Genomic DNA, 71,166 nt, shown 5'->3' with positions numbered 1-71,166 from the left:
CAAATTTCGGGAATTGTACGTCCGTAGATTACGGGAGATCCAATCCAGGGACAATTTAGTGACACTAATCAGCCTGAAAAGGGACGTTTTTGGGGTCGGGAGAGGAAACCGGAGAAAAACCCACGCAGGCACGGGGAGAATGTGCAGGCTCCCACGCACGGAGATCCCCGTAACCGCACGGTTACTCATTCCCAGGAACGTCCTGAGGCTCCCGATCCTTAACTGGGACGTCCATCTCCAGTCCGCTCATGTGCTTGTCCAGGGAAGTCTTCAACAACCCTCGCTACATTACCCTACTTGGCAGTGCATTCCATACCCCCACCAGCCTCTGTGCTAAAAACATCCCCCTGCCGTCTGAGTTATACCTCGCCCCCTCTCACCTTGAGCCCATGACCCCCTCTACCCCGGGGGAAAAAGCTTCCCAATGTTCACTCAATCTATACCCTTCATAATCCGATACACCTCTATTCGGTCTCCCCTCATTCTCCATCTTTCTAGGGAGAACAACCCCAGTTTTGCCCAATAGCTAAGACCCTCCACGGCAGGCAACATCCTGCTAAACCTCCTCCGCACCCTCTCCAGGGTCTCCACGTCCTTCCGGTAGTAAGGCGACCAGAACTGGACGCAGTCCTCCAAATGCGGCCTAACCAACGTTCTATACAACTGCAACATCAGACACCAATTTTTATCCTCTCTACCCCTTCCGATCAAAGCAAGCCTTCTTTACCCCCTTCTCCCGCTGTGTTGCCACTTTCAAAGACTTGTGAATGTGTCCCTCTGTGTTCCTATACTCTTAATGGCCCTACCATTTATTGTACAACTCCCCTCTCTGCATTAGCTCTCCCAAAATGCACCACCTTGCATTTACCTGGATTAAGTTCCATCCGCCCAATTTTCCAGCCTGTTGATATCCCGCTGTATCCTCTGCCAACGTTCCTCACTACCCGCCAATCCTGCCGCCTTCGCGTCATCCGCAAACTTGCTGATCGCTCCACTTACTCCCTCTTCCAAGTCATCGAAACAGACCACAAGTAGCGGAGGTCCCAGGACACCACGAGCAACAGATCTCCAGCTAGACAAAGACCCTTCCACTGCTCCCCTCTGTGTCCTGCGACCAAGCCAGCTCTCTCCTTGAGCCTCAACCTTTTCCGCCAACCCAATGTGAGGGACTTTGTCAAACCCCTTACTCAAGTCCATATACACGGCATCCACTGCCTTTCCTTTGTCAACCGTTTTTGTCACCTCCTCAAAAACGTCCCACCAGATTTGAGAGGCGCGACCCCCCCCCTGTGGCCTGGAACTAATGACCGTTCTACACGTGCACACATTCTCTTACTAAGAATCCTCTCCGACAACTTGACGTCAAGCTCACCGGCCTATAGTTACCAGGGTTATCCCTTCTTAAATAACGGTACCAGGTTCGCTGTCCTCCAGCCCTCACCTGTGTCCAAAGAAGAGACAAAGATTGGCGTCAGAGGCCACCTCTCGTCTTCCCTGAGCAGTCTAGGATAAAATCTTCGTCCCAGAAGAGACCAGAGCACCCAGAGGAATCTTGGAGGAGAAAATGCACCAACTCTGCAAAGACCCAAGCCCGGAATCGAACCCAGATCTCTGACGCTGTGAGACAGCAGTGCTAACTGCCGTGCCGCACTATCGATGTTGAGTGTACTTCCCTGGGGGAAAGGATACGGGAGCTGCATTGATGTTGGCTCGCTTCCCACGGGGGTTTCTTGTGGGGGGCATGGTAGCACAGTGGCTGGCATTGCTGTCTCACAGTGCCAGGGACCCGGGTTCGATTCCTGCCTTGGGTCACTGTCTGTGCGGAGTTTCTCCCCGTGTCTACGTGGGTTTCCTCCGGGTGCTCCGGTTTCCTCCCACAGTCCAAAGATGTGTAGGTTAGGGGGATTGGCCATGCTAAATTGTCTCTTAGTGTCCAAAGATGTGCAGGTTAGGTGGATTGGCCATGCTAAATTGCCCCTTAGTGTCCAAAGATGTATAGGTTAGGTGGATTGGCCATGCTAAATTGTCCCTTAGTGTCCAAAGATGTGTAGGTTAGGTGGATTGGCCATGCTAAATTGCCCCTCAGTGTCCAAAGATGTATAGGTTAGGTGGATTGGCCATGCTAAATTGTCCCTTAGTGTCCAAAGATGTGCAGGTTAGGTGGATTGGCCATGCTAAATTGTCTCTTAGTGTCCAAAGATGTGTAGGTTAGGTGGATTGGCCATGCTAAATTGCCCCTTAGTGTCCAAAGATGTGCAGGTTAGGTGGATTGGCCATGCTAAATTGTCCCTTAGTGTCCAAAGATGTGCAGGTTAGGTGGATTGGCCGTGCTAAATTGCCCCTTAGTGTCCAAAGATGTGTAGGTTAGGTGGATTGGCCATGCTAAATTGTCCCTTAGTGTCCAAAGATGTGCAGATTAGGTGGATTGGCCATGCTAAATTGCCCCTTAGTGTCCAAAAATGTGTAGGTTAGGTGGATTGGCCATGCTAAATTGTCCCTTAGTGTCCAAAGATGTGTAGGTTAGGTGGATTGGCCATGCTAAATTGTCCCTTAGTGTCCCAAGATGTGTAGGTTAGGTGGATTGGCCATGCTAACTTGCCCCTTAGTGTCCAAAGATGTGCAGGTTAGGTGGATTGGCCATGCTAAATTGCCCCTTAGTGTCCAAAGATGTGCAGGTTAGGTGGATTGGCAATGCTAAATTGTCCCTTAGTGTCCAAAGATGTGCAGGTTAGGTGGATTGGCCATGCTAAATTGTCCCTTAGTGTCCAAAGATGTGCAGGTTAGGTGGATTGGCCATGCTAAATTGCCCCTTAGTGTCCAAAGATGTGCGGGTTAGGTGGATTGGCCATGCTAAATTGTCCCTTAGTGTCCAAAGATGTGCAGGTTAGGTGGATTGGCCATGCTAAATTGTCCCTTAGTGTCCAAAGATGTGTAGGTTAGGTGGATTGGCCATGCTAAATTGCCCCTTAGTGTCCAAAGATGTGCGGGTTAGGTGGATTGGCCATGCTAAATTGCCCCTTAGTGTCCAAAGATGTGTAGGTTAGGTGGATTGGCCATGCTAAATTGCCCCTTAGTGTCCAAAGATGTGCAGGTTGGGTGGATTGGCCATGCCAAATTTCTATCTAGAGTCCCAAGGTTAGATGGAGTGTCTGTGGTCAGTGCCTGGGGTCCTGGGGATCGGGTGGATTGGCCATCTGGTAAGATGCTCTGTCAGAGAGTCAGTGTAGACTGGATGTGCTGAATGGCCTCTGATGCACTGTAGGGAGTCTATGATCTATCAAAATAAAGATAAGTGGGGAAGTCTTGCTCAAACTATACAAGGCATGAGTTGGATAAGAGCTGGAATACCGAGAACAGTTTAGATCTCCTTATCTAAGGGAAGATATCTCGGTGTTGGCGGGAGACCAGGGGAGGTCCACCCGGTTGATCCCGGGTAGGGAGGGATTTTCTTATGAGGAGAGGTTGAGTAGATTGGGCCTGGACTCATTGGAGTTTAGAAGAATGAGAGGTGACTTTATTGAGACATGTCAGATTCTCTGGGGGGGGTTTGACAGGATCGATGCTGAGAAGTTGTGTCCCTTTGTGGGAGAGTCTAGGAGCGGAGGGACAGAACCTCAGAGTGAGGGGGTCACCCATTGGAGACAGAGGTGGGGAGGGATTTCTCTGGGAGGGGAGTGAGTGCGTGTGGAACTGTGTCCTGCAGAGGCTGGGTCAGAGTATCATAGAAACCCTACAGAGCAGAAAGTGCCCATCGAGTCTGCACTGAACACAATCCCACCCAGGCCCTACCCCCATATCATACCCACTAACCCCTCCAACCTACGCATCCCTGGACACTAAGGTGCAATTTAGCATGGCCAATCCATGTAACCTGCATATCTTGGACACTAAGGGGCAATTTAGCATGGCCAATCCACCTAACCTGCACATCTTTGGACACTAAGGGGCAATTTAGCATGGCCAATCCACCTACCCTGCACATCTTTGGACACTAAGGGGCAATTTAGCATGGCCAATCCACCTAACCTGCACATCTTTGGACACTAAGGGACAATTTAGCATGGCCAATCCACCTAACCTACACATCTTTGGATACTAAGGGGCAATTTAGCATGGCCAATCCAGCTAACCTCCACATCTTTGGATACTAAGGGGCAATTTAGCATGGCCAATCCACCTAACCTACACATCTTTGGACACTAAGGGACAATTTAGCGTGGCCAATCCACCTAACCTACACATCTTTGGACACTAAGGGGCAATTTAGCATGGCCAATCCACCTAACCTACACATCTTTGGACACTAAGGGACAATTTAGCATGGCCAATCCCCCTAACCTACACATCTTTGGACACTAAGGGACAATTTAGCATGACCAATCCACCTAACCTACACATCTTTGGACACTAAGGGGCAATTTAGCATGGCCAATCCCCCTAACCTACACATCTTTGGACACTAAGGGACAATTTAGCATGGCCAATCCCCCTAACCTACACATCTTTGGACACTAAGGGACAATTTAGCATGGCCAATCCACCTAACCTGCACATCTTTGGACACTAAGGGGCAATTTAGCGTGGCCAATCCACCTAACCTACACATCTTTGGACACTAAGGGATAATTTAGCATGGCCAATCCACCTAACCTACACATCTTTGGACACGAAGGGACAATTTAGCATGGCCAATCCCCCTAACCTACACATCTTTGGACACTAAGGGACAATTTAGCATGGCCAATCCACCTAACCTACACATCTTTGGACACTAAGGGGCAATTTAGCATGGCCAATCCCCCTAACCTACACATCTTTGGACACTAAGGGACAATTTAGCATGGCCAATCCCCCTAACCTACACATCTTTGGACACTAAGGGACAATTTAGCATGGCCAATCCACCTAACCTGCACATCTTTGGACACTAAGGGGCAATTTAGCGTGGCCAATCCACCTAACCTACACATCTTTGGACACTAAGGGATAATTTAGCATGGCCAATCCACCCTAACCTGCACATCTTTGGACACTAAGGGGCAATTTAGCATGGCCAATCCACCTAACCTGCACATCTTTGGACACTAAGGGGCAATTTAGCATGGCCAATCCACCTAAGCTCCAGATCTTTGGATACTAAGGGGCAATTTAGCATGGCCAATCCACCTAACCTACACATCTTTGGACACTAAGGGACAATTTAGCATGGCCAATCCACCTAACCTACACATCTTTGGACACTAAGGGGCAACTTAGCATGGCCAATCCCCCTAACCTACACATCTTTGGACACTAAGGGGCAATTTAGCATGGCCAATCCCCCTAACCTACACATCTTTGGACACTAAGGGGCAATTTAGCATGGCCAATCCCCCTAACCTACACATCTTTGGACACTAAGGGGCAATTTAGCATGGCCAATCCACGTAACCTGCACATCTTTGGACACTAAGAGGCAATTTAGCATGGCCAATCCACCTAACCTACATATCTTTGGATACTAAGGGACAATTTAGCATGGCCAATCCAGCTAACCTACACATCTTTGGACACTAAGGGGCAATTTAGCATGGCCAATCCACCCTAACCTGCACATCTTTGGACACTAAGGGGCAATTTAGCATGGCCAATCCACCTAACCTACACATCTTTGGACACTAAGAGGCAATTTAGCATGGCCAATCCACCTAACCTACATATCTTTGGATACTAAGCGGCAATTTAGCATGGCCAATCCACCTAACCTACACATCTTTGGACACTAAGGGACAATTTAGCATGGCCAATCCACCTAACCTACATAACTTTGGATACTAAGCGGCAATTTAGCATGGCCAATCCACCTAACCTGCACATCTTTGGACACTAAGGGACAATTTAGCATGGCCAATCCGCCTAACCTGCACATCTTTGGACACTAAGGGACAATTTATCATGGCCAATCCACCTAACCTACACATCTTTGGACACTAAGGGGCAATTTAGCATGGCCAATCCACCTACACATCTTTGGACACTAAGGGACAATTTAGCATGGCCAATCCACCCTAACCTACACATCTTTGGATACTAAGGGGCAATTTAGCACGGCCAATCCACCTACACATCTTTGGATACTAAGGGGCAATTTAGCATGGCCAATCCACCTAACCTACACATCTTTGAGGCTGTCCAAAGAACAAAGGCCAACACAGCCCAGGAAACAGGCCCTTTGGGCCTACAAGCCTGCTCTGTCCATTCTAACACTCAGTGAGTGCCTTATTCAAGTCTTTTCTCGCTCCTCGATGAGTGTTGTCTCCCTCTAGTGGAGCTCCACAATATAGCGGTGGGGAGGGGGTGCAAATTTCGGGAATTGTACATCCGTAGATTACGGGAGATCCAATCCAGGGACAATTTAGTGACACTAATCAGCCTGAAAAGGGACGTTTTTGGGGTCGGGAGAGGAAACCGGAGAAAAACCCACGCAGGCACGGGGAGAATGTGCAGGCTCCCACGCACGGAGATCCCCGTAACCGCACGGTTACTCATTCCCAGGAACGTCCTGAGGCTCCCGATCCTTAACTGGGACGTCCATCTCCAGTCCGCTCATGTGCTTGTCCAGGGAAGTCTTCAACAACCCTCGCTACACTACCCTACTTGGCAGTGCATTCCATACCCCCACCAGCCTCTGTGCTAAAAACATCCCCCTGCCGTCTGAGTTATACCTCGCCCCCTCTCACCTTGAGCCCATGACCCCCTCTACCCCGGGGGAAAAAGCTTCCCAATGTTCACTCAATCTATACCCTTCATAATCCGATACACCTCTATTCGGTCTCCCCTCATTCTCCATCTTTCTAGGGAGAACAACCCCAGTTTTGCCCAATAGCTAAGACCCTCCATGGCAGGCAACATCCTGCTACCTCCTCCGCACCCTCTCCAGGGTCTCCACGTCCTTCCGGTAGTAAGGCGACCAGAACTGGACGCAGTCCTCCAAATGCGGCCTAACCAACGTTCTATACAACTGCAACATCAGACACCAATTTTTATCCTCTCTACCCCTTCCTATCAAAGCAAGCCTTCTTTACCCCCTTCTCCCGCTGTGTTGCCACTTTCAAAGACTTGTGAATGTGTCCCTCTGTGTTCCTATACTCTTAATGGCCCTACCATTTATTGTACAACTCCCCTCTCTGCATTAGCTCTCCCAAAATGCACCACCTTGCATTTACCTGGATTAAGTTCCATCCGCCCAATTTTCCAGCCTGTTGATATCCCGCTGTATCCTCTGCCAACGTTCCTCGCTACCCGCCAATCCTGCCGCCTTCGCGTCATCCGCAAACTTGCTGATCGCTCCACTTACTCCCTCTTCCAAGTCATCGAAACAGACCACAAGTAGCGGAGGTCCCAGGACACCACGAGCAACAGGTCTCCAGCTAGACAAAGACCCTTCCACTGCTCCCCTCTGTGTCCTGCGACCAAGCCAGTTCTCTCCTTGAGCCTCAACCTTTTCCGCCAACCCAATGTGAGGGACTTTGTCAAACCCCTTACTCAAGTCCATATACACGGCATCCACTGCCTTTCCTTCGTCAACCGTTTTTGTCACCTCCTCAAAAACGTCCCACCAGATTTGAGAGGCGCGACCCCCCCCCTGTGGCCTGGAACTAATGACCGTTCTACACGTGCACACATTCTCTCTCTAAGAATCCTCTCCGACAACTTGACGTCAAGCTCACCGGCCTATAGTTACCAGGGTTATCCCTTCTTAAATAACGGTACCAGGTTCGCTGTCCTCCAGTCCTCACCTGTGTCCAAAGAAGAGACAAAGATTGGCGTCAGAGGCCACCTCTCGTCTTCCCTGAGCAGTCTAGGATAAAATCTTCGTCCCAGAAGAGACCAGAGCACCCAGAGGAATCTTGGAGGAGAAAATGCACCAACTCTGCAAAGACCCAAGCCCGGAATCGAACCCAGATCTCTGACGCTGTGAGACAGCAGTGCTAACTGCCGTGCCGCACTATCGATGTTGAGTGTACTTCCCTGGGGGAAAGGATACGGGAGCTGCATTGATGTTGGTTCGCTTCCCACGGGGGTTTCTTGTGGGGGGCATGGTAGCACAGTGGTTGGCATTGCTGTCTCACTGTGCCAGGGACCCGGGTTCGATTCCTGCCTTGGGTCACTGTCTGTGCGGAGTTTCTCCCCGTGTCTACGTGGGTTTCCTCCGGGTGCTCCGGTTTCCTCCCACAGTCCAAAGATGTGTAGGATAGGGGCATTGGCCATGCTAAATTGGTCCTTAGAGTCCAAAGATGTACAGGTTAGGTGGATTGGCCATGCTAAATTGCCCTTTAGTGTCCAAAGATGTCCGGGTTAGGTGGATTGGCCATGCTAAATTGTCCCTTAGTGTCCAAAGATGTGCAGGTTAGGTGGATTGGCCATGCTAAATTGTCCCTTAGTGTCCAAAGATGTGCAGGTTAGGTGGATTGGCCATGCTAAATTGCCCCTTCGTGTCCAAAGATGTGCAGGTTAGGCGGATTGACCATGCTAAATTGTCCCTTAGTGTCCAAAGATGTGTAGGTTAAGGTGGATTGGCCATGCTAAATTGTCCCTTAGTGTCCAAAGATGTGCAGGTTAGGTGGATTGGCCATGCTAAATTGTCCCTTAGTGTCCAAAGATGTGCAGGTTAGATGGATTGGCCATGCTAAATTGTCCCTTAGTGTCCAAAGATGTATAGGTTAGGTGGATTGGCCATGCTAAATTGTCCCTTAGTGTCCAAAGATGTGTAGGTTAGGTGGATTGGCCATGCTAAATTGCCCCTTAGTGTCCAAAGATGTGCAGGTTAGGTGGATTGGCCATGCTAAATTGTCCCTTAGTGTCCAAAGATGTGTAGGTTAGGTGGATTGTCCATGCTAAATTGTCCCTTAGTGTCCAAAGATGTGCAGGTTAGGTGGATTGGCCATGCTAAATTGCCCCTTAGTGTCCAAAGATGTGCAGGTTAGGTGGATTGGCCATGCTAAATTGTCCCTTAGTGTCCAAAGATGTGCAGGTTAGGTGGATTGGCCATGCTAAATTGCCCCTTAGTGTCCAAAGATGTGTAGGTTAGGTGGATTGGCCATGCTAAATTGTCCCTTAGTGTCCAAAGATGTGCAGGTTAGGTGGATTGGCCATGCTAAATTGCCCCTTAGTGTCCAAAGATGTGTAGGTTAGATGGATTGGCCATGCTAAATTGTCCCTTAGTGTCCAAAGATGTGCGGGTTAGGTGGATTGGCCATGCTAAATTGTCCCTTAGTGTCCAAAGATATGCAGGTTAGGTGGATTGGCCATGCTAAATTGCCCCTTAGTGTCCAAAGATGTGCAGGTTAGGTGGATTGGCCATGCTAAATTGTCCCTTAGTGTCCAAAGATGTGCAGATTAGGTGGATTGGCCATGCCAACTTGCCCCTTAGTGTCCAAAGATGTGCAGGTTAGGTGGATTGGCCATGCTAAATTGCCCCTTAGTGTCCAAAGATGTGCAGGTTAGGTGGATTGGCCATGCTAAATTGTCCCTTAGTGTCCAAAGATGTGCAGGTTAGGTGGATTGGCCATGCTAAATTGCCCCTTAGTGTCCAAAGATGTGCGGGTTAGGTGGATTGGCCATGCTAAATTGCCCCTTAGTATCCAAAGATGTGTAGGTTGGGTGGATTGGCCATGCTAAATTGTCCCTTAGTGTCCCAAAGATGTGTAGGTTGGGTGGATTGGCCATGCTAAATTGCCCCTTAGTATCCAAAGATGTGTAGGTTGGGTGGATTGGCCATGCTAAATTGTCCCTTAGTGTCCCAAAGATGTGTAGGTTGGGTGGATTGGCCATGCTAAATTTCTATCTAGACTGCCAAGGTTAGATGGAGTGTCTGTGGTCAGTGCCTGGGGTCCTGGGGATCGGGTGGATTGGCCATCTGGTAAGATGCTCTGTCAGAGAGTCAGTGTAGACTGGATGTGCTGAATGGCCTCTGTTGCACTGTAGGGAGTCTATGATCTATCAAAATAAAGATAAGTGGGGAAGTCTTGCTCAAACTATACAAGGCATGAGTTGGATAAGAGCTGGAATACCGAGAACAGTTTAGATCTCCTTATCTAAGGGAAGATATCTCGGTGTTGGCGGGAGACCAGGGGAGGTCCACCCGGTTGATCCCGGGTAGGGAGGGATTTTCTTATGAGGAGAGGTTGAGTAGATTGGGCCTGGACTCATTGGAGTTTAGAAGAATGGGAGGTGACCTTATTGAGACATATCAGATTCTCCGGGGGGGTTTGACAGGATCGATGCTGAGAGGATGTGTCCCCTTGTGGGAGAGTCTAGGAGCGGAGGGACAGAATCTCAGAGTGAGGGGGTCGCCCATTGGAGACAGAGATGGGGAGGGATTTCTCTGGGAGGGGAGTGTGTGTGTGTGGAGCTGTGTCCTGCAGAGGGCTGGGTCAGAGTATCATAGAAACCCTACAGAGCAGAAAGTGCCCATCGGCTCTGCACTGAACACAATCCCACCCAGGCCCTTCCCCCATATCATACCCACTAACCCCTCCAACCTACGCATCCCTGGACACTAAGGGACAATTTAGCATGGCCAATCCACCTAACCTGCACATCTTTGGACACTAAGGGGCAATTTAGCATGGCCAATCCACCTAACCTACACATCTTTGGACACTAAGGGGCAATTTAGCATGGCCAATCCACCTAACCTACACATCTTTGGACACGAAGGGACAATTTAGCATGGCCAATCCATCTAACCCACACATCTTTGGACACTAAGGGGCAATTTAGCGTGGCCAATCCACCTAACCCACACATGTTTGGACACCAAAGGGCAATTTAGCATGGCCAATCCACCTAACCAGCACATCTTTGGACACTAAGGGACAATTTAGCATGGCCAATCCACCTAACCTACACATCTTTGGACACTAAGGGACAATTTAGCATGGCCAATCCACCTAACCTACACATCTTTGGACACTAAGGGACAATTTGGCATGGCCAATCCACCTAACCTACACATCTTTGGACACTAAGGGGCAATTTAGCATGGCCAATCCACCTAACCTACACATCTTTGGACACTAAGGGGCAATTTAGCATGGCCAATCCACCTAACCTACACATCTTTGGACACTAAGGGGCAATTTAGCATGGCCAATCCACCTAACCTGCACATCTTTGGACACTAAGGGGCAATTTAGCATGGCCAATCCACCTAACCTACACATCTTTGGACACTAAGGGGCAATTTAGCATGGCCAATCCACCTAACCTGCACATCTTTGGACACTAAGGGACAATTTAGCATGGCCAAATCACCAAACCTACACATCTTTGGACACTAAGGGACAATTTAGCATGGCCAATCCACCTAACCTACACATCTTTGGACAGTAAGGGGCAATTTAGCATGGCCAATCCACCAAACCTACACATCTTTGGACACTAAGGGGCAATTTAGCATGGCCAATCCACCTAACCTACACATCTTTGGACACTAAGGGACAATTTAGCATGGCCAATCCACCGAACCTGCACATCTTTGGACACTAAGGGACAATTTAGCATGGCCAATCCACCTAACCTACACATCTTTGGACACTAAGGGACAATTTAGCATGGCCAATCCACCTAACCTACACATCTTTGGACACTAAGGGGCAATTTAGCATGGCCAATCCACCTAACCTGCACATCTTTGGACACTAAGGGGCAATTTAGCATGGCCAATCCACCTAACCTGCACATCTTTGGACACTAAGGGACAATTTAGCATGGCCAATCCACCTAACCTACACAGGTTTGGACACTAAGGGGCAATTTAGCATGGCCAATCCCCCTAACCTACACATCTTTGGACACTAAGGGGCAATTTAGCATGGCCAATCCACCTAACCTACACATCTTTGGACACTAAGGGACAATTTAGCATGGCCAATCCCCCTAACCTACACATCTTTGGACACTAAGGGACAATTTAGCATGGCCAATCCACCTTACCTACACATCTTTGGACACTAAGGGACAATTTAGCATGGCCAATCCACCTAACCTGCACATCTTTGGACACTAAGGGGCAATTTAGCATGGCCAATCCACCTAACCTACACATCTTTGGACACTCAGGGACAATTTAGCATGGCCAATCCACCTAACCTACACATCTTTGGACACTAAGGGGCAATTTAGCATGGCCAATCCACCTAACCTACACATCTATGGACACTAAGGGGCAATTTAGCATGGCCAATCCACCTAACCTGCACATCTATGGACACTAAGGGGCAATTTAGCATGGCCAATCCACCGAACCTGCACATCTTTGGACACTAAGGGACAATTTAGCATGGCCAATCCACCTAACCTGCACATCTTTGGACACTAAGGGGCAATTTAGCATGGCCAATCCACCCTAACCTACACATCTTTGGACACTAAGAGCCAATTTAGCATGGCCAATCCACCTAACCTACACATCTTTGGACTGTGGGAGGAAACCCATGCAGACACGGGGAGAATGTGCACACTCCACACAGGCGGTGACCCGAGGCCGGGAATCGAACCCCGGACCCCCGAACAGCAGTGCCGCCCACTGAGATAGATGGATATTCCATTGGTTAGGGACACAGCAGAGGTTAAGAGGGGAAATTGGGAGTTGAGGGGGGTATCCCATTGAATGAGTCAATGAATGGCATCAGAAACCTGACGGGCTGAGTGGTCTTGTGTACTGTGACGGGGGCTGGCTTAGCGTGTGGGAAATGCGATCTCAGTCGCCTTTCGCAGGGCGAGGTGTTGCTGAGGGGAGGCACGAGGGTTAAATTGTGTAGGATTGCGTAGGCGCGGTGAGTCGGAACGATTCGGAGGGCTCGGAGTGGATAAGGGCGTGTTTCTGTTACCCTGCAGAGTAACACTAACAGAAACTAACAGAGACTAACAGAAACAGAGTAACAACCCAGTAAACGTGGCACATTACAGCCAGATCGCAGGGTTGTATCAGAGAATCCACCCAGAATTTGGCCGTTCTGCCCAACCAGTCTTTGAGACTATAATCCCAACCAGAAACTATCCCCGCGACCCCCCCAACACATTTACCCTGCTAACGGGCAACTTGACACGGCCAACCGAAACCACACATCTTTTGGAGAAAGAGAGACGGAAAAAGAGGCAGAGAGAGAGAAAGGCAGAGGAATAGAGAGAGAGGCAAGGAGAGACAGAGAGAGAGGCGAAGACAGAGACAGATAGAAACGGAGACAGAGACAAAGGCAGAGAGAGACACGGAGAGCAAGATAGACAAAAAGAGAGAGACAGAGAGAGGGAGAGAGACAGAGAGAGACAGACAGACAGAGAGAGAGAGAGAGTGCAAGAGAGAGAGACAAAGGCAGAGAGAGATACGCAGAGAGTGAGACAGGCAAAAAGAGAGAGACAAAGACAGAAAGAGACAGAGATGGAGAGAGAGACAAAGGCAGAGAGAGATACGCAGAGAGCGAGATGGGCAAAAAGAGAGTGACAGAGAGAGAGAGACAGAGAGAGAGAGAGAGACAGAGAGAGACAGGCAGACAGAGACAGAGAAGGAGAGTGAGGGAGAGAGACAGAGAGAGAGTCAGAGAGATAGAGACAGAGAGAGAGAGAGCGAGAGAGGTAGAGACAGAGGCAGAGAATGAGAGACAGAGAGAGAGAGAGCGAGAGAGGCAGAGACAGGGGCAGAGAATGAGAGACAGAGAGAGAGAGACAGAGACAGACAGAGAGAGCAACAGAGAGTGCGAGAGAGAGAGACAAAGACAGAGAGAGAGAGAGAGACAGAGAGAGCGAGACAGACAGAGAGAGAGAGACAAAGACAGAAAGAGACAGAGATGGAGATAGAGACAAAGGCAGAGAGAGATACGCAGAGAGCGAGATGGGCAAAAAGAGAGAGACAGAGAGAGAGAGAGACAGAGAGAGAGCGACTGACAGAGAGAGACAGGCAGACAGAGACAGAGAAGGAGAGTGAGGGAGAGAGACAGAGAGAGAGTCAGAGAGATGGAGACAGAGAGAGAGAGAGCGAGAGAGGCAGAGACAGAGGCAGAGAATGAGAGACAGAGAGAGAGAGAGACAGAGACAAACAGGGAGAGAAACAGAGAGAGAATGCGAGAGAGAGAGAGAGACAAAGACAGAGAGAGAGAGAGAGACAGAGAGAGCGAGACAGACAGAGAGAGAGAGAGAGACAAAGACAGAAAGAGACAGAGATGGAGATAGAGACAAAGGCAGAGAGAGATACGCAGAGAGTGAGATGGGCAAAAAGAGAGAGACAGAGAGAGAGAGACAGAGAGAAACTGACAGAGAGAGACAGGCAGACAGAGACAGAGAAGGAGAGTGAGGGAGAGAGACAGAGTCAGAGAGATGGAGACAGAGAGAGAGAGAGCGAGAGAGGCAGAGACAGAGGCAGAGAATGAGAGACAGAGAGGGAGAGAGACAGAGAGACAGAAAGAGTCACACGCAGAGACGGAGAGAGAGAGAGAGACAGAGAGGAACTGACAGAGAGAGAGAGAGAGACAGGCAGACAGAGACAGAGAAGGAAAGTGAGAGAGAGATGGAGAGACAAAGAGAGACAGAGAGGGAGACAAGGAGGGAGAGAGACAGAGAGAAAGACAAAGAAAGACAGACAGAGAGTCAGAGAGATAAAAGAGAGACAGAGTAACAAACAGAGTGACAGAGAGAGAGAGAGACAAACAGACAGACAGAGAGGTCAGGAGCTGTGGCTGTACATGCCATGTTCTAGAGGTACAGGACAGATGGAGGGGGGAGGTCCCCGATGGTTGGGGAGGGAGTCCAGAACCAGGGGGTCACAGTCTGAGGGTTCGGGGTAGGACGGAGAAGGGGAGAAATTCCTCCCGCCAGAGAGTGGCATTCATTGCGACGGTGTTGTGGGGGGAGGCAGGATCCCAGATATGTGGGGTGGGGAGGCGTGATCAGGCTCCGATCAGGATGAACGACGCAGCAGCGCGAATGGCCGACTCCAGCAGAAGCCAGATAAGGTGAAGGCAATGAGGTTCGAGTATGAGCTCCCTGATTGAAGTAATGATTCCACTGGGAGTCACTCCTGTCTATCTACATTGGAGGGGGGGGGTAACGGGGCTCCTGACACCGGATTCTGACCGTGAAGGGCTCTCGGGGAACGGAGATACATTTGTAAACGGAAAGGGGAATATAGTGCGGGGATACCGGCATTTGAGGGATTATTCCGCAGAAATAACACTGAGCCATATCGATTGGAAATTGACACGTTATATTGCGACAGGAATTAACACTGCACATCCGCAACTCTTAACACTGTACACAAATTACTGGTGCGGTGACTATAACCTCGCGCCCAGCGTCACTCAGAGATTGTCATCCAGCCCAGGAAACGTCAAGGAGAATGTGCCCCTGTCTACATCAGAAGGAGAGGGTTGAGAGCTTCAGATTTCTAGGCGTCCAGAGCACCAACAACCTGTCCTGGTCCCCTGCCTACGGTTAAGAAAGCCCCACCAACGCCTCCACCTTCTCAGGAGACGGAGGAAATTTGGCATGTCCGCGCCGAATCTCGCCAATTTTGACAAGTGCGCCATGGAAAATATTCTCCCCGGGTGTATCGCAGCTTGGTGTGGGCTCCTGCTGTGCCCAAGACGGGGAGAAAGGGTTGCGAACGTAGCCCAATCCCATCACGCAGTCCCATCCATTGACCCTGTCTACAATTCCTGCTGCCTCGGGGAAAAGCAGACAGCGTAATCAAGGACCCCACGCATCGCGGACATTCTCTCTTCCACCTTCTTCCATTGGGAAAAAGATACAAAAGTCTGAGGTCCCGTACTGACCGACTCAAGAACAGCTTCTTCCCTGCTGCTGCCAGACTTTTGAATGGACCTACCTTATATTAAGTTGATCTTTCTCTACACCCTAGCTATGACTGTAACACTACATCCTGCATCCTCTCCTTTCCTTCTCTCCGAAATGCACTAGGGACGGTATACTTTGTCTGGAGAGTGCACAAGAAGCAATACTTATCACGGTATCCCAATGCACAGTGGCACAGTGGGATAGCACTGCTGCCTCACAGCGCCAGGGACCTGGGTTCGATTCCCGGCTCGGGTCACTGTCTGTGTGGGAGTCTGCACATTCTCCCCATGTCTGCGTGGGTTTCCTCTGGGTGCTCTGGTTTCCTCCCACAGTCCAAAGATGCGTAGGTTAGGTGGATTGGCCATGCTAAATTGCCCCTTAGTGTCCAAAGATGTGTAGGTTAGGGGGATTGGCCATGCTAAATTGTCCCTTAGTGTCCAAAGATGTGCAGGTTCGGTGGATTGGCCATGCTAAATTGCCCCTTAGTGTCTAAAGATGTGTAGGTTAGTGGATTGGCCATGCTAAATTGCCCCTTAGTGTCCAAAGATGTGTAGGTTAGTGGATTGGCCATGCTAAATTGCCCCTTAGTGTCCAAAGATGTGTAGGTTAGGTGGATTGGCCGTGCTAAATTGCCCCTTAGTGTCCAAAGATGTGCAGGTTAGGTGGATTGGCCATGCTAAATTACCCCTTACTGTCCAAAGATGTGCAGGTTAGGTGGATTGGCCATGCTAAATTGTCCCTTAGTGTCCAAAGATGGGACAATTTAGCATGGCCAATCCACCTAACCTACACATCTTTGGACACTAAGGGGCAATTTAGCACGGCCAATCCACCTAACCTACACATCTTTGGACACTAAGGGACAATTTAGCATGGCCAATCCACCTAACCTGCACATCTTTGGACACTAAGGGACAATTTAGCACGGCCAATCCACCTAACCTACACATCTTTGGACACTAAGGGGCAATTTAGCATGGCCAATCCACCTAACCTACACATCTTTGGACGCTGAGGGACAATTTAGCATGGCCAATCCACCTAACGTACACATCTTTGGACACTAAGGGGCAATTTAGCACGGCCAATCCACCTAACCTACACATCTTTGGACACTAAGGGACAATTTAGCATGCCCAATCCACCTAACCTGCACATCTTTGGACACTAAGGGGCAATTTAGCATGGCCAATCCACCTAACCTACACATCTTTGGACACTAAGGGACAATTTAGCATGGCCAATCCACCTAACCTACACATCTTTGGACACTAAGGGGCAATTTAGCATGGCCAATCCACCTAACCTACACATCTTTGGACGCTGAGGGACAATTTAGCATGGGCAATCCACCTAACCTACACATCTTTGGACACTAAGGGGCAATTTAGCATGGCCAATCCACCTAACCTGCACATCTTTGGACACTAAGGGACAATTTAGCATGGCCAATCCACCTAACCTGCACATCTTTGGACTCTAAGGGGCAATTTAGCATGGCCAATCCACCCTAACCTGCACATCTTTGGACTCTAAGGGGCAATTTAGCATGGCCAATCCACTTAACCTGCACATCTTTGGATGCTAAGGGCCAATTTAGCATGGCCAATCCACCTAACCTGCACATCTTTGGACGCTGAGGGACAATTTAGCATGGCCAATCCACCTAACCTACACATCTTTGGACACTAAGGGGCAATTTAGCATGGCCAATCCACCTAACCTGCACATCTTTGGACGCTGAGGGACAATTTAGCATGGCCAATCCACCTAACCTACACATCTTTGGACACTAAGGGGCAATTTAGCACGGCCAATCCACCTAACCTACACATCTTTGGACACTAAGGGCCAATTTAGCACGGCCAATCCACCTAACCCTCACAGTCTTTGGACTGTGCGAGTAACGCCACGCAGAACGAACATCGAAACTCCCCGCAGGCAGTCAGCCGAGCTGAGCCGGGTATCGAACCCCGGTCCCAGGCAGCGGCGCTAACCCACTGCGCCACCTCTCTTGGCTATCAGGATAGCAAGTCAGAAAGAGCATCGGAGAGATTGGAGAGAAGAACTCCACCGGCTTTCGAATCCCTGTCTCCTCTCTGAGAGCGACCAGAATTCTGGTTGGTTAGGGCAAGATTAGGGCCAGTTACAGACAGCAGGGGGAAGTTGTGTGTGGAACCGGAAGAGATTGGAGAGGCATTGAACCATTATTTCTCTTCGGTGTTCACGCAGGACGATATGAATGTAGCTGAGGAGGTCACTGGGGTGAAGGGGTGTAAAATAGAAAGTATTGCAGTTGATACAGAGGATGTGTTGGATATTCTAGATGGGTTGAAAATAGATAAGTCCCCTGGTCCAGACGGGATTTACCCTAGGATTCTATGGGAGGCAAGAGAGGTGATTGCAGAGCCACTGGCTCTGATCTTCAGGTCGTCGTTGGTCTCTGGTATAGTACCGGAAGATTGGAGGACAGTGAATGTTGTCCCATTGTTTAAGAAGGGGAACAGAGACTTCCCTGGGAATTACAGACCAGTGAGTCTTACTTCTGTAGTGGGCAAGGTTTTAGAAAGAATTATTAGGGATAGGATTTAGAGTTATTTGGAGAGTAATGAATTGATTGGAGATAGTCAGCATGGTTTTGTAGCGGGAAGGTCGTGCCTTACGAACCTTATTGAGTTCTTTGAGAAGGTGACCAAAGAGGTGGATCGGGGTAAGGCAGTAGATGTGGTATATATGGATTTTAGTTGTAAACTGCTGCAGTTGTAAATGCGCCTAGTTTGGGGGCGTTTAAGAGATTGGTGGATAGGTTTATGGACGAAAAGGGATTGGTTTAGATTAGTGGGTCAATGTTTTTTTTTAAAATAAGACTGGTCGGCGCAACATTGTGGGCCGAAGGGCCTGTTCCGCGCTGTAATGTTCTATGTTCTATGTTCTGTTATTTCTATTTTGCTAGTGAACCTTTCCTTATGTCATTTGAACAACACTTGAGCTGAATATCCCTTCACATTATTCCAACGAGCAAACCAGAGCTGGTAATTAATATATTACTTTAGTTCTTACTTATTGAAATGGCGAATTATTCCCTTGCAAATCCGTTTGCGTCTGTACACAAACACGGCTCTGAATGTTTGTTACCAAGAGTTAGCACCTTCCCAAATGATTGTAGTGGATTTTGACGCAACGTAAACCTGTGTCGTAACACCGACGCTCTTATCATTGTACACACGCACACACAGAAATGTCAACCAGTCGACCACCACCCCCAACTCTGGACTGAGGATGGTCTTCACATCTCGTTGTCTCTCACCAATGGGCTAGGCAAGAACGCCCCAGGACTTTTGACGGGGGCGCTCTGCTCTCTGTTCCTCTCCCGGACCTCCCGTTGCCAGTGTAGGTAGAGATTGATGGGGTGTACGTAGGTGGTAGCCACCAGCACGATGAAACCAACATTCACCTGTAGAGTGGGGATTGGGGGGTTGGGAGGCAAGGCACCGAGTGAGTTGTCGAACCGAGGAGGTTTGGGGAGGGGGGAGGGAGGGAAACGCCAAAGGCCTCCCAGCTCCCCCTCACCCCCAACTGTGAGGGCGCTAGCGAGGGGTATGAGAAACGAGACAGTAAGGCGGGAGTTGAGGGGTCGTTACATCGATGGTAGGAGGAGCTCCTTCGAACCTTCTTCACTGTGGAGAAGAGGAGCGGGAGTAGGGCCATCTAGGCCTCCGGGCCTAGCCCGCCATTCGATGAGATCACGGCTGATCTGATAGTGGATCCGTTCCCGCTCTCTCTCCCCTTGTCTATCTACCCGGGACTCGAATATATTCGGCGAGGTAGCCTCCATCACTTCAACGGGTAGAGATTTCCAGAGATTTGAGTGAAGAAGTTCCTCCTCAACTCCGATCGAAACCCCCCTTATCTCGAGGCTGTGCCCTCTAGTCCTGCTATCCTTTCTAAGCGGGTAGAATCTCTCCCCCTCTACCCTATCCATCCCCCCCATTAAGTATAAGATAATGAAGGGGATGGATAGGGTAGGGTCGAGGTAGGGAGATTCTTCCCTTCATTCATCGCAAATCCAGCGAAAACAATCCCGATCTTGCCTCGTACGCCCGTCCCACCGTCCCCGGGCTCAGTTGCGCGTGGTTTGGCATCGTGACTACGATGGGCTGAATGGCCTCCGCCTCCTCCTCTGCCTGGTTGGTGATATCCCAGACGGCCCCCCCCTCCCATTGGCTGTTCGTGCACCCAGTGTGGGACGTGATGAGGGGCGGATCCCATCCGCCCTCCCTCCCTTCCTCGCCCCCTCTTGCCCTCCCTCCCTCTCCGTCGCTCTCCCTTGCCCTCCCTCTCATCCTCCCTCCCTCACCCTCCCTTCCTCTCTCCCTCTCTCCCTTGCCCTCCCTCCCTCGCTCTCCCTTGCCCTCCCTCTCATCCTCCCTCCCTCACCCTCCCTTCCTCTCTCCCTCTCCCTCCCTCCCTCACCCTCCCTTCCTCTCTCCCTCTCCCTCTCTCCCTTGCCCTCCCTCCCTCAATCTCCCTCCCTCTGTCCGTCGCCCTCCCTTCCTCTCTCCCTCTCCCTCCCTCCCTCGCTCTCCCTTGCCCTCCCTCTCATCCTCCCTCCCTCGATCTCCCTTCCTCTCTCCCTCTCCCTCCCTCCCTCACCCTCCCTTCCTCTCTCCCTTGCCCTCCCTCCCTCGATCTCCCTCCCTCTGTCCGTCGCCCTCCCTTCCTCTCTCCCTCTCCCTCCCTCCCTCGCTCTCCCTTGCCCTCCCTCTCATCCTCCTTCCCTCACCCTCCCTTCCTCTCTCCCTCTCCCTCTCTCCCTTGCCCTCCCTCCCTCGATCTCCCTCCCTCTGTCCGTCGCCCTCCCTTCCTCTCTCCCTCTCCCTCCCTCCCTCGCCCTCCCTTGCCCCCTCTCTCGCCCTCCCTCCCTCGCTCTCCCTCCCTCTGTCCGTCGCCCTCCCTTCCTCTCTCCCTCGCCCTCCCTCCCTCACCCTCCCTTTCTCTCCCTCTCGTCATCCCTCCCTCCCTCTGTTTGCCACCCTTCCTCCCTCCCTCGCCCTCCCTTCCTCTCTCCCTCGCCCTCCCTCCCTCGCTCTCCCTTCCTCTCTCCCTCGCCCTCCCTCCCTCGCTCTCCCTTCCTCTCTCCCTCTCCCTCTCCCTCTTTCCCTCGCCCTCCCTTGCCCCCCCTCTCGCCCTCCCTCCCTCGATCTCCCTCCCTCTGTCCGTCGCCCTCCCTTCCTCTCTCCCTCTCCCTCCCTCCCTCGCCCTCCCTTGCTCTCCCTCTCATCCTCCCTCCCTCGCTCTCCCTTCCTCTCCCCCACACCCTCCTTCACTCTCCCTCTCTCTCTCTCGCCCTCCCCACCCTCGCTCCCTCCTGCTCGCCTTCCCATCCACCCTCTCTCTCTCTCTCTCTCTCCCGTCCAAATGTTTCCGTGGGATCCCTACATTCACCCCATCGAGTTGGAACTGGCTCTCGGAAAGAGCGCCCCCCTCAACAGAGGAGCCGGAGGGCAGGGATTGAAGGGAGGGAGATTTCGAGGGGATTGGGAGGTGTTGGGAATCTGGGACTCGCTGCCTGCGAGAGACAGGGACTCTCACAACAATTAAAAAGTGTTTAGATGAGCACTTGGAATCCCAGAGCACACAATGGAAAACGGGATAGGATGGCGAGGGAGGGGCTTGACGGCCAGTATACGATGGGCTGAATGGCCGCTTTCTGAGCTGGATAGCCCTCTGACTCAGATTTCTTTCTCTGCGAGTATCTACCTGGCCTCCATCACCGGATCTCAATACATTGTCCCCACAACAAATTCTCGATCTCCCCGTCTCTCTCTCTCCCTCCCTCTCTCGCCATTCTCTCACTCCATCTCTCCCCTCTTCTCTCGTCTCTCTTCCTTTCTCTCTTGCCCTCTCCCTCTCTCTCGCCCTCTCCCTCTCTCGTGCCATCTCTCCGTTCCTCTCTCTCTCCCACTCTTGCTCTCTCCCTCTCGCTCTCTCACCCTCTCTTTCTCTTGCGCTCACTCTCACCCGCGCTCTCTCTCTAGCCCCCTCTCTCCCTCTCTCTCTCACCCTCTCTTTCTCTTGCGCTCACTCTCACCCGCGCTCTCTCTCTAGCCCCCTCTCTCCCTCTCTCTCTCTCTCCCTCTCTTTCTCTTGCGCTCACTCTCACCCGCTCTCTCTCTAGCCCCCTCTCTCCCTCTCTCTCTCTCCCTCTCTCTTTCTCTTGCGCTCACTCTCACCCGCGCTGTCTCTCTAGCCCCCTCTCTCCCTCTCTCTCTCACCCTCTCTTTCTCTTGCGCTCACTCTCACCCGCGCTCTCTCTCTAGCCCCCTCTCTCCCTCTCTCTCTCTCACCCTCTCTTTCTCTTGCGCTCACTCTCACCCGCGCTCTCTCTAGCCCCCTCTCTCCCTCTCTCTCTCACCCTCTCTTTCTCTTGCGCTCACTCTCACCCGCGCTCTCTCTCTAGCCCCCTCTCTCCCTCTCTCTCTCTCTCCCTCTCTCTTTCTCTTGCGCTCACTCTCACCCACGCTCTCTCTCTAGCCCCCTCTCTCCCTCTCTCTCTCTCACCCTCTCTTTCTCTTGCGCTCACTCTCACCCGCGCTCTCTCTCTAGCCCCCTCTCTCCCTCTCTCTCTCTCACCCTCTCTTTCTCTTGCGCTCACTCTCATCCGCGCTCTCTCTAGCCCCCTCTCTCCCTCTCTCTCTCTCACCCTCTCTTTCTCTCGCGCTCACTCTCACCCGCGCTGTCTCTCTAGCCCCCTCTCTCCCTCTCTCTCTCTCACCCTCTCTTTCTCTTGCGCTCACTCTCATCCGCGCTCTCTCTAGCCCCCTCTCTCCCTCTCTCTCTCTCACCCTCTCTTTCTCTTGCACTCACTCTCACCCACGCTCTCTCTCTAGCCCCCTCTCTCCCTCTCTCTCTCACCCTCTCTTTCTCTTGCGCTCACTCTCACCCGCGCTCTCTCTCTAGCCCCCTCTCTCCCTCTCTCTTGTCCCGACCTCTCTCTCTCTCACATTCTCTCTCTTACCCTCTGTTGTTCACTCTCACTCACTCTCTCACTCTCTTGCACCCTGTTCACTTTCGCCCTCTCTCTGCCTCACCCTCTCCCTCACTCTGTCTTGCCCTCCCTCTCTCCCTCGCCCTCCATCCCTCACCCACTCTCCCTCTCTACCTCCCCGGCCAACCCTCACCTGCCCTCCCTCTCTCCCTCGCCTTCCCTCTCTCCTTCGCCCTCCCACCCTCTCTCCCTCACTTTTGCTCCCTCCCTCCCTCGCCCTCCTTCCCTCCCTCCCTTGCGCTCCTTCTCTCCCTCCGTCCCTCATCCGCCTTCCCTCTCTCCCTCGCTCTCCTGCCCTCTCTCCCTCACTTTCCCTCCCTCTCTCACTCCCCTGCCCTCCCTCTCTCCCTCACCCTCCCTCCCTCGCTCTCCCTCTCTCCCTCCCCAACCAATCCTCACCCGCCCTCTCTCTCTCCCTCGCCTTCCCTCTCTCCCTTGCCCACCCTCTCTCTCTCCCTCGCCCTCCCTCCCTCACCCGCCCTCCCTCTCTCCCTCACGCTCCCTCTCTCTCTCCCTCGCCCTCCCTCCCTCACCCGCCCTCCCTCTCTCCCTCGCCTTCCCTCTCTCCCATGCCCTCCCACCCTCTCTCTCCCTCACTTTAACTCCCTCTCTCCCTCACCCTCCTTCCCTCCCTCCCTCGCCCTCCCTCTCTCTCTCTCTCGCCCTCCTTCACCCTCCCTCTCTCCTTCTCTCCCTCACCCTGCCTCTCTCCCTTGCCTTCCCTCTCTCCCTCGCCTTCCCTCTCTCCCTCACCCTCCCTCTCTCTCTCTCTCTCGCCCTCCTTCACCCTCCCTCTCTCCTTCTCTCCCTCACCCTCCCTCTCTCCCTCGCCTTCCCTCTCTCCCTCACCCTCCCTCTCTCCCTCGCCTTCCCTCTCTCCCTCGCCTTCCCTCTCTCCCTCACCCTCCCTCTCTCTCTCTCTCTCGCCCTCCTTCACCCTCCCTCTCTCCTTCTCTCCCTCACCCTCCCTCTCTCCCTCGCCTTCCCTCTCTCCCTCGCCTTCCCTCTCTCCCTCGCCCACCCTCTCTCTCCCTCACTCTCGCTCCCTCTCTCCCTCACCCACCCTCCCTCTCTCTCCCTCACTCTCGCTCCCTCTCTCCCTCTCCCACCCTCCCTCTCTCTCTCACCCTCTCTCTCTTGTCCGAATGTTTCTATGGGATCCCTGCAATAAAAAAGGAGGGCCATTCATGCCACCAGCTCTTGGCAAGAGCCCCTTCCCCGAGGGCACCCCAGTCGCCTATCCCGGGAGCCCCCCCCGGTACGCACTGGGGGGCGCTCTGAAGGCCGGGTACTCACGTAGAGGGGGTTATTCTGTAAGGGTCCCTGGACCAGGGCAAAACAGGGGTACTGGAGCAGAGAGATGAACGCTGAGAGGGTCTGTCCCACACCGTAGATCTTCCCAAAATGGCAGGATGGGTATCTGCAGGAGACAAGAGAGGGTAGGAAGAGGGTGTCCACAGATTCCCATGGGGTCAGCAGCTCAGAGAAAGGCCGTTCCACCCATCAGCTCCATACTGTTGTTTGTATCCTTTCCCTCACCCAACGCACATCTTTGGACACTAAGGGGCAATTTAGCATGGCCAATCCACCTAACCTGCACATCTTTGGACAGTAAGGGGCAATTTAGCATGGCCAATCCACCTAACCTGCACATCTTTGGACACTAAGGGACAATTTAGCATGGCCAATCCACCTAACCTACACATCTTTGGACACTAAGGGACAATTCAGCATGGCCAATCCACCTAACCTACACATCTTTGGACACTAAGGGACAATTTAGCATGGCCAATCCACCTAACCTACACATCTTTGGACACTAAGGGACAATTTAGCATGGCCAATCCACCCAACCTACACATCTTTGGACACTAAGGGGCAATTTAGCATGGCCAATCCCCCTAACCCACACATCTTTGGACACTAAGGGGCAATTTAGCATGGCCAATCCCCCTAACCTGCACATCTTTGGACACTAAGGGGCAATTTAGCATGGCCAATCCCCCTAACCTGCACATCTTTGGATACTAAGGAGCAATTTAGCATGGCCAATCCACCCTAACCCACACATCTTTGGACACTAAGGGGCAATTTAGCATGGCCAATCCCCCTAACCTGCACATCTTTGGACACTAAGGGGCAATTTAGCATGGCCAATCCCCCTAACCTGCACATCTTTGGACACTAAGGGGCGATTTAGCATGGCCAATCCACCTAACCTGCACATCTTTGGACACTAAGGGACAATTTAGCATGGCCAATCCACCCTAACCCACACATCTTTGGACACTAAGTTCCCCTGAGTGTCAGGGGGATTAGCAGGCTGAATATGTGGGGTTATGCGGATAGGGTGGGGCTGTTGTCAGTGCACACCCAATGGGCCAAATGGCCTCCTTCTGTACTGTAATGATTCTTTCATAAGCGAGCCCCAGGACTAGGCTTGCTGAATGGTGGATCACAGGGCACTGCCTTGAGATTAGAGACATGTCTTGTTGCCGGGCAATGCCCTGCCAAACGTGATCAGGAGGGTTACGCCCGCTGAGATAGTCATAGGCTGCCCCCTAATGGACACCTTTGGAATTGGTGTTTCTGTGTACATCTTCAGTGCAAATCTCAGTGCAGGTGTTCTATGTACAAGTTCAGTGTGTGTGCTCTGTGTACATGTTCTGTCTACATGCTTTTATTATATGTTCAGTTTGCATGTCCTCTGTACAGATCTGTGTACTTGTGTTCTGCGTATATGCTCTGTGTAATTATGTTCTGTGTATATGTTCTGTGTATGTGTTCTGTTTACTTGTGTGTTCTGTGTATATGTTCTGTGTATTTCAGTTCTGTGTATATGTTCTGTGTATGTGTTTTGTGTACTTGTGTTCTGTGTATATGTTCTGTGTACTTGTGTTCTGTGTATATGTTCTGTGTACTTGTGTTTCGTGTATATGTTCTGTGTATTTCAGTTCTGTGTATATGTTCTGTGTATGTGTTCTGTGTACTTGTGTTCTGTGTATATGTTCTGTGTATATGTTTTGTGTACTTGTGTTCTGTGTATATGTTCTGTGTACTTGTGTTCTGTGTATTTCAGTTCTGTGTATATGTTCTGTGTATTTCAGTTCTGTGTATATGTTCTGTGTATGTGTTTTGTGTACTTGTGTTCTGTGTATATGTTCTGTGTACTTGTGTTCTGTGTATATGTTCTGTGTACTTGTGTTCTGTGTATTTCAGTTCTGTGTATATGTTCTGTGTATTTCAGTTCTGTGTATATGTTCTGTGTATGTGTTTTGTGTACTTGTGTTCTGTGTATATGTTCTGTGTACTTGTGTTCTGTGTATATGTTCTGTGTACTTGTGTTTCGTGTATATGTTCTGTGTATTTCAGTTCTGTGTATATGTTCTGTGTATGTGTTTTGTGTACTTGTGTTCTGTGTATATGTTCTGTGTACTTGTGTTCTGTGTATATGTTCTGTGTATATGTTCTGTGTATATGTTTTGTGTACTTGTGTTCTGTGTATATGTTCTGTGTACTTGTGTTCTGTTCTGTGTATATGTTTTGTGTATATGTTTTGTGTACTTGTGTTCTGTGTGTATGTTCTGTGTGCTTGTGTTCTGAGTATATGTTCTGTGTACTTGTGTTCTGTGTATACGTTCTGTGTATATGTTCTGTGTACTTGTGTTCTGTGTATATGTTCTGTGTACTTGTGTTCTGTGTATACGTTCTGTGTGTATGTTCTGTGTACTTGTGCTCTGTGCATATGTTCTGTGTATATGTTTTGTGTATTTGTGTTCTGTGTATATGTTCTGTGTACTTGTGTTCTGTGTATATGTTCTGTGTATTTGTGTTCTGTGTATATGTTTTGTCAGGCCGATATCTTATACATAAGTTTTCCTGCTGATAAACTGTTCCTTGTTGAAGTTTGGATGCTCAGACAGAGACAGCTCCGAGCAGACAGACAGAGACAGCTCCGAGCAGACAGACAGAGACAGCCCCGAGCAGACAGACAGAGACAGCCCCGAGCAGACGGTGCGGCTGGTACTCACACGATGCTGATAAAGGCAGCGTCCCCTCCGTACAGGAAGGAATGGTTGATGACCTGAAGGATGAAGGAGAGGTACTGAACCTCCAGGATCGGCACCGAGGCGGAGATGGAGAAGAGGACGCACTGCGTGATGGTGATGACGAGGGAAAGGACGGCCGCTCTCATCCCCGACAGCCGCTTTAACGCAGCGGAATCTGACCAGGAACGGGAGAGAGAGAGGGAATTAAAATTAACGCCACCCGAATCCCACCCCAACCTCATCCAGCTGTGGGAACATTCCTCGAAAACAGACAGCACATCTGGATTACCGGAGACTGGGAGGGAGCTGGGAGTTTGATCCGGATTACCGGAGACTGGGAATTTGATCCGGATTACCGGAGACTGGGAATTTGATCCGGATTACCGAAGGCTGGGAGGGAGCTGGGAATTTGATCGGGATTACCGGAGACTGGGAGGGAGCTGGGAATTTGATCGGGATTACCGGAGACTGGGAGGGAGCTGGGAATTTGATCGGGATTACCGGAGACTGGGAATTTGATCCGGATTACCGGAGACTGGGAATTTGATCCGGATTACCGGAGACTGGGAGGGAGCTGGGAATTTGATCCGGATTACCGGAGACTGGGAATTTGATCGGGATTACCGGAGACTGGGAGGGAGCTGGGAATTTGATCGGGATTAATGGAGACTGGGAGGGAGCTGGGAATTTGATCGGGATTACCGGAGACTGGGAGGGACCTGGGAATTTGATCGGGATTACCGGAGACTGGGAGGGAGCTGGGAATTTGATCGGGATTACCGGAGACTGGGAATTTGATCGGGATTACCGGAGACTGGGAATTTGATCCGGATTACCGGAGACTGGGAATTTGATCCGGATTACCGGAGACTGGGAGGGAGCTGGGAATTTGATCCGGATTACCGGAGACTGGGAGGGAGCTGGGAATTTGATCGGGATTACCGGAGACTGGGAGGGAGCTGGGAATTTGATCGGGATTAACGGAGACTGGGAGGGAGCTGGGAGTTTGATCGGGATTACCGGAGACTGGGAATTTGATCCGGATTACCAGAGACTGGGAGGGAGCTGGGAATTTGATCCGGATTACCGGAGACTGGGAGGGAGCTGGGAATTTTATCCGGATTACCGGAGACTGGGAGGGAGCTGGGAATTTTATCCGGATTACCGGAGACTGGGAGGGAGCTGGGAATTTTATCCGGATTACCGGAGACTGGGAGGGAGCTGGGAATTTGATCCGGATTACCGGAGACTGGGAATTTGATCGGGATTACCAGAGACTGGGAGGGAGCTGGGAATTTGATCGGGATTACCGGAGACTGGGAGGGAGCTGGGAATTTGATCCGGATTACCAGAGACTGGGAGGGAGCTGGGAATTTGATCCGGATTACCGGAGACTGGGAGGGAGCTGGGAATTTGATCCGGATTACTGGGGACTGGGAAGGAGCTGGGAATTTGATCGGGATTACCGGAGACTGGGAGGGAGCTGGGAATTTGATCCGGATTACCGGAGACTGGGAGGGAGCTGGGAATTTGAACGGATTACCGGAGACTGGGAGGGAGCTGGGAATTTGATCGGGATTACCGGAGACTGGGAGGGAGCTGGGAATTTGATCGGGATTACCGGAGACTGGGAGGGAGCTGGGAATTTGATCCGGATTACCGGAGACTGGGAGGGAGCTGGGAGTTTGATCCGGATTACCGGAGACTGGGAGGGAGCTGGGAATTTGATCCGGATTACCGGAGACTGGGAGGGAGCTGGGAATTTGATCGGGATTACCGGAGACTGGGAGGGAGCTGGGAATTTGATCCGGATTACCGGAGACTGGGAGGGAGCTGGGAATTTGATCGGGATTACCGGAGACTGGGAGGAAGCTGGGAGTTTGATCCGGATTACCGGAGACTGGGAGGAAGCTGGGAGTTTGATCCGGATTACCGGAGACTGGGAATTTGATCCAGATTACCGAAGGCTGGGAGGGAGCTGGGAATTTGATCCGGATTACCGGAGACTGGGAGGGAGCTGGGAATTTGATCCGGATTACCGGAGACTGGGAATTTGATCCGGATTACCGGAGACTGGGAGGGAGCTGGGAATTTGATCCGGATTACCGGAGACTGGGAATTTCATCCGGATTACCGGAGACTGGGAGGGAGCTGGGAATTTGATCCGGATTACCGGAGACTGGGAGGGAGCTGGGAGTTTGATCCGGATTACCGGAGACTGGGAGGGAGCTGGGAGTTTGATCCGGATTACCCAAGAGTGGGAGGGAGTTGGGAATTTGATCCGGATTACTGGGGACTGGGAAGGAGCTGGGAATTTGATCGGGATTACCGGAGACTGGGAGGGAGCTGGGAATTTGATCCGGATTACCGGAGACTGGGAGGGAGCTGGGAATTTGATCGGGATTACCGGAGACTGGGAATTTGATCCGGATTACCGGAGACTGGGAGGGAGCTGGGAATTTGATCGGGATTACCGGAGACTGGGAATTTGATCTGGATTACCAGAGACTGGGAGGGAGCTGGGAATTTGATCGGGATTATCCGATGCTGGGAACTTGATCGGGATTATCCGATACTGGGAATTTGATCGGGATTATCCGATGCTGGGAACTTGATCGGGATTATCCGATGCTGGGAATTTGATCGGGATTATCCGATGCTGGGAATTTGATCGGGATTACCTGGTGCGGAGTCTGGGATATTGTCTCTGCGTTGTAACCAGTCCATGATGATTCCGTTCCAGGGGGCACAGAAAACCCCACAGATCTGTGTGAGTGCGTACGCATTCGTAAACCTGCTGACTGCAAGGAAAGAGAGGGAGAGAGTGAGGACGGGGTGAGAGAGAACCAGAGCGAGAGACAGAGAGAGAGACACAGAGAGAGAGAGAGTGAGAGAAAGCCAGAGCGAGAGAGAGAGAGAGAGAGAGAGAGAGAGTGAGGATGGGGTGAGAGAGAACCAGAGAGAGAGACAGAGAGAGAGAGACACAGAGAGAGAGTGAGTGAGAGAGTGAGAATGGGGTGAGAGAGAACCAGAGAGAGAGAGAGACACAGAGAGAGAGTGAGTGAGAGAGTGAGGATGGGGTGAGAGAGAACCAGAGCGAGAGAGAGAGAGAGAGAGACAGAGAGAGGGAGAGAGAGAGAGACAGAGAGAAAGACAGAGGGAGAGTGAGTGAGAGAGTGAGGATGGGGTGGAGTGTGAGAGAGAACCAGAGAGAGAGAGAGACAGAGAGAGACAGAGAGAGACAGAGAGAGAGTGAGTGAGAGAAAACCAGAGCGAGAGACAGAGAGAGAGTGAGAGAGAGAGTGAGGATGGGGTGGAGTGTGAGAGAGAACCAGAGAGAGAGAGAGAGTGAGAGACAGAGTGAGAGACAGAGAGAGAGTGAGTGAGAGAGTGAGGATGGGGTGGAGTGTGAGAGAGAACCAGAGAGAGACAGAGAGAGAGTGAGTGAGAGAAAACCAGAGTGAGAGACAGAGAGAGAGTGAGAGAGAGAGTGAGGATGGGGTGGAATGTGAGAGAGAACCAGAACGAGATAGAGAGAGACAGAGTGAGAATGAGTGAGAGAGTGGGAATGGGGTGGAGTGTGAGAGGGAACCAGAGAGAGAGAGACAGAGAGAGAGTGAGTGAGAGAGTGAGTGAGAGAGTGAGAACGGGGTGGAATGTGAGAGAGAACCAGAGGGAGAGAGAGAGTGAGAGAGTGAGAGACAGAGAGAGAGTGAGTGAGGATGGGGTGGAGTGTGAGAGAGAACCAGAGCAAGAGAGAGAGAGTGACAGAGTGAGAGACAGAGGGAGAGTGAGTGAGAGAGTGAGAGACAGAGAGAGAGTGAGTGAGAGAGTGGGAATGGGGTGGAGTGTGAGAGAGAACCAGAGTGAGAGACAGAGAGATAGAGAGAGAGAGAGTGAGAGAAAACCAGAGCGAGAGACAGAGAGTGAGAGAGAGAGTGAGGATGGGGTGGAATGTGAGAGAGAACCAGAACAAGATAGAGAGAGAGACAGAGTGAGAATGAGTGAGAGAGTGAGGACGGGGTGGAGTGTGAGAGAGAACCAGAGAGAGAGAGACAGAGAGTGAGAGACAGAGAGAAAGAGAGAGAGTGAGTGAGAGAGTGAGAGAGACAGAGTCAGACACAGAGAGTGGGAGAGAGGGAGAGGCACAGAGAAAGAGAGATGGATAGAAAGAGACAGAGAAAGGAAAGGAGAGCAATAGAAGGACAGAGAGGGATGGAGAGAGAGAGAGAGGGGCAGAGAAAGAGAGAGTGGAGAGACAGAGAGAGAGAGGGATAGAGAGACAGAGAAAGAGAGTGATGGAGAGACAGAATGAGACAGACAGAGGGAGGGAGAAAGAGGGAGCGGGAGAGAAAGAGAAAGAGAGATAGAGAGAATGAGGGAAAGAGAGAGAGAAAGAGACAGAGAGAGAATGAAACAGAGGGAGACAGAGAAGGGGAGAGAGAGAGAGAGAAAATGTGACAGAGAGACAGAGGGAGATAAAGAGTCAGAGAGAAAGACAGAGAGAGAATGATAGAGAAACAGACAGGGATAGAGAGAGAGAGACAGACAAAATGAGAGAGAGAGACAGAGAAAGAGAGATAGAGAGGAGAGACAGAGGGAGATAAAGAGTCAGAGAGAAAGAGAGAGAGTGAGACAAAATGAGAGAGGGAGAGAGACAGAGAAAAAGATAGAGATAGAGAGAGAGAGAGAGAGCGGCAAAGTCAGACAGAAAACTAGAATGAAACAGAAAATAATCTTACGCTGCCAACGTTTTTGAATTGTGGGCTCAGAGCGATCAGAGACCTGCGCCTGGGAGGCTGGCAATGGGGTTCGAGCGCTCGGACACCGATCCCCGTACAGACAGATCCCCGTACACTCAACGCCAGCCTCCCCTGACCACAGCTCCCTTGGTCAGAGCCAGTCACTCCGAGGCACTATCTAACACTCAGAGTGTCGGGGATCTACTCTGCTCAGTGCACCCAAACAAAGAGCAGGAAATACTCCCGTTTCCGCATCCCTACGGCACTTGGTCCCATTCTGGGACAGCCCCAGCCTTCGTGGATTGGGGCTACGTTCACCACCCTCTGTAGTTCCTTGCGGTCTTGGGCAGAGCAGGAGCCCCACACCGAGACGTGGTAGATGGAATCCACAGTGCAAAAAGAGGCCAGTTTGCCCACCGATTTTGCACAGACAACAGCCCTACCCAACCTCTATTCCTGTAATCCCTGTATATTTACCCTACTGACCTTGAGTGGCAACTCAGCGCGGCCCATCCACCCAACTCTGGGTTGCGGGAGGGAACCCGAGCAGTGGGAGGTAAACCCACGCAGACACGGGGAGAATGTGCAGCCCCCCCTCCCCCCCCACAGGCTGGGGGCTCGAACCCGGGCCCCTGGCGCTGCAAAGCAGCCGTGCTAACCCACTGTGCCATCCGGGAAAGGCTCATTTCTACGAGGCCTCTGTAAAAGTTGCTGAGAGTCGTATGAAACGAGAACCTGAGAAATAGGAGCAGGAGTCGGGCCATCTCGCCCCTCGAGCCTGCCCCGCCATTCAATAAGATCACGGCTGATCTGATAGTGGATCCGTTCCCGCTCTCTCTCCCCTTGTCTATCTACCCGGGACTCGAATATATTCGGCGAGGTAGCCTCCATCACTTCAACGGGCAGAGAATTCCAGAGATTTGAGTGAAGAAGTTCATCCTCAACTCCGATCGAAACTGCCCCCCCTTATCTTGAGGTTGTGCCCTCTAGTCCTGCTATCCTTTCTAAGCGGGAAGAATCTCTCTTATCTTGAGGTTGTGCCCTCTAGTCCTGCTATCCTTTCTAAGCGGGAAGAATCTCTCTACCTCTACCCTATCCATCCCCTTCATTATCTTATACATCTCCATAAGATCCCCCCTTCTAAACTCCAACGAGTACAGACCCAGTCTATTCAATCTCTCCTCATAATCCAACCCCCTCAACTCCGGTATCAGCCTAGTGAACCTCCTCTGCACTCCCTCCAAGGCCAAAATATCCTTGTGTAAGTACGGCGCCCAAAACTGCACACAGTACTCCAGCAAGTAGTTTATAGCGAGGGGGATTGAATATAAAAGTAGGGAGGTCTTGCTGCGGCTGTATAGGGCATTGGTGAGGCCGCAGCTGGAGTACTGTGTGCAGTTTTGGGCGCCGTACTTACGCAAGGATATTTTGGCCTTGGAGGGAGTGCAGAGGAGGTTTACTAGGCTGATACCGGAGTTGAGGGGGTTGAGCTATGAGGAGAGGCTGAATAAACTAGGCTTGTACTCGTTGGAGTTTAGAAGAATGAGGGGAGATCTCATTGAGACGTATAAGATGATGAATGGGATGGATAGGATAGAGGTGGAGAGACTCTTCCCGCTCAGAAAGGACAGTAGGACTAGGGGGCACAGCCTCAAGATAAAGGGGTTAGAACGGAGTTGAGGAGGAACTTCTTCACTCAAAGGGTGGTGAATCTCTGGAATTCTCTGCCCGTTGAAGTGGTGGAGGCTACCTCGCTAAATATTTTTAAGAAGCGGGTTGATGGGTTCTTGATAAGAGAGGGGATTAAGGGTTATGGGGAGAGGGCCGGAATGTGGAACTGAGCCACGACAGATCAGCCATGATCTTATTGAATGGCGGGGCAGGCTCGAAGGGCTAGATGGCCTACTCCTGCTCCTATTTCTTATGTTCTTATGTTCTTATGTTCTTAAAGACCGTTTGCCTCCTCGATCGCCCGCTGCAGACTGGGTTTTTGCGACTCATGCACAAGGACGCCCAGATCCCTCTGCACCGTAGCACGTTTCTCCCTTTGAATGGGAATCCCTCCCACTATTATTGCGGCCAAAGTGGATAACCTCACGTTTGCCAATGTCGTACTCCATCTGCCAGGTCCTGACCCGCCCGCTCAGCCTCCGTGCCCTCCGCGCCCTCCGTGCCCTCCGCGCCAACCCTCCCCCCCCTCCCCATTACCTTCTGAGGTGTCCCCCTTGGCCAAGAGGGTCAACATGGGGTTCAGCGTCCCGATGAAGAGGTAGTGCCGGAGCTGCAAGACGGAGATCCAGAGGAGGTGAGTGAGGAAGAGTTTCGACAGGACGCAGCTCCGGAATGATCGGACCTTCTCCTCGTCGCCTCCGAGGGCTGGGGTGGAGGGAGGAGAGGGAGGAGAGGTCAACCGGCGAGGCAGAGGTTGCGGAGTTGAGCGGAGGAGGGGGGGTGGTGAGGATGTCCCGACGCTGGGCGTTTGGGGGGGGGGGGGGGGTCAGTTATAGACCCCCCCCCACCCTGGGGCAGGCGCGTGGCTCCTTGGGGGCGCGGAGGGAGTGGCGAGGAAGGATTTCGGCGGGCTTGGTTTGGTAGGGTAGGGACGTCAGCCCCCCTCCGATCCCCCTCGTCACGTCCCCTTGTCCTACCGCGGTCCCGCCCTCTCCCTTCCCTCCCGTTGGCCCCTCTCGGATCCGTTCGATGCGTCGGCATCAACTGATGACATGTCTCCCCCCCCCACCCCGCCGTCTGAAATGGTCTAACCCGAATCCTCAGACTGGGTTCTGGACTCCCCCCCCACCATCTGAAATGGTCTATCCCGAATCCTCAGACCTGGTTCTGGACTCCCCCCCCCGTCCTAAATGGTCTAACCCGAATCCTCAGACCTGGTTCTGGACTCCCCCCCCGTCCTAAATGGTCTATCCCGAATCCTCAGACCTGGTTCTGGACTCCCCCCCCAACCATCCTAAATGGTCTACCCCGAATCCTCAGACCTGGTTCTGGGCTCCCCCCCCCCCCCCCCCCCCCGTACTAAATGGTCTACCCCGAATCCTCAGACCAGGTTCTGGACTCCCCCCCCATACTAAATGGTCCAACCCGAATCCTCAGACCTGGTTCTGGACTCCACCCCCCCCCCGCCGTACTAAATGGTCTACCCCGAATCCTCAGACCTGGTTCTGGACTCCCCCCCCACTCCGTACTAAATGGTCTAACCCGAATCCTCAGACCTGGTTCTGGACTTCCCCCCCCCCCCGTACTAAATGGTCTACCCCGAATCGTCAGACCTGGTTCTGGACTCCCCCCCCAACCATCTTAAATGGTCTACCCCGAATCCTCAGACCTGGTTCTGGACTCCCCCCCTCCCATACTAAATGGTCTACCCCGAATCCTCAGACCTGGTTCTGCCCCCCCCCTGTACTAAATGGTCTACCCCGAATCCTCAGACCTGGTTCTGGAGTCCCCCCCCAACCATCCTAAATGGTCTACCCCGAATCCTCAGACCTGGTTCTGGACTCCCCCCCGTCCTAAATGGTCTCGCCCTGAACCCTCAGACTGTGACCCCCCCCAGTTCTGGACTCCCCCCGTCCTAAATGGTCTAACCCTGAACCCTCAGACTGTGACCCCCCCCTGGTTCTGGACTCCCCCTGTCCTAAATGGTCTCGCCCTGAACCCTCAGACTGTGACCCCCCCCCCCCCAAGTTCTGGACTCCCCCTGTCCTAAATGGTCTACCCCTGAACCCTCAGACTATGACCCCACCCCCTGTTCTGGACTCCCCCTGTCCTAAATGGTCTCGCCCTGAACCCTCAGACTGTGACCTCCCCCCGTATAACTACAGCAACACAACCTGGACTCGAAACCTCTCCCAGTGAAGTCCACTCACCTTCTCTACCGCCTGCTGCACCATGTTCAGCGACTGGCGCACAAGGACACCCAGATCCCTCTGCGCGCTCCCCTCTCCCCAATTTATAACCATTCAGGTAGCAGCTTGAATACAAGAGTTGGGACGTCTTGTTGACGTTGTACAAGACATTAGTAAGGCCACACTTGGAATACGGTCTACAGTTCCGCTCCCCCGATTATAGAAAGGATATTATTAAACGAGAGAGAGTGCAGAAGAGATTTATAGGATGCTACTGGGACTTGATGGTTTGAGTTATAAGGAGAGGCTGGATAGACTGGGACTTTTTTCTCTGGAATGTAGAGGGGTGATCGTATAGAGGTCTATAAAATAGTGAGGGGCACAGATCAGCTAGATAGTCAATATTGAGAAAAGATTTACTAGGATGCTACCCAGGACTTGATGGTTTGAGTTATAAGGAGAGGCTGGGATAGACTGGGACGTTTTTCTCTGGAGCGTAGGATGATCTTCTAGAGGTCTATAAAATAATCAGGGGCACAGATCAGCTAGATAGTCAATATCGAGAAAAGATTTACTCGGATGCTACCCAGGACTTGATGGTTTGAGTTATAAGGAGAGGCTGGATAGACTGGGACGTTTTTCTCTGGAGTGTAGGATGATCTTCTAGAGGTCTATAAAATAATCAGGGGCACAGATCAGCTAGATAGTCAATATCGAGAAAAGATTTACTCGGATGCTACCCAGGACTTGATGGTTTGAGTTATAAGGAGAGGCTGGATAGACTGGGACTTTTTTCTCTGGAGTGTAGGATGATCTTCTAGAGGTCTATAAAATAATGAGGGGCACAGATCAGCTAGATAGTCAATATCGAGAAAAGATTTACTCGGATGCTACCCAGGACTTGATGGTTTGAGTTATAAGGAGAGGCTGGATAGACTGGGACTTTTTTCTCTGGAGTGTAGGATGATCTTCTAGAGGTCTATAAAATAATGAGGGGCACAGATCAGCTAGATAGTCAATATTGAGAAAAGATTTACTCGGATGCTACCCAGGACTTGATGGTTTGAGTTATAAGGAGAGGCTGGATAGACTGGGACTTTTTTCTCTGGAGTGTAGGGTGATCTTCTAGAGGTCTATAAAATAATGAGGGGCACAGATCAGCTAGATAGTCAACATCTTTTCCCCAAAGGTAGGGGAGTCTAAAACTAGAGGGTTTAAGGTGAGAGCGGAGAGATATGAAAGTGTCCAGAGGGGGCAATTTTTTCACACAGAGCGTCTGGAACGAGCAGTAATAGAGGCGGGTATAATTTTGTCTTTTAAAAAGCGTTGAGACAGTTACGTGGGGAGAGAGGGATGGGAGTCAAACGCGGACAATTGGGATTAGCTTCGTGGTTTAAAACAAGACAAGATGGGCCTGTATCCATGCTATAAACCTCTCTGACGATACGACTGTGACTCATGTAATCCTCGAAGCTTTTATCTTGCACCCTGCAAATCCTGTTAATACTTTACTCCTTTTACGAGAGCTAAGAAGGAAGATGGCAAAGCTTGCCTTCATCAGGGCAAATTGCCAAGCTTTGTTGCAGCTTTATTGAACCTTAGTGAGGCCGCACTCGGAGTATAGCGTTCAATTCTGGGTCACACACACTACCAGAAGGACGTGGAGGGCTTTGGAGAGGGTTACAGAAAAGATTTCCCGGGATATTTGCCTGGTATTGGGGGGGGGGGATATGAGGAGAGGTCGGAGAAACTTGGGTTGCTCTCACTGGAGGTTGAGGGGGGAGACCTGATAGAAATCTACAAGATTATGAAGATAATCTTCATAATATCCCCCAGGGTCAATTACGCGGGGGGGCACAGGGTTAACATGCGAATGGGCAAGGTTGAAAGGAGATGTCCGAGGCAGATTTTTTCACACAGAGGGTACTGGGTGCCTGGAACTCGGTGCTGGAGGGAGGTAGTAGAAGAGGATACGATAGTGAGTTTTAAGGGACACCCAGACAAATGCATGAATAGGATGGGGGTAGAGGGATATGGTCCCCAGAAGGGTAGGGGGTTTTAGTTCAGACAATTGGCATGGCCAATCCCCCTAACCTACACATCTTTGGACACTAAGGGGCAATTTAGCATGGCCAATCCACCTAACCTGCACATCTTTGGACACTAAGGGGCAATTTAGCATGGCCAATCCACCTAACCTGCACATCTTTGGATACTAAGGGGCAATTTAGCATGGCCAATCCACCTAACCTACACATCTTTGGACACTAACGGACAATTTAGCATGGCCAATCCACCCTAACCTGCACATCTTTGGACACTAAGGGGCAATTTAGCATGGCCAATCCACCTAACCTGCACATCTTTGGACACTAAGGGGCAATTTAGCATGGCCAATCCACCTAACCTACACATCTTTGGACACTAAGGGACAATTTAGCATGGCCAATCCACCTAACCTGCACATCTTTGGACACTAAGGGACAATTTAGCATGGCCAATCCACCTAACATGCACATCTTTGGACACTAAAGGACAATTTAGCATGGCCAATCTGCCTAACCTGCACATTTTGGTGGCACAGTGGCACAGTGGGTTAGCACTGCTGCTTCTCAGCTCCAAGGACCTGGGTTCAATTCCCGGCTCAGGTCACTGTCCGCGTGGAGTTTGCACATTCTCCCCGTGTCTGCATGGGTTTCCTCCAGGTGCTCCGGTTCCCTCCCACAGTCCAAAGATGTGTAGGTTAGGCGGATTGGCCATGCTAAATTGCCCCTTAGTGTCCAAAGATGTGTAGGTTAGGTGGATTAGCCATGCTAAATTGCCCCATAGTGTCCAAAGATGTGTAGGTTAGGTGGATTGGCCATGCTAAATTGCCCCTTAGTGTCCAAAGATGTGCAGGTTAGGTGGATTGGCCATGCTAAATTGTCCCTTAGTGTCCAAAGATGTGCAGGTTAGGTGGATTGGCCATGCTAAATTGCCCCTTAGTGTCCAAAGATGTGCAGGTTAGGTGGATTGGCCATGCTAAATTGCCCCTTAGTGTCCAAAGATGTGCAGGTTAGGTGGATTGGCCATGCTAAATTGTCCCTTAGTGTCCAAAGATGTGTAGGTTAGGGTGGATTGGCCATGCTAAATTGCCCCTTAGTGTCCAAAGATGTGCAGGTTAGGTGGATTGGCCACGCTAAATTGTCCCTTAGTGTCCAAAGATGTGCAGGTTAGATGGATTGGCCATGCTAAATTGCCCCTTAGTGTCCAAAGATGTGTAGGTTGGGTGGATTGGCCATGCTAAATTGCCCCTTAGTGTCCAAAGATGTGCAGGTTAGGTGGATTGGCCATGCTAAATTGCCCCTTAGTGTCCAAAGATGTGCAGGTTAGGTGGATTGGCCATGATAAATTGCCCCTTAGTGTCCAAAGATGTGTAGGTTAGGGGGATTAGCGGGTAAATGTGTAGGGATATGGGGGTAGGCGGAAGTGGGAGTGTGGTCAGTGCAGATGGCCTCTTTCTGTGCCGCGGCGTTTCTGTGACTCTTTCGGACTGTGGGAGGAGACCGGAGCCCCCGGAGGAAACCCACGCAGACATGGGGAGAATGTGCGATCTCCACACGGACAGCGACTCAGGACTGGGGCTTGAACCCGGGTCCCTGAGAGGCAGCAGCGCTAACACCCGCGCCACCCCACTTGCCTGGGGAGCGGGAGGGCAGCTGATGAGGGCAAACGTCAAGGAAAGTGGAGAGGGAGGGAAAGCAGGTGGAGGAGTAGGGCTTTCCGAGGGAGTCTTGGCCCGGAAGAACGTTTCCAAACCTGTCGGAGCTTGTGGGAGCGGGTTCAGGCTGTCCAGCGAGTTCATGTCCTCCCGGAGCATCCACTTCCAGCGCCTCTTCTCTCCTCTATCTGCCACACTCTCCGCCTCTCCCCCTCGGAGTGCTTGGGTCTGTTTCCCCGGCAGTTCCTGTGTCTGGTACGACGCTCTCAGCCCCGGTGCACCGCACGTGACCCTGAAGCGCCCAGACAAGGAATATCTCGTTAGACGCGCGACCCAAAATACGATCGACCAGAATCGATTGCGTGAAATCCCAACCTCTTTTCTCCCGTTCGTCCGTGGGACGTGGGTTGGCCTGTATTTATTGCCCGTCCCCCAGGGCCAACCGCGTTGCCGTAGGCCAGACCAGGGTAAGGACGGCAGATTCCCTTTCCCGAAAGGGAACCAGATGGGTTTTTCCGACAATGCGTTTCTTCATCGCAAATTTTCACCATCCACCATGGTGGGATTCGAACCCGGGTCCCCAGAACGTCAGCTGAGTTTCTGGATTCATATTCCAGCGACCGTATCACGAGGCCATCGCCCCCCGCCCCTCCTTGACAAATAGGATCGGCGATACTCAAAACACAAACAAAATACTTTGGAAGGGTTTAACGGTCGGAGTGTTCAGGTTGTGTAAGGCGTTGGTGAGGCCAGATTTCGAGTAGTGCGTCCGGTTTTGGTCACCTCGTTACAGGAAGGATGCAAATAAGGTCGAACGAGTGCGGAGAAGGTGTGGCCGGGGCTTGAGGAGCTGAGTTACGGAGAGAGAGATTGAATCGGTTCCGACTTAGAGTGTAGGAGAATGAGGTGGAGATTTGATAGATGTGCATAAGGCGAGATGGGTATAGATAGAGTGAACGCAAGCAGGATTTTTCCACTGAGGCTCGGGGAGATTTGATAGATGTGCATAAGGCGAGATGGGTATAGATAGAGTGAACGCAAGCAGGCTTTTTCCACTGAGGCTCGGGGAGATTTGATAGATGTGCATAAGTTGAGATGGGTATAGATAGAGTGAACGCAAGCAGGATTTTTCCACTGAGGCTCGGGGAGATTTGATAGATGTGCATAAGGCGAGATGGGTATAGATAGAGTGAACGCAAGCAGGATTTTTCCACTGAGGCTCGGGGAGATTTGATAGATGTGCATAAGGCGAGATGGGTATAGATAGAGTGAACGCAAGCAGGATTTTTCCACTGAGGCTCGGGGAGATTTGATAGATGTACATAAGTTGAGATGGGTATAGATAGAGTGAACGCAAGCAGGCTTTTTCCACTGAGGCTCGGAGAGATTTGATAGATGTGCATAAGTTGAGATGGGTATAGATAGAGTGAACGCAAGCAGGATTTTTCCACTGAGGCTCGGGGAGATTTGATAGATGTGCATAAGGTGAGATGGGTATAGATAGAGTGAACGCAAGCAGGATTTTTCCACTGAGGCTCGGAGAGATTTGATAGATGTGCGTAAGTTGAGATGGGTATAGATAGAGTGAACGCAAGCAGGATTTTTCCACTGAGGCTCGGAGAGATTTGATAGATGTGCATAAGGTGAGATGGGTATAGATAGAGTGAACGCAAGCAGGCTTTTTCCACTGAGGCTCGGAGAGATTTGATAGATGTGCATAAGTTGAGATGGGTATAGATAGAGTGAACGCAAGCAGGATTTTTCCACTGAGGCTCGGGGAGATTTGATAGATGTGCATAAGGCGAGATGGGTATAGATAGAGTGAACGCAAGCAGGATTTTTCCACTGAGGCTCGGGGAGATTTGATAGATGTGCATAAGGCGAGATGGGTATAGATAGAGTGAACGCAAGCAGGATTTTTCCACTGAGGCTCGGGGAGATTTGATAGATGTGCATAAGGCGAGATGGGTATAGACAGAGTGAACGCAAGCAGGCTTTTTCCACTGAGGCTCGGAGAGATTTGATAGATGTGCATAAGTTGAGATGGGTATAGATAGAGTGAACGCAAGCAGGCTTTTTCCACTGAGGCTCGGGGAGATTTGATAGATGTGCATAAGTTGAGATGGGTATAGATAGAGTGAACGCAAGCAGGATTTTTCCACTGAGGCTCGGGGAGATTTGATAGATGTGCATAAGGCGAGATGGGTATAGATAGAGTGAACGCAAGCAGGCTTTTTCCACTGAGGCTCGGAGAGATTTGATAGATGTGCATAAGTTGAGATGGGTATAGATAGAGTGAACGCAAGCAGGATTTTTCAACCGAGGCGAGGGGAGAAAAGACAAACAGAGGGGTGAGGGTGAAAGGAGAAAAGTTTAAAGGGAATATTGCGGAGGATTCTTCAGGCAGAGAGGGAGCTGCCGGATAAAGTGGTGAACGCTTTTGACGTTTCAGAAACGGGTTCATGGATGAGGGGGGTGTGGAGGGTTACCGTTCAAGAGCAAGGAAGAGGCAGATAATGGTTCGGCACAGAGAAGAGGCGCCGAGAGGACCTGGTTCTGAGCCGCAATTTTCGATCGTTCTATTGTGAGTCTTTCTCCAAAGAATGAGTGGCGATTGTAAGGAGGTTAAGAAGGCATTTGAGGCTGGCGCGTTAGAACATGAGCTCCCTGATTAAGGGAGTGGGCCAGTTGGGAGGCCTTTCTCTTGCATTTGACCAGGAGTGTCCTAGTATAGACCCAAAGAACCCTGTACGCTGTTATCGGACGTGGAAATAATGGGACTTCTGTCTCAGGAGACTTGTTATGACCCTTCCCCTGGCACTAGGCTCAATTTTAGCGCGGCTAGCTCGCCCAACTGCACTGTGGGAGGAAAGCAGAGCGCCCGGAGGGAACCCACGCAGACACGGGGAGAATGTGCCCGCTCCCGAGGCCAGAATTTGAACCCAGTGCAAGGGTGCCAACTGCCATGCCAACCCAAAAGTCAACCCAACCCTTGAAAGGGTTGTAATGTTCTACGTTCTAACCCTTGAAAGGGGCACTCCTTTCGATTTGATACCAGGGCACGTTGATCGGTGGCCAAACGCTCTGCTGCCTGGGCTTATCACGACGCCATTAATCCAGAGAGTCAGTTCATACCTGGGGGACCCAGGTTCGAATCCCGCCACGGGAGAATTTCAATGCAATAAAAATCTGGATTTAAGAAGCGCCGTGAAACCTTTGTGGGAAAAACCCATCCGTTGCCCTAATTTCCTTCATTTATACACAGTGGCATCCCATCGCCTGAGCCTAGATCACCAAAAACCTTAAGAAGGAGGGACTGGGGTGACCCCTCTGGCCCACCCCGCCACTCGCACAATCCTAGCCAATCAAGAATTCCTCACGTCCGCTCTTCCCGGAACTTTTCCGGGGGAACTTCCCGATCCCAAATCTATCGGTGCCTTAAATAGACTCAAGGACTTTGGCACCCCCCACGGCTCTCTGAGATTCCAAAGGCTCCCCAACCCTCTGGGAGGGGACATCCTTCCCGACCTAAGCGATTGTGGACGGAATAACGGCAACCGGGAAAATGACAGCATGGGGATAGGCCATTCGGCCCTCCGAGCCAACATCGGCCATGCCTGAGCGAAAACTCCGGTGTCCAAATCCCAATATTCCCATCCTATTGACCCTTAAGAGTCACGATCGTATCCGCTCCCACCACCACTAGGTACCCTCTTCCCTACGCGTAAGAAAATTTGCTTTGTACATCTCCTTGCCCCTCGCACCTTATACCTGTACCTCCTCATCGTTGACTCTGGAGAAATCTTCCGACTATCTACTCTATCCATGCCCCTCAATCTTGTAGACTTCTATCGCGACACCCCTCGATTGCCAGTGAGAGGATTCGCCCGCCTCTCCTCATACCTCACGCCCTCCACACCAGGGGGGGCCCGCATCCTGGCAAACCTTTTCTCCACCCTCTCCAAATCCTCCTGGTAGCATGGCGACGAGAACTGAACGCTATATTCCAAGTGCGGCCTAGTGGAGGCTCTATAAGCCTTGGGGGGGGGGGGCGATTTCGAGGGGAGGAAATCCAAGGGCGGCGATGCTCTGGAATTCTCTGCCCTTCAAAGTGCTGGGGGCTACCTCGCTGGATATATCGAAGTCATGGGTGGCGAGGTCTCTGATAGACAAGGGGAGAGAGGGAGAGCGGGAAGGCCGCATTCCTTCTTGACCACCTCCTCTGCTTGCGTTGTCTCTTTCTGATGACACCAAAGTCGGAGGTGTGGTAGATAGTGAGGAAGGGTGTCTTAGTCTACAGGGAGACTTGGACAAGTTGCAGAGCTGGGCCGAGAGGTGGCGGATGGAGTTTAATGTGGAGAAGTGTGAGGTAGTTCACTTTGGTAGGAATAACAGATGTGTTGAGTATAGGGCTAACGGGAGGACTTTGAATAGTGTGGATGAGCAGAGGGATCTAGGTGTATGTGTACATAGATCCCTGAAAGTTGGGAATCAAGTAGATAAGGTTGTTAGGAAGGCGTACGGTGTCTTGGCGTTTATTGGTAGGGGGATTGAATTTAGGAGTCGCAGCGTCATGTTGCAACTGTACACAACTCTGGTGCGGCCGCACTTGGAGTACTGTGTGCAGTTCTGGTCCCCACATTATAGGAAGGATGTGGAGGCTTTGGAGAGGGTGCAGAGGAGGTTTACCAGGATGTTGCCTGGTATGGAGGGAAGGTCCTATGAGGAGAGACTGAGGGATTTGGGGTTGTTTTCGTAAGAAAGAAGGCGGCTAAGAGGGGATCTTATTGAACCATATAAGATGATTAGAGGTTTAGATAGGGTGGACATTGATAGCCTTTTTCCTCGGATGGAGAAAGCTAGCACGAGGGGGCATGGCTTTAAATTAAGGGGTGATAGTTATAGGACGGATGTCAGGGGTAGGTTCTATACCCAGAGGGTGGTGAGGGATTGGAATGCCCTGCCTGCTGCAGTTGTAGATGCGCCTAGTTTGGGGGCGTTTAAGAGATCCGTGGATAGGTTTATGGACAAAAAGGGTTTGGTTTAGGTTAGAGGGTCATTGCTTTAACTGGTCGGCACAACATCGTGGGCCGAAGGGCCTGTTCTGCGCTGTTATGTTCTATGTTCTATGTTCTCTGACCCTGTAGATTGACTAATTCCTGCGTACCTGTCCTCTGATACATAAAACGCTGAGGATTCTAGCCTTGAACTCTCGGTATATTAGCTGTTATCGCATACATAAACACTCCGGTTGATCCCAGACTGTGATAGACTCCGAGATAGGGATCTCTCACGAGACATGAATTCCCGTGGTCATATCCCGCTTTTTAACCCACTTCCACTTTTTGTTAACCGCTCCCCATATAAGCCACGCCAAATCCTCGATTAGATACAGCCCGGGAGATGTCGAGATAACATATCATTTCTGTTGATGCCAGTGGATAAACAGCCATAAATCTCGCAATCAGAATTCCAACTGGTAATAACTATAAATCTACATTAAAAAAACACCTCCAAGGTGCTTGGTGCTGCTGCCTCCACAGTGCCAGTGTCTAAGGTTCGATTCCTGGCTGGAGTTTGCACATCCTCCCCGTGTCTGCATGGGTTTTCTACAGGGTGTCCCAGTTTCCTCCCACAGTCCAACGATATGTAGGTTAGGTGGATTGGCCGTGCTAAATTGCCCCTTAGTGTCCAAAGATGTGCAGGTTAGATGGATTGGCCATGCTAAATTGTCCCTTAGTGTCCAAAGATGTGTAGGTTAGGTGGATTGGCCATGCTAAATTGTCCCTTAGTGTCCCAAAGATGTGCAGGTTAGGTGGATTGGCCATGCTAAATTGTCCCTCAGTGTCCAAAGATGTGTAGGTTAGGTGGATTGGCCATGCTAAATTGTCCCTTAGTGTCCAAAGATGTGTAGGTTAGGTGGATTGGCCATGCTAAATTGCCCCTTAGTGTCCAAAGATGTGTAGGTTAGGTGGATTGGCCAGGCTAAATTGCCCCTTAGTGTCCAAAGATGTGCAGGTTAGGTGGATTGGCCATGCTAAATTGCCCCTTAGTGTCCAAAGATGTGTAGGTTAGGTGGATTGGCCATGCTAAATTGCCCCTTAGTGTCCAAAGATGTGTAGGTTAGGTGGATTGGCCATGCTAAATTGTCCCTTAGTGTCCAAAGATGTGTAGGTTAGGGGCTTTGGGAAGCGATGCAGACTCGATGGGCCAAATGGCCTCTGTCAGGTTTCATTCCGCGAATAAAACTCCTGAACCCTCCATCCAATTTGGGCTGGGAGAGCTGGGTATCGCCGCGTCCTTACCCGTAGGTGTAGCCCTTTGGTAACGGGAAAGGAATGTGTCTCTGTGGGAGCAGGAAGAGGGTGCGGAGGACGTGTACGACGCTGAGGGAGCTGATGAACAGGAATATCGACATGAGGGAAATTCCAGCCTCGTACAGGACCTACAGGTGGAGAGAGAGACAAGAGATGGGCACTGAACCCAGAGCCCAGCACCGTCGCATCACCCCCTGTGTCTCCCTCCCTCTCTCTGAGCGCTCACTCATCCATTTCCCAGCCACGCTCTATCCATCGCACCCCTCCCTCGTGTGCTTTCATCCTCCGCCTCTCTCCCTCCTTCCCTCGCTCACACCCTCCCGGTTTGTCTTTCTCCCCGACTCCCCTCCTCTCTCCGCACTCCCTCTCTCTCCCCATCCCTCCCCCTATCTCTCTTCCTCAGCATCTCACTCCCTCGCTCATCATTGTCTCTCATTTTGCACCCTCTATCTTTCTCTCTCTCTCTACTCTCCCCTCTACTGCTCTCCCTCGTTCTCTATCTCTATCTCTCCCTCTACTGCTCTCCCCCGTTCTCTATCTCCATCTCTCTATCTCTCCCTCTACTGCTCTCCCTCGTTCTCTATCTCCATCTCTCTATCTCTCCCTCTACTGCTCTCCCTCATTCTCTATCTCTATCTCTCCCTCTACTGCTCTCCCTCGTTCTCTATCTCCATCTCTCTATCTCTCTCTCTACTGCTCTCCCTCGTTCTCTATCTCCATCTCTCTATCTCTCCCTCTACTGCTCTCCCTCGTTCTCTATCTCCATCTCTCTATCTCTCCCTCTACTGCTCTCCCTCGTTCTCTATCTCCATCTCTTTATCTCTCTCTCTACTGCTCTCCCTCGTTCTCTATCTCTATCTCTCCCTCTACTGCTCTCCCTCGTTCTCTATCTCCATCTCTCTATCTCTCCCTCTACTGCTCTCCCTCGTTCTCTATCTCCATCTCTCTATCTCTCCCTCTACTGCTCTCCCTCGTTCTCTATCTCCATCTCTCTATCTCTCCCTCTACTGCTCTCCCTCGTTCTCTATCTCCATCTCTCCCTCTACTGCTCTCCCTTGTTCTCTATCTCCATCTCTGTCTCTCCCTCTACTGCTCTCCCTCGTTCTCTATCTCCATCTCTCCATCTCTCCCTCTACTGCTCTCCCTCGTTCTCTATCTCCATCTCTCTATCTCTCCCTCTACTGCTCTCCCTCGTTCTCTATCTCCATCTCTCTATCTCTCCCTCTACTGCTCTCCCTCGTTCTCTATCTCCATCTCTCCATCGCTCCCTCTACTGCTCTCCCCCGTTCTCTATCTCCATCTCTCTATCTCTCCCTCTACTGCTCTCCCTCGTTCTCTATCTCCATCTCTGTCTCTCCCTCTACTGCTCTCCCTCGTTCTCTATCTCCATCTCTCTGTCTCTCCCTCTACTGCTCTCCCTCGTTCTCTATCTCCATCTCTCCATCTCTCCCTCTACTGCTCTCCCTCGTTCTCTATCTCCATCTCTCTGTCTCCACTTTCTCTGGGTCTCTCTCTTGCTCCCTCTCTCTTGGTCTCTGCCTCCCTCTCTCTGGCTCCCTCCCTCCCTCTCTCTCCCTCCCTCCCTCCCTCTCTCTCTATCCCTCTCTCTGCCTCCTCCCTCCCTTTCTCTCTATCCCTCTCTCTGCCTCCCTCCCTCCCTCTCTCTCTCTGTCCCTCTCTCTGCCTCCCTCCCTCCCTCTCTCTGGCTCCCTCCCTCTCTCTCACTCCCTCTCTCCTTCCCTCCCTCTCTCTATCCCTTTCTCTGGCTCCCTCCCTCTCGCTCCCTCCCTCCCTCTCTCTCCCTCCCTCCCTCGCTCCCTCTCTCCCTCTCTCTGGCTCCCTCCCTCCCTCTCTCTCCCTCTCTCTGGCTCCCTCCCTCCCTCTCTCTCTCTCCCCCTCTCTGGCTCCCTCCCTCTCTCTCCCTCCCTCTCTCTGCCTCCCTCCCTCCCTCTCTCTCTATCCCTCTCCTGCTCCCTCCCTCTCTCTCTATCCCTCTCTCTGCCTCCCTCCTCCCCTCTCTCTCGCCCCCTCTCTGCCTCCCTCCCTCTCTCTCTATCCCTCTCTCTGCCTCCCTCCCTCCCTCTCTCTCGCCCCCTCTCTGGCTCCCTCCCTCTCTCTCTATCCCTCTCTCCTCTCCCTCCCTCCCTCCCTCTCTCTATCCCTCTCTCTCTCTCCCTCCCTCCCTCTCTCTATCCCTCTCTCTCCCTCCCTCCCTCTCTCTCTATCCCTCTCTCTCTCCCTCCCTCCCTTCCTATATCCCTCTCTCTCCCTCCCCTCCCTCTCTCTCTATCCCTCTCTCTGGCTCCCTCCCTCTCTCTCTCTCTATCCCTCTCTCTCCCTCCCTCCCCTTCTCTCTATCCCTCTCTCTGCCTCCCTCCCTCCCTCTCTCTCTATCCCTCTCTCTGCCTCCCTCCCCTTCTCTCTATCCCTCTCTCTGCCTCCCTCCCTCCCTCTCTCTCTATCCCCCACTCTGGCTCCCTCCCTCTCTCTCTCTCCCCCTCTCTGGCTCCCTCCCTCTCTCTCTCTCCCCCTCTCTGGCTCCCTCCCTCTCTCTCTCTCTCCCCCTCTCTGGCTCCCTCCCTCTCTCTCTATCCCTCTCTCTCCCTCCCTCCCTCTCTCTCTCTCTCCCCCTCTCTGGCTCCCTCCCTCTCTCTATCCCTCCCTCCCTCTCTCTATCCCTCTCTCTGCCTCCCTCCCTCCTTCTCTCTATCCCTCTCTTTGGCTCCCTCCCTCTCTCTATCCCTCTCTCTGCCTCCCTCCCTCCCCTTCTCTCAATCCCTCTCTCTGCCTCCCTCCCCTTCTCTCTATCCCTCTCTCTGCCTCCCTCCCTCCCTCTCTCTCTATCCCCCACTCTGGCTCCCTCCCTCCCTCTCTCTATCCCTCTCTTTGGCTCCCTCCCTCTCTCTATCCCTCTCTCTGCCTCCCTCCCTCCCCTTCTCTCTATCCCTCTCTCTGCCTCCCTCCCCTTCTCTCTATCCCTCTCTCTCTCCCTCCCTCCCTCTCTCTATCCCTCTCTCTGCCTCCCTCCCTCCCACTCTCTCTATCCCTCTCTCTGGCTCCCTCCCTCTCTCTCTCTATCCCTCTCTCTCCCTCCCTCCCTCTCTCTCTATCCCTCTCTCCTTCTCCCCCTCTCCCTCTCTCTCTCTCCCTGTCTAACCTCCGACCTCCCTCTCCTCTCCCTCCCCGCCCTCTCCGACCCTCTCTTTGTCCCTCTCCCCCCACCTCTCTCTCTCTCTCTCTCTCGCCAACCCCATCTCCCTCCCTCTATCTCTCGCCATCACCCTCACTCTCCCTCCCCGGCCCGCCCACTCCCCCCACCCCTCCTCTCTCCCTCAGAGAGAGAGAGTGAGAGTGAGATAGGGAGGGTATCTCTCAATGGGGGCACAGTTGGCAGCAGGGCAATCATTGGACTGTCTGCTGACCTTTGACCCTGTGAGATGCCCCCCTCTTCACCTCCGACACTCTGGGAGGGTCTTAAGAGAGAGAGGGGCACAGTTTTGGCCCTTTGGAGTGCCGGACTCACAAACTCTCACCTTCACCAGGAGGAACGCAGAGGAAGACGAAGCAAAGGCCCCGTTGTATAATGTGATCACTGTTGACCGCTTGCTCCCAAATAGATTACCGACCTGAGATTCAGAGAATACAGTCAGTGGGGGGAGGCGAGGGGAGGCTGAGCTGCAGACAGAGTGGAGACAGTCAATGGGGTTAAGCTGCAGACACTCCCTCAGCACTGACCCTCCGACAGTGCGGCGCTCCCTCAGCACGGACCCTCCGACAGTGCGGCACTCCCTCGGCACTGACCCTCTGACAGTGCGGCACTCCCTCAGCACTGACCCTCTGACAGTGCGGCACTCCCTCAGCACTGACCCTCTGACAGTGCGGCACTCCCTCAGCACTGACCCTCCGACAGTGCGGCACTCCCTCAGCACGGACCCTCCGACAGTGCGGCACTCCCTCAGCACTGACCCTCTGACAGTGTAGCACTCCCTCAGCACTGACCCTCTGACAGTGCGGCGCTCCCTCAGCACTGACTCTCTGACAGTGCGGTGCTCCCTCAGCACTGACCCTCTGACAGTGCGGCACTCCCTCAGTAGTGAACCTCTGACAGTGCGGCACTCCCTCAGCACTGACCCTCTGACAGTGCGGCACTCCCTCAGCACTGACCCTCTGACAGTGCGGCGCTCCCTCAGTACTGACCCTCTGACAGTGCGGCGCTCCCTCAGCACTGACTCTCTGACAGTGCGGTGCTCCCTCAGCACTGACCCTCTGACAGTGCGGCACTCCCTCAGTAGTGAACCTCTGACAGTGCGGCACTCCCTCAGCACTGACCCTCTGACAGTGCGGCACTCCCTCAGCACTGACCCTCTGACAGTGCGGCGCTCCCACAGTACTGACCCTCTGACAGTGCGGCGCTCCCTCAGCACTGACCCTCTGACAGTGCGGCACTCCCTCAGCACTGACCCTCTGACAGTGCGGCACTCCCTCAGCACTGACCCTCTGACAGTGCGGCGCTCCCTCAGCACTGACCCTCTGACAGTGCGGCACCCCCTCAGCACTGACCCTCTGACAGTGCGGCACTCCCTCAGCACTGACCCTCTGACAGTGCGGCACTCCCTCAGCACTGACCCTCTGACAGTGCGGCACTCCCTCAGCACTGACCCTCTGACAGTGCGGCACTCCCTCGGCACTGACCCTCTGACAGTGCGGCACTCCCTCAGCACTGACCCTCTGACAGTGCGGCGCTCCCTCAGCACTGACCCTCTGACAGTGCGGCACTCCCTCAGCACTGACCCTCTGACACTGCGGCACTCCCTCAGCACTGACCCTCTGACAGTGCGGCACTCCCTCAGCACTGACCCTCTGACAGTGCGGCGCTCCCTCAGCACTGACTCTCTGACAGTGCGGTGCTCCCTCAGCACTGACCCTCTGACACTGCGGCACTCCCTCAGTAGTGAACCTCTGACAGTGCGGCACTCCCTCAGCACTGACCCTCTGACAGTGCGGCACTCCCTCAGCACTGACCCTCTGACAGTGCGGCGCTCCCTCAGCACTGACCCTCTGACAGTGCGGCGCTCCCTCAGCACTGACCCTCTGACAGTGCGGCGCTCCCTCAGCACTGACCCTCTGACAGTGCGGCGCTCCCTCGGCACTGACCCTCTGACAGTGCGGCACTCCCTCAGTACTGACCCTCTGACAGTGCGGCACTCCCTCAGCACTGTCCCTCTGACAGTGCGGCACTCCCTCAGCACTGACCCTCTGACAGTGCGGCGCTCCCTCAGCACTGACCCTCTGACAGTGCGGCACTCCCTCAGCACCGTCCCTCTGACAGTGCGGCACTCCCTCAGCACTGACCCTCTGACAGTGCGGCACTCCCTCAGCACTGACCCTCTGACAGTGCGGCACTCCCTCGGCACTGACCCTCTGACAGCGCGGCACTCCCTCAGCACTGACCCTCTGACAGTGCGACACTCCCTCAGCACTGACCCTCTGACAGTGCGGCGCTCCCTCGGCACTGACCCTCTGACAGTGCGGCACTCCCTCAGCACTGACCCTCTGACAGTGCGGCGCTCCCTCAGCGCTGACCCTCTGACAGTGCGGCACTCCCTCAGCACTGACCCTCCGACAGTGCGGCACTCCCTCAGCACTGACCCTCTGACAGTGCGGCACTCCCTCAGCACTGACCCTCTGACAGTGCGGCGCTCCCTCAGCACTGACCCTCTGACAGTGCGGCACTCCCTCAGCACTGACCCTCTGACAGTGCGGCACTCCCTCAGCACTGACCCTCTGACAGTGCGGCGCTCCCTCAGCACTGACCCTCTGACAGGGCGGCACTCCCTCGGCACTGACCCTCCGACATTACCTGCATGTTTGTGATGTAGAAGGTTCCTCCCCCCACTGCGAGTAGTGATGCTGCCGGGAACATGAGGATGGATGTTACTGTGGAGGAGGAAGGGAGGGAGGGAGAGAGAGCGTGAGGAAACATTTGAGCAGCGATGTTCGAACTTTCTCTATGAATGCTAATTTGGGATTCAAAATGGCCGGCGTCTGGATGACATTTTCCGTGTCGGAGACAACAACGCGCGGGCCAAACCACAGTTCGAACCGTCGGAAAGTACACAAGGAGTTCGTTCAGCCCATCGAACCTGTGCTAGCCCGTGGCATCCACTTCTAATCCCACCTTCCTGCACCAGACCAGACTTTTTCACCGCTTACAGTGCAGGCCTAGACACTTCTCAGCCAATAAAGTGTGGACGGTGGCTGCCCTGACCCCGGGGGGGGGGGGGTTCAAAGTTCAGAGGTCACATCGACAGAGATGTGCCAAGGGAGAAGGTGAGTGTCAAAGCTCAGTGGGTCGGATTTGGTGAAGGTTGGGGAGGTAGGTAGCAGAGGGAGAGGGCATTGCGGCACTCCCTCAGCACTGACCCTCTGACAGTGCGGCACTCCCTCAGCGCTGACCCTCTGACAGTGCGGCACTCCCTCAGCACTGACCCTCTGACAGTGCAGCGCTCCCTCAGCGCTGGCCCTCTGACAGTGCGGCACTCCCTCAGCACTGACCCTCTGACAGTGCGGCACTCCCTCAGCACTGACCCTCTGACAGTGCGGCACTCCCTCAGCACTGACCCTCTGACAGTGCAGCGCTCCCTCAGCGCTGACCCTCTGACAGTGCGGCACTCCCTCAGCACTGACCCTCTGACAGTGCGGCACTCCCTCAGCACTGACCCTCTGACAGTGCGGCACTCCCTCAGCACTGACCCTCTGACAGTGCGGCATTCCCTCAGCACTGACCCTCTGACAGTGCGGCACTCCCTCAGCACTGTCCCTCTGACAGTGCGGCACTCCCTCAGCACTGACCCTCTGACAGTGCGGCACTCCCTCAGCACTGACCCTCTGACAGTGCGGCACTCCCTCAGCACTGACCCTCTGACAGTGCGGCACTCCCTCAGCACTGACCCTCTGACAGTGCGACACTCCCTCAGCACTGACCCTCTGACAGTGTAGCACTCCCTCAGCACTGACCCTCTGACAGTGCGGCACTCCCTCAGCACTGACCCTCTGACAGTGCGGCACTCCCTCAGCACTGACCGTCTGACAGTGCGGCACTCCCTCAGCACTGACCCTCTGACAGTGCGGCACTCCCTCAGCACTGACCCTCTGACAGTGCGGCACTCCCTCAGCTCTGACCCTCTGACAGTGTGGCACTCCCTCAGCACTGACCCTCTGACAGTGTGGCACTCCCTCAGCACTGACCCTCTGACAGTGCGGCACTCCCTCAGCACTGACCCTCTGACAGTGCGGCACTCCCTCAGCACTGACCCTCTGACAGTGCGGCACTCCCTCAGCACTGACCCTCTGACAGTGTGGCACTCCCTCAGCACTCACCCTTGAAATTGAGCATGGCCAATCCACCTAACCTGCACATCTATGGACACTAAGGGGCAATTTAGCATGGCCAATCCACCTAACCTGCACATCTTTGGACACTAAGGGGCAATTTAGCATGGCCAATCCACCTAACCTACACATCTTTGGACACTAAGGGGCAATTTAGCATGGCCAATCCACCTAACCTACACATCTTTGGACACTAAGGGGCAATTTAGCATGGCCAATCCACCTAACCTACACATCTTTGGACACTAAGGGGCAATTTAGCATGGCCAATCCACCTAACCTACACATCTTTGGACACTAAGGGGCAATTTAGCATGGCCAATCCACCTAACCTACACATCTTTGGACAGTAAGGGGCAATTTAGCATGGCCAATCCACCTAACCTACACATCTTTGGACACTAAGGGGCAATTTAGCATGGCCAATCCACCTAACCTACACATCTTTGGACACTAAGGGGCAATTTAGCATGGCCAATCCACCTAACCTGCACATCTTTGGACACTAAGGGACAATTTAGCATGGCCAATCCACCTAACCTGCACATCTTTGGACACTAAGGGACAATTTAGCATGGCCAATCCACCTAACCTACACAATTTTGGACACTAAGGGACAATTTAGCATGGCCAATCCACCTAACCTGCACATCTTTGGACACTAAGGGACAATTTAGCATGGCCAATCCACCTAACCTACACATCTTTGGACACTAAGGGGCAATTTAGCATGGCCAATCCACCTAACCTACACATCTTTGGACACTAAGGGGCAATTTAGCATGGCCAATCCACCTAACCTACACATCTTTGGACACTAAGGGACAATTTAGCATGGCCAATCCTCCTAACCTACACATCTTTGAACACTAAGGGGAATTTAGCATGGCCAATCCACCTAACCTACACATCTTTGGACACTAAGGGACAATTTAGCATGGCCAATCCACCTAAACTACACATCTTTGGACACTAAGGGACAATTTAGCATGGCCAATCCACCTAACCTGCACATCTTTGGACACTAAGGGGCAATTTAGCACGGCCAATCCACCTACCTACACATCTTTGGACTGTGGGAGGAAACTGGAGCACCCGGAGGAAACCCACGCAGACATGGGGGGAATGTGCAAACTCCACACAGACAGTGACCCGAGCCAGGAATCGAACCTGGGACCCTGGCGCCGCGGGGCAGCAGCGCTAACCCACTGTGCCACCGTGCTATCATTCAAGCTAAAATTGGCTTGAGTTCTTCCAACGCTGACACTGTAACTATCAACCTGACCCCCTCTCCGAAAGAACCGCAGTTCCCAACGTGATTTCCCGGAGGGAATTAGCGCCTCCGGAGAATTATCCTGAGCTGTGAGGTTCCGAGAGGGATTCACAGCAGTATCTCCCCTTCAGACATGACGTAGGGGAGGTTGCAGTTGACAAAGCCTTTCCCATCCGGTTTCGGAAGGGGGGACGGTGAATGGGAGCGATACTCACCGGCAGTGGAGAAAGCTATCATTAGCGTCGCTGTGGTGTACATGGTTCTGCGGAGATTAAAACACACAAACGATCAGAATTCCTCGCCAAATCGGACAGCTCCTCCACATTCTCACTCCCCTACCCCCTGTCCCCTCACTCCATCATGCACACATACAGCGGGCTGTAAACTGGTGGGCTGGCTTTCTTAGTGAGATAATTCAAGGAAAAGAAATGGGATGTGTCCCTTAGTGTCCAAATTGTCCCTTAGTGTCCAAATTGTCCCTTAGTGTCCAAATTGTCCCTTAGTGTCCAAAGATGTGCAGGTTAGGTGGATTGGCCATGCTAAATTGCCCCTTAGTGTCCAAAGATGTGCAGGTTAGGTGGATTGGCTATGCTAAATTGCCCCTTAGTGTCCAAAGATGTGCAGGTTAGGTGGATTGGCCATGCTAAATTGCCCCTTAGTGTCCAAAGATGTGTAAGTTAGGTGGATTGGCCATGCTAAATTGTCCCTTAGTGTCCAAAGATGTGCAGGTTAGGTGGATTGGCCATGCTAAAGTGCCCCTTAGAGTCCAAAGATGTGTAGATTAGGGGGATTGGCCATGCTAAATTGTCCCTTAGTGTCCAAAGATGTGTAGGTTAGGTGGATTGGCCATGCTAAATTGTCCCTTAGTGTCCAAAGATGTGCAGGTTAGGTGGATTGGCCATGCTAAATTGTCCCTTAGTGTCCAAAGATGTGCAGGTTAGGTGGATTGGCCATGCTAAATTGCCCCTTAGTGTCCAAAGATGTGTGGGTTAGGTGGATTGGCCATGCTAAATTGCCCCTTAGTGTCCAAAGATGTGTAGGTTAGGTGGATTGGCCATGATAAATTGTCCCTTACTGTCCAAAGATGTGTAGGTTAGGTGGATTGGCCATGCTAAATTGTCCCTTAGTGTCCAAAGATGTGTAGGTTAGGTGGATTGGCCATGCTAAATTGTCCCTTAGTGTCCAAAGATGTGCAGGTTAGATGGATTGGCCATGCTAAATTGCCCCTTAGTGTCCAAAGATGTGCAGGTTAGGTGGATTGGCCATGCTAAATTGTCCCTTAGTGTCCAAAGATGTGTAGGTTAGGTGGATTGGCCATGCTAAATTGCCCCTTAGTGTCCAAAGATGTGTAGGTTAGGTGGATTGGCCATGCTAAATTGCCCCTTAGTGTCCAAAGATGTGTAGGTTAGGTGGATTGGCCATGCTAAATTGCCCCTTAGTGTCCAAAGATGTGCAGGTTAGGGGGATTGGCCATGCTAAATTGCCCTTTAGTGTCCAAAGATGTGTAGGTTAGGTGGTTTGGCCATGCTAAATTGCCCCTTAGTGTCCAAAGATGTGTAGGTTAGGTGGATTGGCCATGATAAATTGTCCCTTACTGTCCAAAGATGTGTAGGTTAGGGTGGATTGGCCATGCTAAATTGCCCCTTAGTGTCCAAAGATGTGCAGGTTAGGTGGATTGGCCATGCTAAATTGCCCCCTAGTGTCCAAAGATGTGCAGGTTAGGTGGATTGGCCGTGCTAAATTGCCCCTTAGTGTCCAAAGATGTGTAGGTTAGGTGGATTGGCCATGCTAAATTGCCCCCTAGTGTCCAAAGATGTGCAGGTTAGGTGGATTGGCCGTGCTAAATTGCCCCTTAGTGTCCAAAGATGTGCAGGTTAGGTGGATTGGCCATGCTAAATTGCCCCTTAGTGTCCAAAGATGTGCAGGTTAGGTGGATTGGCCGTGCTAAATTGCCCCTTAGTGTCCAAAGATGTGCAGGTTAGGTGGATTGGCCATGCTAAATTGCCCCTTAGTGTCCAAAGATGTGTAGGTTAGGTGGATTGGCCATGCTAAATTGTCCCTTAGTGTCCAAAGATGTGTAGGTTAGGTGGATTGGCCAGGCTAAATTGCCCCTTAGCGTCCAAAGATGTGTAGGTTAGGTGGATTGGCCATGCCAAATTGTCCCTTAGTGTCCAAAGATGTGTAGGTTAGGTGGATTGGCCATGCTAAATTGCCCCTTAGTGTCCAAAGATGTGCAGGTTAGGTGGATTGGCCATGCTAAATTGCCCCTTAGTGTCCAAAGATGTGCAGGTTAGGTGGATTGGCCATGCTAAATTGTCCCTTAGTGTCCAAAGATGTGTAGGTTAGGTGGATTGGCCATGCTAAATTGCCCCTTATTGTCCAAAGATGTGTAGGTTAGGTGGATTGGCCATGCTAAATTGCCCCTTAGTGTCCAAAGATGTGCAGGTTAGGTGGATTGGCCATACTAAATTGTCCCTTAGTGTCCAAAGATGTGCAGGTTAGGTGGATTGGCCGTGGGAAATTGCCCCTTATTATCAGAGGGACTAGCTGGGGTTATGGGCACAGGGTCTGGGTGGGATTGCGTTCAGTGCAGACACAATGGGCCAAATGGCCTTGTTCTGCACTGGAGGATTCTATCTATCTATCTATCTATCTATCTATCTATCTATGTATCTATCTATGTATCTATCTATCTATCTATCTAACAGTGACGGGGTCTCACAGCGCGACAAACCTTCCTCTCCAGGGAGGGTGCGAACATCGCTCGGGACGAAGAATCTCTCCAAACCAAATTATTGAAAAGTTGGGGTCATCAATTTTCTTAGCCAATCAGGGGCTGAGAATTGGAGAGGAAGAGTGTTCCCAGTCGCCATTGGCCCCCGTACCACGTTGGTTACCCGATTGGTTACCCAGTGGAGGTCGGGGAGAGGGCGTCGGCGAGAATATGGAGGGTATGGGGGCTCAGCTTTCTAATGCGCCCCCTGGAGGTGTGGAGGGGGAATGACAGCCGGTGTGGAACGGCCAATGTGGGAGAAATAAATATCATGGGAGAAGAATTAGGAGCAGGAGTCGGCCTCTCCAGCCTGCTCCGCCAATCAATAAGATCATGGCTGACCTTTCCGTGGAGTCAGTTCCACTCACTCGCCCGCTCAACCTCAATCCCTTCAAAAATCGATCTATCCTTGCCTCAATGAGGGAGGCTTGACCAGGCAAGAGAATTCCACAGATTCACAACCCTTACAATATCCTGATTCCCCTCCCGCTCCCATATCCATAGAACCATCGAACCCTCCAGTGCAGAAAGAGGCCCTCCGAATCTACACCAAACACAATCCCACCTCTCCCCATATCTCTACATATTATCCCCACCAATCTTTCTCACCCTCGATCCCTTTGTCCCCCCAAACGCTGCACCTAATGTCTCCTCGGAATCGCACGACGTTTTGGCCTCAGCGACTCTCCGCGGGGGCCAAGTTCCCCACGTTCATTTATACGCGTCGCAAGTCGGCTGACATTAACACCGCAATGAAGTTACCGTGAACAAAAAATAAAAATCACCCTCGGCGCCTATACACTCCTGTCCGGGGTTACACTGAGGGGGGATTTAACACCTCACCAGCGCGTCTTTCGGAGGGAACCCACGCAGACACGGGGAGAATGTGCGGACTCCACTGACCCGAGGCCGGGAATCGTACCAGAATCCCTCGTGCTGTGAGGCAGCAGTGCTAACCCCTCTCTTCAACTCAATCCTTTATGATTTTCCCCTTATCCTCAATCTATGATACCCTAATTAAGCGGAGAGAGTGGGAAAATGGAACTGATCCACTTCAGATCAGCCATGATCTTATTGAATGGCGGGGCAGGCTCGAGGGGCTGGAGGGCCGACTCCAGCTCCTATTTCTTAGGTTCTTTCCGTTTTAGCTTAGGAAGGCAGATCGTTACTTAAATGGGGCCAAAGGGATCGAGGGTGAGAAAGATTGGTGGGGATAATATGTAGAGATATGGGGAGAGGTGGGATTGTGTTTGGTGCAGATTCGAAGGGCCTCTCTCTGCACTGGAGGGTTTGATGGTTGAGAGAGGTGGATACTCAGCGAGACCTGGGAGTCCTCGTCCACCAGTCGCTGAGAGTAAGCCCGCAGGTACAGCAGGCAGTACAGAAGGCAAATGGTATGTTCAGAGCGAGAGGAATTGGGTAGAGGGAGAGGGATATTTTGTGCTACAATTGTACAGGGCGTTGGTGAGTCCACACCTGGAGTATTGTGTGCAGTTTTGGTCTCCTTATCTGGGGAAGGATGTCCTTGCTATAGAGGGAGGACAGCGACGGTTTACCAGGCTGATTCCTGCGATGGTAGGTCTGTCATATGAGGAGAGACTAAGTCGGTGAGGATTATATTCACTGGAGTTTAGAAGAGGGGATCTGATAGAAACTTACAAAATTCTAACAGGGTAGATTCAGAAAGAAAGTTCCCGATGGGGGGGGAGTCCAGATCTAGGGGGTCATAGATTGAGGATAAGGGGTAGGACTGAGGTGAGGAGAAATTTCTTCACCCAGAGGGTGGTGAATGTGTGGAGTTGTGTGATTTCAAGAAGAAATTAGATTTCGCTCTTGGGGCAAAAGGGATTGAGGGATATGGGAGTTGTGGGGGGTGGTGGGGATTAGCCATGACCAAAATGAATGTCACTGCAGGTTGGAATGGCCTCCTCCTGCTTCTCGTTCCGATGGGGGGGGCGATGTTACCATGTTTTTTCGGAGCGCCGAGCGGACGGGAAACCGGGAGGGTTTCCGATCCGTTCTTTGGGGTGTGTTTCCAGGCCCCCCCCCTGCAAAATCCTGAGCAGAGTCCGCTGGGTGGGGCCGAACACGTCCGAAAAGCTGCAGAGGGAGGGTGTGCGCGTGTGCAGAGCTCCGGGGCTGCGCACGCGCGCTGGCAGTGGCCAGGAGTCTGATAGACAGAGCTGTCAGGCCCCTGCTGCTGCAGGCAGTCCGAAGCAGCGCCCTCCCCCTGCAAACACGGGGGCCCGTGACTCGAGCGATGGGCCTCACCGGCACCCCCCGTTGTCCAGACCGACCGCCGACACCCCCCCCAATCCCACTGATGGCAGACCCGCTGCCCCCCCCTCCACTGATAGCTGCAGAGTGGCAGATTTTCCCCCTCCCCCTGCATTGGCCCCACATCAGCTCCCCATTCGCCCCTCCCCTCCATTAGACCACACCCCTCATTAGCCCCGCCCCAACATCGCCCCTCCCCCATTTGCACCCCCCCCAATTTGTCCCTCCACCCACCCCTCCCCACACATCCCCCCCCCCCAAATTTGGAAACCGCCTTCTATTTGCCGCTCACTGCCAGTCCCACACCCACCCATGCCATCCCTGCCCTGCTCCCCATGCCCACGCCCCCTCCCTCTGGGACCCCTCCGCCCTCTCGCTCTGCCTCTCTCCCCCTCCCCCACTCCCACCAGGTCTAACGCTAACCTCGTGCCCAATGTGAAGGGGTGAGGCACTCACATGGCGATGCCCTGCGCTGCCCGGGTGCCAAGGTAGTCGAAGACACAACCGCTGGGCAAGGTGGTAAAACTGTCCATAAAAGATGCCAGTGTGAAGATCAACGCAAACTGCTCATCCTGTTCGTGACAGTCCACTGCAAAACAGAGGGGCGGAGGGAGAGGGAGGGGAGGTGGAGGGGAGGGAAGGGGAGGTGCAGAGCGTCAGTACTGAGGGAGTGCCACACTGTCAGAGGGTCAGTGCTGAGGGAGTGCCGCACTGTCAGAGGGTCAGCGCTGAGGGAGCGCCGCACTGTCAGAGGGTCAGTGCTGAGGGAGTGCTGCACTGTCAGAGGGTCAGTGCTGAGGGAGTGCCGCACTGTCAGAGGGTCAGTGCTGAGGGGGTGCCGCACTGTCAGAGGGTCAGTGCTGAGGGAGCGCCGCACTGTCAGAGGGTCAGTGCTGAGGGAGTGCCGCACTGTCAGAGGGTCAGTGCTGAGGGGGTGCCGCACTGTCAGAGGGTCAGTGCTGAGGGGGTGCCGCACTGTCAGAGGGTCAGTGCTGAGGGAGTGCCGCACTGTCAGAGGGTCAGTGCTGAGGGAGTGCCGCACTCTCAGAGGGTCAGTGCTGAGGGAGTGCCGCACTGTCAGAGGGTCAGTGCTGAGGGAGTTCCGCACTGTCAGAGGGTCAGTGCTGAGGGAGCGCCGCACTGTCAGAGGGTCAGTGCTGAGGGAGTGCCGCACTGTCAGAGGGTCAGTGCTGAGGGAGCGCCACACTGTCAGAGGGTCAGTGCTGAGGGGGTGCCGCACTGTCAGAGGGTCAGTGCTGAGGGAATGCCGCACTGTCAGAGGGTCAGTGCTGAGGGAGCGCCGCACTGTCAGAAGGTCAGTGCTGAGGGAGTGCCGCACTGTCAGAGGGACAGTGCTGAGGGAGTGCCGCACTGTCAGAGGGTCAGTGCTGAGGGAGTGCCGCACTGTCAGAGGGTCAGTACTGAGGGAGCGCCGCACTGTCAGAGGGTCAGTACTGAGGGAGCGCCGCACTGTCAGAGGGTCAGTGCTGAGGGAGTGCCGCACTGTCAGAGGGTCAGTGCTGAGGGAGTGCCGCACTGTCAGAGGGTCAGTGCTGAGGGAGCGCCGCACTGTCAGAGGGTCAGTGCTGAGGGAGTGCCGCACTGTCAGAGGGTCAGTGCTGAGGGAGCGCCGCACTGTCAGAGGGTCAGTGCTGAGGGAGTGCCGCACTGTCAGAGGGTCAGTGCTGAGGGAGTGCCGCACTGTCAGAGGGTCAGTGCTGAGGGAGCGCCGCACTGTCAGAGGGTCAGTGCTGAGGGAGCGCCGCACTGTCAGAGGGTCAGCGCTGAGGGGAGCGCCACAGTGTGAGTGGGACCCAGGCAGACACAGTAAAGCCCTTTCTGCCCATCTCTCTCTGTGCTAGCCCACACTCACGGCTGCCGTTCCGGGAGTCACTGCCGTTGTGCAGAGGGACACAGAGGTCGGAGAAATACCCTTCCTTCTTGAGGACAAAAACCAGCGACGCCCAGCCAAATATCGCTCCCGCAAATCCCAGGCACTCGAACAGACCCGTCACCAGGGTGAGGGTCCGCTTCACCCTCTGGTTCAGGGGTAACATCTTCTGCCTCCGTCTGCCCCAATCGGTCTCTGAAACACAGAACAAAAGCTTGTCTCATCCTCCGCAGGATACGTTCCAAAATTCCACGAGCGGGCAGAACGGAGCGCGGTCGACTTTACTGGTCAGTGAGTCGGGTAAATGGTAAATGGTCAGCGCAACATCGAAGGGCCTGTTTTGCGCTGTAATGTTCTATGTTTTATGATAGGGTAGAGGTAGAGAGATTCTACCCGCTTAGAAAGGATAGCAGGACTAGAGGACACAGCCTCAAGATAAGAGAGATTCTACCCGCTTAGAAAGATAGCAGGACTAGAGGACACAGTGTCAAAATAAGAGAGATTCTACCCGCTTAGAAAGATAGCAGGACTAGAGGACACAGTGTCAAAATAAGAGAGATTCTACCCGCTTAGAAAGGATAGCAGGACTAGAGGGCACAGCCTCAAGATAAGAGAGATTCTACCCGCTTAGAAAGGATAGCAGGACTAGAGGACACAGCCTCAAGATAAGAGAGATTCTACCCGCTTAGAAAGATAGCAGGACTAGAGGGCACAGCCTCAAGATAAGAGAGATTCTTCCCGCTTAGAAAGGATAGCAGGACTAGAGGGCACAGCCTCAAGATAAGAGAGATTCTACCCGCTTAGAAAGGATAGCAGGACTAGAGGGCACAGCGTCAAAATAAGAGAGATTCTACCCGCTTAGAAAGATAGCAGGACTAGAGGGCACAGCTCAAGATAAGAGAGATTCATCCCGCTTAGAAAGGATAGCAGGACTAGAGGACACAGCCTTGAGATAAGAGAGATTCTACCCGCTTAGAAAGGATAGCAGGACTAGAGGACACAGTGTCAAGATAAGAGAGATTCTTCCCGCTTAGAAAGGATAGCAGGACTAGAGGACACAGCGTCAAAATAAGAGAGATTCTACCCGCTTAGAAAGATAGCAGGACTAGAGGACACAGTGTCAAGATAAGAGAGATTCTACCCGCTTAGAAAGGATAGCAGGACTAGAGGGCACAGCCTCAAGATAAGAGAGATTCTACCCGCTTAGAAAGGATAGCAGGACTAGAGGGCACAGCCTCAAGATAAGAGAGATTCTACCCGCTTAGAAAGATAGCAGGACTAGAGGACACAGCCTCAAGATAAGAGAGATCTTTCCCGCTTAGAAAGGATAGCAGGACTAGAGGGCACAGCCTCAAGATAAGAGAGATTCTACCCGCTTAGAAAGATAGCAGGACTAGAGGGCACAGCCTCAAGATAAGAGAGATTCTTCCCGCTTAGAAAGGATAGCAGGACTAGAGAACACAGCCTCAAGATAAGAGAGATTCTACCCGCTTAGAAAGGATAGCAGGACTAGAGGACACAGCCTCAAGATAAGGGGGATTCTACCCGCTTAGAAAGGATAGCAGGACTAGAGGGCACAGCCTCGAGATAAGGGGGAGCGCAGTTTAGATCGGAGTTGAGGAGGAACTTCTTCACTCAAATCTCTAGAATTCTTTGCCCGTGAAGGCTACCTCGCTGAATATATTGAAGTCACGGGTGGATAGGTTTTTGATAGACAGGGGGAGAGAGAGCGGGAACTGATCCACGTCCGATCAGCCGTGATCTTATTGAATGGCGGGGCAGGCTCGAGGGGTTAGATAGCCCCCTCCTACTCCGATTTCGTAGGTTCTTATGAAGAGGCGACACTCCAAAAGTGTGTGCCTCCAAAGTAGACCTGTTGGACTCTAACCTGGAGACTTTGAGCTGTGTTTACCCGAGTCCAGTGCCCGCCATCTCCAGACCAGGAGGCAGGAGAGCGGTCTAGAGGGTTACGCAGTGAGGCTATGTGGATAGATCTCAGGGACGGGGAGGGTTAAGACACAGTGTTGGGGGTTTGCTCTACAGCAGGCTGCCATGGGGATAGAGAAACGGATATATCGGCAGATTTCGGCAAGGATATAACCAACAGGGTGGGAGATTTTAAATTTCCCCTGTACTGACCGGGACTCACTGTGGAAACACCAGTGCTGGACTGGGGTAAACACACTCAGGAGTCTCTCAGCGCTGTCAGAGGGTCAGTGCTGAGGGAGTGCCGCACTGCCAGAGGGTCAGTGCTGAGGGAGCGCCGCACTGTCAGAGGGTCAGTGCTGAGGGAGTGCCGCACTGTCAGAGGGTCAGTGCTGAGAGAGTGCCGCACTGTCAGAGGGTCAGTGCTGAGGGAGCGCCGCACTGTCAGAGGGTCAGTGCTGAGGGAGCGCCGCACTGTCAGAGGGTCAGTGCTGAGGGAGTGCCGCACTGTCAGAGGGTCAGTGCTGAGGGAGCGCCGCACTGTCAGAGGGTCAGTGCTGAGGGAGTGCCGCACTGTCAGAGGGTCAGTGCTGAGGGAGCGCCGCACTGTCAGAGGGTCAGTGCTGAGGGAGCGCCGCACTGTCAGAGGGTCAGTGCTGAGGGAGCGCCGCACTGTCAGAGGGTCAGTGCTGAGGGAGCGCCGCACTGTCAGAGGGTCAGTGCTGAGGGAGCGCCGCACTGTCAGAGGGTCAGTACTGAGGGAGCGCCGCACTGTCAGAGGGTCAGTGCTGAGGGAGTGCCGCACTGTCAGAGGGTCAGTGCTGAGGGAGCGCCGCACTGTCAGAGGGTCAGTGCTGAGGGAGTGCCGCACTGTCAGAGGGTCAGTGCTGAGGGAGCGCCGCACTGTCAGAGGGTCAGTGCTGAGGGAGTGCCGCACTGTCAGAGGGTCAGTGCTGAGGGAGTGCCGCACTGTCAGAGGGTCAGTGCTGAGGGAGTGCCGCACTGTCAGAGGGTCAGTGCTGAGGGAGTGCCGCACTGTCAGAGGGTCAGTGCTGAGGGAGTGCCGCACTGTCAGAGGGTCAGTGCTGAGGGAGTGCCGCACTGTCAGAGGGTCAGCAGAGTGCAAATAAAGTGGTATTAAACGCCACTAACTTTCGGAGTGCAGTTCTTTCATCAGCTGCATGGGAAGATCCCATTCCGATAGCTACTAACGCACTGATAGCTACTAACGCAGAGATTGTGAGTAGCACCCAGGAGGAAAGAGTCCATTTGGCCCATCGAGTCTGCCCCCATCACAATCCCAGCCAGGCCCTACCCCCGTATCCCTACATATTTACCCCCTAATCCCTCTCACCGACACATCTCAGGACACAAGGGGGCAATTTTTAGCACGGCCAACGAACCTCACCAGCACGTCTTTGGACTGTGGGGACACCCGGAGGAAACCCACGCCGACACGGGGAGAATGTGCAAACCCCAGAGGGATTTCTCGAAACAGCACGTCCATCATCCAAGTAGGGAAGGGGCGCTGACTGGAGCTGGTTTCGGGGGGCGCGAGCGCAGCTAGATGGACAAGTGTTTCAAAAGGGGGAGCAGTTCGGGAACAGCGATCACAATTCAGTGCACTTTCAGATACCAACGGACGCCAAGGCACGGGACAGCGGGGAAAGGATAATCTCAACAATATTAGGCAGTTGTTGAAGAATGTAGATCGGGGAGGCAGGTGTTGGGGAGCAAATAACATCGAGCCTGCGGGAGGCTTTCAGGTATCAGTTGATAGGAATTCAAAACCGGCACATTCCTGTTCGGATGAGGGATAAGTGTTTCGGGAGCCTTGGGCCAACGAGAGATCTCGTGAGGTCCGTCAAAGAGAGAGAGAGGAAGCATTTGTCAACACACATAGCAAGTGTGGAATACAAGGAACTTTCGCAAGGAGTGAGGGGGGCTAAAAGGGGTGACGGAATGAATATTTTGGGTCGGTATCCTGCGAAAGCAAGTGTTTGGTGGAGTCTGGGAAAGGATGCGGAGATAATTTGAGCCATGTGGAGATCAAAACAGGAGGAGGCACTGGGATTCTTGGCAAAAAACATGAAGGCAGACAAGTCTCCAGGGCCAGACGGGAGGTCGCCCGGAATTTTGAGAGAGGCAAGGGAGGAAATCGTTGGGGACCTTGAGAGAAATCTTTGTACCCTCACTGGCGACAGGAGAGGTCCCAGAGGATTGGAGAATGTTGTTCCTTTGTTTAAGAAGGGGAAGAGGATAATTCCAAGTGAGGTGAGCTGGATATCGGTGGTGGTGGAGAGAATTCTTCCAGGCAGGATATATTCCCATTTGCTGTATTCGCAAGAGGCAACATTTGGCCTCTCACTATCTGAGTCGAGTTTATCAAGGGAGTGATACAGATGATTGACGAGGGTAGGGCAGTGGATGCTGTTTATAGGGGTTACAGCAGAGCTCACTGATAGTCACAAAGCAAGTAGTGCTCCCTCAGCACTGACCCTCTGACAGTGCGGCACTCCCTCAGCACTGACCCTCTGACAGTGCGGCACTCCCTCAGCACTGACCCTCTGACAGTGCGGCACTCCCTCAGCACTGACCCTCTGACAGTGCGGCGCTCCCTCAGCACTGACCCTCTGACAGTGCGGCACTCCCTCAGCACTGACCCTCTGACAGTGCGGCGCTCCCTCAGCACTGACCCTCTGACAGTGCGGCACCCCCTCAGCACTGACCCTCTGACAGTGCGGCGCTCCCTCAGCACTGACCCTCTGACAGTGCGGCACTCCCTCAGCACTGACACTCTGACAGTGCGGCACTCCCTCAGCACTGACCCTCTGAGAGTGCAGCACTCCCTCAGCACTGACCCTCTGAGAGTGCGGCACTCCCTCAGCACTGACCCTCTGACAGTGCGGCGCTCCCTCAGCACTGACCCTCTGACGGTGCGGCACTCCCTCAGCACTGACCCTCTGACAGTGCGGCGCTCCCTCAGCACTGACCCTCTGACAATGCGGCACTCCCTCAGTACTGACCCTCTGACAGTGCGGCACTCCCTCAGCACTGACCGTCTGACAGTGCGGCACTCCCTCAGCACTGACCCTCGAAATTTAGCATGGCCAATCCACCTAACCTGCACATCTTTGGACACTAAGGGGCAATTTAGCATGGCCAATCCACCTAACCTGCACATCTTTGGACACTAAGGGGCAATTTAGCATGGCCAATCCACCTAACCCACACATCTTTGGACACTAAATGGCAATTTACCATGGCCAATCCACCTAACCTGCACATCTTTGGATACTAAGGGACAATTTAGCATGGCCAATCCACCTAACCTGCACATCTTTGGACACTAAGGGGCAATTTAGCATGGCCAATCCACCTAACCTGCACATCTTTGGACACTAAGGGACAATTTAGCATGGCCAATCCACCTAACCTGCACATCTTTGGACACTAAGGGGCAATTTAGCATGGCCAATCCACCTAACCTGCACATCTTTGGACACTAAGGGACAATTTAGCATGGCCAATCCACCTAACCTGCACATCTTTGGACACTAAGGGGCAATTTAGCATGGCCAATCCACCTAACCTGCACATCTTTGGACACTAAGGGACAATTTAGCATAGCCAATCCACCTAACCTGCACATCTTTGGACACTAAGGGACAATTTAGCATGGCCAATCCACCTAACCTACACATCTTTGGACACTAAGGGGCAATTTAGCATGGCCAATCCACCTAACCTACACATCTTTGGACACTCAGGGACAATTTAGCATGGCCAATCCAACTAACCTGCACATCTTTGGACACTAAGGGACAATTTAGCATGGCCAATCCACCTAACCTGCACATCTTTGGACACTAAGGGACAATTTAGCATGGCCAATCCACCTAACCTGCACATCTTTGGACACTAAATGGCAATTTAGCATGGCCAATCCACCTAACCTGCACATCTTTGGACACTAGGGGGCGATTTAGCATGGCCAATCCACCTAACCTACACATCTTTGGACACTAAGGGACAATTTAGCATGGCCAATCCACCTAACCTACACATCTTTGGACACTAAGGGGCAATTTAGCATGGCCAGTCCACCTAACCTGCACATCTTTGGACACTAAGGGGCAATTTAGCATGGCCAATCCACCTAACCTGCACATCTTTGGACACTAAGGGACAATTTAGCATGGCCAATCCACCTAACCTGCACATCTTTGGACACTAAGGGGCAATTTAGCATGGCCAATCCCCCTAACCTGCACATCTTTGGACACTAAGGGGCAATTTAGCATGGCCAATCCACCTAACCTGCACATCTTTGGACACTAAGGGGCAATTTAGCATGGCCAATCCACCTAACCTGCACATCTTTGGACACTAAGGGGCAATTTAGCATGGCCAATCCACCTAACCTACACATCATTGGACACTAAGGGACAATTTAGCATGGCCAATCCACCTAACCTGCACATCTTTGGACACTAAGGGACAATTTAGCATGGCCAATCCACCTAACCTGCACATCTTTGGACACTAAGGGGTAATTTAGCATGGCCAATCCACCTAACCTGCACATCTTTGGACACTAAATGGCAGTTTAGCACGGCCAATTCCCCTAACCAGCATTTATTTTGGACTGTGGGAGGAAACCAGAGCACCCGGAGGAAACCTACGCAGACACGGGGAGAATGTGCATTCTCCACACAGCCAGTGGCCCGAGCCGGGAAGCGAACCTGGGTCCCTGGCACCGTGGGGCAGCAGTGCCAACCGCCCTGCCACCGTGCCATCCGATAACATCCCCCAAAGCAGCCGGCCCCCTCTCTGGATCTACGGGTCGCTGGGAGCCAGATACGGCGAGAGCGACCTTTCGCCTCACGTTTGCGGACATCTTTGTGAATGGCGGTGCGCATCATTCTGTTTCTCGTCTCCCCCCCCACCCCGCCGTCTTGGACCCCTTCAACGAGGCCGCTACAGATCCGTAACCCCCCCCAACTTGACCCCATGAGCCCAGGTGCCATTGGACGCAAAATCGGATTCCAAATATTCCCGCCATCATTTACCGTCTCTCGGAGGAGATTTCCGGAATCTGTCACCTCCCTCCCCGGGTTTTGTTGGGAACTCGAGCTCCAATCCCCGACGCTCCAATCTCCTGGAATGATTCTCCTACCTCTCTATCTGTTGCCATTAATATCACGGGAACTTTGAACAGTTCCTCCCCCTAATACACACACACACACACACACACACGCCTCGCCGTCCAAAATCCACAGGATTTGCACAATCCCCGCTCCTGGAACTGATCCTTGACCCGCAGCCGTATCTCCTTCCTCTGAAGTCTCGAGACACCTTCCCGGGCCAAAGCTCCCCGCTCCCCAAACTGTAGGGGTTGAGTCGCGACTCAAGGAGAGCCAACTGGGCTTGACCGTGTGACGGGCAGCGGGGGGGACGATCTTCTAGAGGTCTATTTGAATAATGAGGGGCACAGATCAGCGAGATAGTCGATATCTTCTCCCCAGAGGTAGGGGAGTCTAAGACTAGAGGGTTCAAAGTGAGAGGGGAAGAGATACAGAAGGGTCCAGAGGGGGCAAGTCATTCTCACAGAGAGTCTGGAACCAGAGGTCGGAGTAGAGACGGGTACAATTTGGTCTTTTAAGAAGCGTTTAGACAGTTACGTGGGTATCGACGGGCGTGGGACAAATGTGGGCGCTTGGGATTAGCTTAAAAGCTCTCAAGAGAGGGGGTAGCATTGGGCAGGTTGGGCCGAAGGGCCTGTTTCCCTGTCGTAAACCTCTGCCACTCTCTTCGATAGATCTAGGCAGGGTGGGGAAGGGAAAGTTGACCCCCCCTGAGTTGGAGGGGCAGTTACCAAGGGACACAAGTTAAAAGTGAGGGGCTGGGAGGGTAGGATTTGAGGCAGAACTTTTTTTTTTAACCCGGAGGGCCTGGGATGCGCTGCCTGGGAGGGTGGGGACACCTCACATCCTTTATAAAGCACCTGGGTGAGCACTGGGCACGTCACAACATTCAGGGCTACGGGTCCAGTGCTGGCAAGTGGGGTGAGGTGGGCAGGTCAGAATCTTGCATCAACGTAGTGGGCTGAATGGCCTCTTCTGCACTGTCGTCTTCCATGGATCCGTGAGACGGGGATTTTTATTACCCGTAGGGAGGCTGAGGGGTTGATCTTAGGACGTAGAACAGCATAGAAACAGCCCCTCCAAACGTCACTCTGTCCTACCTAGACCAACCACCTGGACCCCTCTGTTCCCCGTCCGTTCGAGTGCCTACCTGGGTAAATCTTAAATGTCGCTAGCCTCGCTGCCTCAACCCCCTCGCTTGGCCCCCCCCCTCCCTCTGTGTAAAAAAAAACCTTCGCCCGCAGCATCTCCACTCATCCTTTCCTCCCCCTAACCTTGAACCTACGCCCCCTTGTCATTTGTGCGCTGGGGAAAAAAAATTCCAACTGCTCACCTTATCTAGCCCCCCCTCGTAATTTTACAAAGCTCTATCAAGTTCACCACCCCCTCCCACCCCGACACAGCTTCTGTCTTTCCAATCTCTGATAAAGGTCTCGAAACATAATGAGGGGGACAGATCAGTTAGATATCTTAACCCAAAGGCAAGGGAGTCTCAAACTCGAGGGCAGAGGTTTCGGGTGAGAGCGGAGAGATACAGAAGGGTCCAGAGGGGACAATTTTTTTCACACAGAGAGTTTGGAACCAGAGGTAGTAGTAGAGATGGGTACAATTTGGTCTTTTGAAATGAGCAATTAGGAATAGCTTAGTAGCTCGAGTAAAAGGGCAGCGTATATGTATCGGATGGAAGAAACAATACTTTTCGCTGTATCCTGAGACACGTAACAATCGGAAATCAAATCTAAAACTGTTCCTGAGAATATAATCGGAAGTTTTCACGAAACATACAGACAAAGCAGGCAGGAACAGAGGACGTTGCCCGCAAACAGAGTGTGGACTAGACCAGAGAGTCAGAGAGGTTTACAACATGGAAACAGTCCCCACGGCCCAACTTATCTATGCTGCCCCCTTTTTTCTAAACCACGAAGCTCATCCCAAGTGCCCGCGTTTGGCCCACATCCCTCTATACCCACGTAACTGTCTAAACGCTTTGTAAAAGACCAAATTGTACCCACCTCTACTACTACCTCTGGTTCCAAACTCTCTGTGTGAAAAAAATTGTCCCCTCTGGACCCTTCTGTATCTCTCCCCTCTCACCCGAAACCTCTGTCCTCGAGTTTGAGGCCTTTGGGTAAAGATATCTAACTGATCTGTGCCCCTCATTATGTTTCGAGACCTTTATCAGAGACTGGAAAGACAGAGACTGAGTTGGGGGTGTGGGGGGTGAACTTGATAGAGCTTTGTAAAATTACGAGGGGGGGGTAGATAAGGTGAGCAGTTGGAAGTTTTTTTCCCAGCGTACAAATGACAAGGGGGCGTAGGTTCAAGGTTAGTGGGGGGGAAAGGTTGAGTGGAGATGCTGCGGGCGAAGGTTTTTTTAACACAGAGGGAGGGGGTGGTGGCCAAGCGAGGGGGTTGAGGCAGATAGGTTAGCGACATTTAAGGCTTACCCGGGTAGGCACACGAACAGACGGGGCCTCTTCGAGCCTGCCCCGCCATTCAATAAGATCATGGCTGATCTGATAGTGGATCAGTTCCCGCTCTCTCTCCCCTTGTCTATCAGGAACCTATCTACCCGTGACTTAAATATATTCAGCGAGGTAGCCCCCACCACTTCAACGGGCAGAGAATTCCAGAGATTTGAGTGAAGAAGTTCCTCCTCAACTCCGATCTAAACTGCGCCCCCCCCCTTATCTTGAGGCTGTGCCCTCTAGTTCTGCTATCCTTTCTAAGCGGGAAGAATCTCTCTACCTCTACCCTATCCATCCCCTTCATTATCTTATACGTCTCTATAAGATCCCCCCTCATCCTTCTAAACTCCAACGAGTACAGACCCAGTCTATTCAGTCTCTCTTCATAGTCCAACCCCCTCATCTCCAGTATCAGCCGAATAAACCTCCTCTGCACTCCCTCCAAGGCCAATATATCCTCACACAAATAAGG

At 52.5% G+C, this 71,166-nt stretch overlaps 1 protein-coding gene across 1 annotated transcript; it reads right to left on the bottom strand.

Moving 5' to 3' along the window:
- Positions 1 to 12,723: 12,723 nt before the first annotated feature.
- Positions 12,724 to 61,319, bottom strand: LOC145361240 (equilibrative nucleobase transporter 1-like). Its single transcript, XM_080216874.1, has 13 exons — positions 61,136 to 61,319; positions 59,719 to 59,851; positions 54,428 to 54,474; positions 51,408 to 51,484; positions 49,081 to 49,173; positions 45,536 to 45,675; positions 39,329 to 39,522; positions 33,879 to 34,046; positions 29,610 to 29,729; positions 26,911 to 27,103; positions 24,176 to 24,299; positions 19,139 to 19,285; positions 12,724 to 12,876 (listed from the first exon to the last, which is right to left on the bottom strand). The coding sequence occupies exons 1-13, from the start codon at positions 61,317 to 61,319 to the stop codon at positions 12,724 to 12,726; spliced, it is 1,773 nt and encodes a 590-aa protein (XP_080073000.1).
- Positions 61,320 to 71,166: the final 9,847 nt, after the last annotated feature.

This window comes from Carcharhinus amblyrhynchos, chromosome 34 (genome assembly GCF_965287045.1).
Source record: "Carcharhinus amblyrhynchos chromosome 34, sCarAmb.v2.hapA, whole genome shotgun sequence".
NCBI classification, from domain to species: Eukaryota; Metazoa; Chordata; class Chondrichthyes; order Carcharhiniformes; family Carcharhinidae; genus Carcharhinus; species Carcharhinus amblyrhynchos.
Note: the sequence above shows the minus strand (reverse complement) of the source record. Positions and strands in the feature narration are given on the sequence as shown.

What these genes read in the sequence shown, in the direction of transcription:
- LOC145361240 (XM_080216874.1), bottom strand. Translation starts at nt 61,319, where the DNA reads ATGTTACCCCTGAACCAGAGGGTGAAGCGGACCCTCACCCTGGTGACG. An exon ending in GCAGCGCAGGGCATCGCCAT is followed by an intron (nt 54,475 to 59,718) that starts GTGAGTGCCTCA and finishes TAATCTCCGCAG; the next exon opens with AACCATGTACACCACAGCGA. An exon ending in TACAGAATAACCCCCTCTAC is followed by an intron (nt 19,286 to 24,175) that starts GTGAGTACCCGG and finishes CCCACTCTACAG; the next exon opens with GTGAATGTTGGTTTCATCGT.